We start from the raw sequence: 72,089 nt of genomic DNA, 5'->3' as shown, positions 1-72,089 counted from the left end.
TCTGCAGCCACATTTGCCACGCTCACGTGGCAAGTGTGGCTGGCCCAACGAGCACGTAGCTTCAACAGCACTGTCAGCTTCGGGATGATCGGGGTGGGGAAAGCAACCTTTGTCTGAATTTTGAACGACGGGCTAATCTTCTAGGGGGACAATGGCTCTATCTGGCTACACAAACCAGATTCAGAGCGAGAGGGGCCTCCCTTCTTTTCGTCTTCTTTAACTGTTGGGTGGAGTGGGCAATTTATGAGTTGAGGAGGAAAGCTAAACAGGAAAAAGTTGAAAAAGCGTTTCATGACCCCTTTAATGTCGTGAAACCTCTTTCCAGCACTTGCTTTGCAGCATGGAAACAAATTATACATGCGACATACTCTTCTTTAGACTGCTTGTTCATTCTGCAGGTCTGCCTTCTATAGATGTCGTGCTACTGGAGAGCCGGCGAATTCGATTGTTGGTTTTGCCATTGCTTTTTGAAGCCGTTGTCTTAATAGTTCTTGCAAATTTAAAAATTTTCCTAAAAAGCAAGTCGGAAAGAATATCTATTTTGACTAGTTAGCTGAAAATAATGATATAGTACTCTTTGGTCAGTAAAATAGATAGTGTGTGCCGCTGTTAGTGTCAAGTAGAGATGCACGCTTTTTAGGCATTTTGCGCAGAGTGGTACCCATTTTTATTGGTCAGCCTCTTGGTGCGCCAACTAAACTCTCTCTATCCAGAGACCTGCCCTTTGCTTTTATTTGGGAGGCTCTGGCAATAAAAAAATATAGTGTTATTCCTCGGTGGCTTAAAAACCTAAAGAAAGAAGTTTCTCCATGTTTAAACGCAAACTTTTATAAAGGCAAACATGAATTAAGCCAGTAGCAGACGACACATAGCCTCAGCAGTGCTCCGCGCCAACAGCGTTGCGTCAAAATAGCGGTCGTCTCCTTTTTGCTGCCTTCTCTCTTTCCTTCGGCGCTCTCCTCCCTTTCCTCCTCTCCGGCACCTTTGTCACCACACCCACTGGCTAAACTCTCCCACTATACGGCTCTGCATTGTAGTAGTAGGTTTTTTTTATAGTCTTTAGAGTTAAATGTGAATATTTCACAGAAATCTCCCAGGTTGGGGTGAAAGAGGGTTAAATGAATGCATTTGATCATTCGCCTTAATTCGGTACCCATCATTTCAAGGCCTGTGTGGCCTTGTCCTGGGGTGTGTCTATGACTGTGGCTGTGAAGGAGCAGTTTTTTAATAGGTACAAGTACAAAGTATGTGGGGACCCTCTCCCTGGCTCCTCCGCTCTCCGTGACCTTGCCGCTCCCTGCCGCCGTACTGTCGGGCGCTCCTTCGCTCCCCGTGACCTTCCCGTTTCCCGTCGCCGTCCTGTCGCGGAACGCCCGAGCTCTCCGGGAGGAACGGGGCAAGCGCCCCCTCACCCAGCGCTGACGTCGGAGGGTCGGCTCGCAGCAAGGTTCCCGATTGGACGGTCGGCGGGACAAGGACTTGGGAAGGTCTTAAGAGGGGAACGGAGACAAAGGAAGAAGGCTTGGGCGGCCGACTAGACAAGGGACCGGTCATGGAGGCGAGCTCGGACGGCGCCGGACGCTGGCGCAGGGAGTGCGGGCACTACGTCGAGTGGCGGACTCGACAAGCGGACCGGACAGCGATCCTGGACGACGATGTTCCCATGACGCGGCGTGGACGACCACCGCTGGGACTCGGACAAGCTGCTGTGGCAGCGGACTCTCCCCCGGCCTCGCTGTTGACCGTTCCCCGATCCCGAAATCCCCCAAGGCAATGAGTGAGTCATTAAACCCTTTTGCCGAGAGCGAAGCATTGCAGTGCCATATTCATCCGGAGACAGGGTCTGAGGGAATCGGAGTTAGAAGATGACCGCATAAACTGGCGCCGCAACGTGGGGCCTGATTCTTGATCAGGCAGGCATTCCGATTTCTAACCTGTTTCTGGTTGAATTAGGGCACTGTTTCGCGCTCTTTTTGTGGGTCATCTTTGTCGCGGGAGCGCCGCACGAAGTTTCGTTGCAGGAGCGCCGCACAGAGGCCCTGACATTATCGCCTGTCTGACTAGGAGGCGCGGATTTTGACCGCTGTTTTAAGGGGTTAACCCTTTTCCCCAGCCTGTCAGGAATTTGCTTATCCCCGTTACGAGAAGTGCCTTGAGTATTTGCCGTTCAGCGCACCGTTCGATGCCCTGGCAGGTTGATCCTGCTACGAAAAAGCGCTGTGTGCGTCGAAATTAGCGCACCCCTTGAGGCATGTAGCGTCGGGCGTCCCCCACCTACGCCTCCGGCCGTCCGCGTCTGCTGGGAAAGATGCCGGCTCACGCTTCGGGGGATGTGACGCGCCTAACCGCCTTTGTTTGCGTATCGATGTAATGGTTTGTAACGCTTGTTACTGAACGGACGCGTTAAAGAGGGATCGCTTTGGGTGGAGAACGCTCCCATTACGAATGGCGGTTGCATGGACTGTGTTTGGAAATTATTCCCGCATTGCATTTTGTCCGTGAGGAGCCTAGCGTCTCGGTTTAACCGCATGCTAGCTCCCAGTTGGCCTTGCTTGAGCTGTCAGCGCGGTTTTGAGCTTCGTTAGTTGACAGCGTCTCAAGATACGGATGCGCTCTTGTGGTTCCGACCAAGATCGCTTTGAACGAGTACCTTGTGGCCAGAGGCTACATCTAGGGGCTGAGCCCACTAAACCGTGCCGGATACGCGATGTCTGGTGCGCAGACATCATATTCCGAAAAACCACCGAGTTTCCTGTTTTCACTTTATCAGTGGTTGTGTGTGTGTAATGCTCCGTGGAGTCCAGTCTGACGCGATGGGCATGACCCGTGCGTATCTGGTTTAGAGACGTGAGGTTGATCCCGTTTTATTGTGCGCACAGTTGGTTCCGGATCCTCACACCGCCATATCGAAGGTTGAGCCTCGCGGCGGGAGTTACTCTTTCATTTCGTTTTCTCCGCCTCCGGAGGAGCGGCGGCTAGCGCGCGCTTTGCGCTGCCGCCGGATACAGTACGGTTCTCAGCCGTGCTTTGGTTCGCGTTGGGACGCGAGGGCGTAGAGAGCGTAATTGGTAGTGCAGAGGCCTGGATAGAGCTAAATTTTAGTTTTAGGGGAGAAAAGACAGCTAGGTGGGGAAAGAGCTGTGCTCGTGCAGTGAAGACCTGCACGAGGGGAGTGGCGGTCTTGCGATGATGTGACGAGTTGTTCATAGTTTTATCCTGTACAGATGCGCGGTTGGCCCGGGAAAACGTACGGTTCACGTCGGCGGGTACGTGCCCGGGAAGCCTAGAAATTATGGCAGCGGCATGGCCGTCGGCGGCCTATAACTGTTGTGCGTTGGGTCAGCCCGTCGCTGTACTAACTGCAGCCTTTGCATGAATGGGTAGCGGGTGTTGGAATGCGGCGGTAAATGCTGTAGACACTTCGACGCTGCGGAAACTGTTTATGCAGAGCAAATATAGTTTATTAGCTCGTCCATTTCCAAGACCGGCCGGTTAGATTATTTGCATTTCGGTATCGCGCTCGTTGCGCGGAAGTTGAGAGGTGTGTGTGGGATACTTACATTGTTCGAACCCTGCCTGTCTGTACAGTCGCAGGAAGCCTTTTCAGTCATGCGGCGTGTTGACTTGGCTGGGGGCGAGCTTTGTGCGTAACCTACTGCGTTTGTATGTGGACACGTTGCTCGATTCGAGAACGTTGAAGAGTCGCGAGACGCGTTGACGGCGTACCTTTATTGCTCGATCCCGGCCGGCCTTGACATCAGCTGGAAGACTTTTTAGTTAGGCGGTGTCGGGGTTTGGCCGGGGGAGAACTCTAACATGCGTCGATGCGCTTGTCGCGGTTGTCGATCCCGTGCGGGGTTCGGTGCGGACCGCCGTCACGCGCTCGTCGCTCCGGTTGGGTGGTCACCTCCGAGCGGTGAAGCGGTAACGTCTGGTAGATGCCCAGACGTTACGGACATAGCTTTGTAAATAGGCTGTCCTATGAGATCTGCTGTTCTCACGATCCAGGTACTGTTCCCTTTGTACTGGTGTAAGTAACCGGTACCGCGGAACAACGGCCTCTCAGTAAGGTGATTACCCCTTCTGATGAAGGCGTGCTGCGTAGCGTGGCTGTAGCGTGTTTGTAGCTCGGGCAGCCTGAACGCCGAGTGCATGAGTGCCCGTCATGGGTTGTTGGCAGCGTGTTCCTTGCGAGTCGCACCTCGCGAACGGGACTGGATTTGTGACCGTTTCTGTTTTACGGAAGGTTATTCTTAGTTTTTGAGGTTTCGTGCGTTCTTCGCGAGTGTGTTGGAGATTAATATTGTTGTCAGAGGTGTGCGGTTCTGACGCTCTGGTAGATTGCTTACTGTTTTAAAAGAATGCGGTTGAGTTTGATAGGAGCAAATGTTGTATAGTGGGCGTATGTACGATTTGAGTATACGATGAGTGCTCACGCTTTTTGGTTCAGGAACAGATTTCCTCTTATGTACCTCTTGAACGTGTAGCGTGACGTTCTTGATGATTGCCTGTCTGTTGGTATTGAAATGAAGAGTTTTGTTTTTACCTCGTGGCATGTCCAACGATCGAAAGATTTTGGTTTCGTCGCGCTGTCTGATATAGCGTGCCGGTATTCGTTTTTGCGCAATTCGCTGTCTGTTACATTAGGGACGGAAGCGAACTTTAAGAGCCGGCGTGTTGTGTGTGCCTGAGTTCCCGTCCGTGTTGTGAGCTGTGGTGCTCCGGACCAGTTCGTGGACCGTGCTCCGTGGGTCACGAGCTTCCCAGTGAATGGACGTTCACCGCTGACCTGCTCGGTTTGATGCCATCATCATCATCGAGGGTGCTCGTCGTCATCGGTGACACTCGGCTGAACGAGCTCCCCGCCAAGGGTCCTGGGGACCACGCAACCTCAAGCCACCCGGGGTCCGAGCCTTGAGGGAGGGGAGGTGTGGGGACCCTCTCCCTGGCTCCTCCGCTCTCCGTGACCTTGCCGCTCCCTGCCGCCGTACTGTCGGGCGCTCCTTCGTTCCCCGTGACCTTCCCGTTTCCCGTCGCCGTCCTGTCGCGGAACGTCCGAGCTCTCCGGGAGGAACGGGGCAAGCGCCCCCTCACCCAGCGCTGACGTCGGAGGGTCGGCTCGCAGCAAGGTTCTCGATTGGACGGTCGGCGGGACAAGGACTTGGGAAGGTCTTAAGAGGAGAACGGAGACAAAGGAAGAAGGCTTGGGCGGCCGACTAGACAAGGGACCGGTCATGGAGGCGAGCTCGGACGGCGCCGGACGCTGGCGCCGGGAGTGCGGGCACTACGTCGAGTGGCGGACTCGACAAGCGGACCGGACAGCGACCCTGGACGACGATGTTCCCATGACGCGGTGTGGACGACCACCGCTGGGACTCGGAGAAGCTGCTGTGGCAGCGGACTCTCCCCCGGCCTCGCTGTTGACCGTTCCCCGATCCCGAAATCCCCCAAGGCAATGAGTGAGTCATTAAACCCTTTTGCCGAGAGCGAAGCATTGCAGTGCCATATTCATCCGGAGACAGGGTCTGAGGGAATCGGTGCTAGAAGAAGCCCGCAAGTATAAAAACAAAAGGATCTATGTGCTGATCATGAAAGAATATGCTAGCCATTCTAATGTAGCTCTGCCAAGTACTTGATTGTGATTTGTTTTTATTTCCAGCTACTTGGTTGCCTCAAAATCTGGAGATCCTAGTGGCCACAAGCTTGGACTCCATCTTCTTCTGTGGTCCGGCCAGGACCATGGGGGAGGTAATCCCAGCAACAAGAGCATCACAGTATCTCCCTGCCTGTGACTTTCGATTAGCATCACGACAAGGGAGTCCTCACGCCACCAAGTGTTAGGTATGCTACTCGAAATAAGCATTCTTACCTATTCTTGAAGTGAAACAGCAAAAGCACTACTAAGCCTAAAATGCAAAAAACATTCAAATCTCGGGTTGGATGGAGTTCCAATTACAAAAAGGCGTCTGCAGACATGATTCGCATGTGAACTTAAAGCCCACGGATGTAGGTTCGACGGAGTCACAGAAATAACTTCCCGCGGATGGCTTTGCTAGTGCCATACCCAAACAAATTCTTAAAATAATCATTGTGTTACGTTGGTGTCATTAATCTTACTTACCTACCCCACCCAGCAGTCGGGAGATGTGAAATATAAAAAAATGGGAACTTGCGCATTGTCAGCTCTGCAAAGATAATATATTGAACCGAGCATAGCACGTTCAAGTTAAGAAAGCAATTCAGTGCAGGCCTAGTTTTAAGCTTCACATATTTGTTATTGCCCTTCATAATGAAGTATAAACTGCTTAAGTTGTGGCCCACTACAGGCTTTCTATTAGTGTTAAAAAGTGTTATGGCAGTTTAAACAGCTCGCTCCAAATATTTTCTTGAAATGCATAGGTTTATGGAAATTATTATGTGGATGTTTGCAGACAGTCATGGTGAGACCAATCTTTAGTGCCAAGTGTTCCACTTATTCAGAGTTGGTTGAGTCTGTAAATGTTGTAGGTCGCAAATTAAATTTTTATGGTATGCAATGGGCACAATCATCCGTAATGACTAGCTCTACCTAGGGGAACTTTATACGTTTACTACGGCAAGATGGTTTCATAAAACTAAGTATTTAGTTTATTCAACTCCTGCACTAACCTTATCTCTAGAAACTTTTTATATTCTTTACGATGCTGAGTTAGGATTCTGGAAGTAGTTTTTCTAGAACTACGCTGGACATTTCCAGTTCATAATTTTTCTCGCGAAGAATTCGAGAGAACCAAACCCTGTAATATACGGATGGAACTCGCAGAACGATGCGACTGGCAGTTTGAAACATTCGGCACTGTAACAGTAACAATGACATGTCACTTGCCTATGTAATGCTCATTGTCGCAGATCAAACTGCTTTTTCCGTCTGCACTCATTTTCAGTGGACTCAATCAGCGAACTCGCACCCGAGACTGCAGCGCTGGGTTCTGCGAAGTAATTTGCATGAATATAGATGCAACAGGTTTCTTTGAGTGTGCATGTAACATGTATTCTTCATATTGAATCTGTTACTGTATTCATGGCCATGTCCTTAATTGTATTCACATTCCAGCTTATTTTTATTTTGACATTTGAGTTTTCTTCAGTACTTTTCTCAACATCTGTGCTTGTTGAGCCGTACTCAAGACCATTAATCTTGTCTTTCACTATTATATTAATATATAAAACTGTTGATGCCGAGTGAGAATTCAAGGTCCCGAATCTGTTGTGCGAGTTAAATAAGAACCAATAAAAAGCTCTACAAAGGAAATTTTGTTAAAGGAGGCTGTATAGGCATTAAAATAGCACATGCCATGCTAAAAGAAAAAAATGCAAATTCTTGTTAGGTATGCAAGGATGACACTGCTGTTTCTGATGTGTCACAAAAAAAATCAGTGCCATACAGTGTTCCTTATGGAAGTACAAACTTTCGAATTCAAATCCCAGAAGTTTTATTCAAGAATGTCCCTCAATACAAATGTATTTAGAGATCTGAGCCACTGACTCATACATGACTATGTGGCGAACATTCATTTTCATGTGCATTATAGTTTACAAGGTCTAGTCTGCATTGATTTATTGCATTCATGCTGAAACTGGGAGGGGTTCTTTGGGTATGAATAAAGATATAAACATTTCTTGAAATCAAAACATTTGAGAACGGACAAAAGGAAGGATCTGAGAACGGTATCTTAGATTCTCTTCTCTTTTTCTTATCTCTAATTTTCACCTGATGCATTTAGTTTTTTTAGCGCAGCTCTTAGCACCCGTTTCCGCGTTTCGCGGCGTCGCCCTCGGCGTAACCGCCCAACTAAACTTGGCAGGAAATTGAATTAATGTTGCGGTCATGTGACGTTAATATTTCCACTAAGTCTAGCTGAGAAACTGAATTTTTTATGGATGACATGACACGGTCATGCAACATCATTTTCCCCTCTACTTTTAGCGGGAAAACTGCATTTGTGTTGAGGTCATGTGACATCAATTTCCACGCTAAATTTTGTGGAAAACTTAACCCGCGAAATTTAGTGGGCAAATTTTCCCGCTAAATTCACGGAAATTTTTCACTAAATGGGAGGGAGCAGAAGAGTTGGAGGGTTAGGGGGTGGGGGGTCATACCCTCCCATCCTCCTCTTCAAGATCTGTGCTCTAATTTCACATTACAGAGAATTGTAAACGTCTCATATTTCATCTCATGTTTATTCAACTTTTATATTGCAGGTGCGCTTGCAGCACAAATCTGGGTTGTGCTGATCCTCTACGCACAAGTTAGGAACTCCTGGGTGGCAAGAGTGGGAGTTTGGTCTGACAGCTCAAGGGACACCATTGTTCAGTATTTCATTTTTGATTATCTTCTTTTGAGCAAAGTTAAGCTTTGCTGCTTGCAGTTCTTCTAAAAATAAATACCTGCAACCAAATTTACCACGTCACGACATTTTGCCTCTGCTCTTAGTGCTCCTGGTGAGCCTCGGATAAGAGCTTACTGGTGTGCAAACATCATGCTTGTTTGAAACCACTCACTGATGTAGACTCGCTGACATCCAGCATTCCAATGAAACGCTGGATGTCCACAGGTCTTTCTTGAACAATGCAAGCGGGAAAGGAACCATACAATCGTATCGTATTGGGGGACATTCTAGACAGTGTTTTTTGTATGTTTTACAGATTTTTTTTTAAAAAGCCGTAAAAGCTACATTTACGCGGTCTGTGCACGTGAGTTATATGGCCAGGGCGGCATAGCATAAAAGGCTAATTTGTAATGATCAGTCAGCTTATTACAGAGATGTGCCAGTCTTCTTCCAGAAAACTAGAGGGAGGTTAATTCTAGCATAGTTTTATCTCGCGAATCTGAATATCCCGTTCGCTTTCCACAAAGATATAACTAAGCGTGAGAAAACAAAAAAACATCCTACCAATAGTGACATCGTAAGAAGACCTTTTGGCCGCCAAGCGTGTCGCTTAAGGGCCGCGCGTCCAATCTCAAGCTTTCTAGGTGTATTCTCCGGCATTGGCACCAGTCGTGACACATTTTTCTGCCCTTTTAAAAAATAGCACGTGCGTGCATAGCTTTGATAGGTGCTGAAGATGCATGAGCAAAGATTTCGAAAGCCACTTTTGTGACGTCGCTCTCCAGGGAAGTGCTTTCACAGCGCTTTAAAAATGACTCTATGCAGCCTCCATTCATAAAATTACCAAATAATTTTGATATTTGAGATTCTGGAGGTCATATGAAGAAGATTTAAAAGTGTTTTCTCAAATACAAAACCGCTTCAGCCTCTCTCTAAGTATAGTATGTTCATGAAATTTTTAATCAGTGAAAATAGACCCATGGTTCCAATTAGAAACTTGCTAAGCATCATCAAAACACACTAAATCAACTTTCTTTGTGAAGATATAAAACAAGAGCAGCATTTTATGGCGTTCTAAGAAAATGGTCAATTTGGACGCGTTTCCAGACTTTGGTTTCTTACCAGAGCGCATCTTTGCACCTGCGGTCCTGCTGCCCGGTGGCCGCAGTCCGAAGCCGCCCCCTCGCCTCCCTCGTAGGATGGAGGGAAGCAAGGCGCACGTGTTTTGCACGTTTAAGCCCCTGGGGAACAGGACCTTGGGCGCAGAGATGAGCTCTGATAAGAAACTCAAACCTAGAAACTCGTCCAAATAAAGCGTTTTTACAGAACGCGTAAAAGGCTACCCCTGCATTTTATCCTCCTAAAAAGAGTTGATTTTGTGGCTTTCAATGACTCAGCAAGTTTTCTAATTGATACCATATTTTCATTTTCACTAATTAAAAAGTTAATTAACAAAGTGTATTTAATTATCTGACTGATTGTTACGATTAGGTCCCTATACTACCTACGCCTGGCCGTATAACTCGCCTGCACAAACCGCATTAATTTAGCTTTCACGACCTTTCTAAACATATATGTAAAGCTTAAAACTAAATCGCCCTGTATAACAGTGAAAAGGCGAAACCAGCATGTTGGAGCCATATGGCTCCACCGTGCTGTTATCGCCTTTTCGCTGGTATAGGTTGTCCCATATTACGTTATGCATGTATGGTTCCACATGGTTCCAACATATTCCACTACGCTGGTATAGGACGTCCCATAATACGACACGCTTGTATGGTTCCGCCTACCTGTATCGTTCCGCCTTAATCCACTATACTGGATCCGACGATTCGCTTGTATAGGATGTCCCATATTACGGTTACGCTTGTATGAGCCTTTTCCGTAATCTTTCCATCATCGAAATTTTCCAACAGGGCGCCCATTAACTCGCCCATAAGGCTGTTTGCGGACGATTGTTTATTGTACAGTAGGGTAGACAGTGTTGGCGATTCAGCTTTTTTGCAGTCGGACCTAGATAAAATATCGGATTGGTGCAGAATTTGGGAGTTGGGCTTAAATGTGGAAAAGTGTCTGCAAGTCACTTTTTGGAGGAAACGTAACCCTGTCCCATCATGCTATTTTATTGATAATCATAGATTAAGTAATAACACTGATGTTAAATATTTGGGGATTACCTTGTCAAGCACCCTTTCTTTTAATGTTCATGTCACTGAAACTGCTAAGAAAGCCAGCCGCACTTTGAATTTTCTTATTCTAAATTTACGCGGTGCTCCACAGAAACTAAAAGAGACTGCCTATTCCTGTTTGGTGAGACCTACACTGGAATACGCATGTGTTTTGTGGCATCCGCATCAGAAGTACCTTGCAGATAAGTTACAAAAACTTCAAAACCGTGCGGCGACATTCGTAACAGGAAAATATAGTAGGAACAATAGCGTAACAGAGACTAAAAATGAACTTGGTTGGGAAAGTTCATTGTGAAGGTGCACAGATTTTCGATTGAGGTTCTTGCTTGGAATTTCTAATGATAGGACTGGTATTGATAAAAGCAACTAAATAAAATTACCTAACTACATTTCGAATCGCGTGGATCATACCAGAAAAATAAGGGAAATTTCTTGTAGAACAGATTATAAGAAGTTTTCATTTTTTCCAGGCACAATCGCTCAGTGAAACCTGTTACCAAAGTATTTTTTTATTCGTGACGACGTGGGACCATTTATCCCAGGAAATGGTCTTGATTTTTATTGTTATTTATGTTCAATGGTTATGTATTTTCTTTATTGACAGGCCAGGTTGTATATTCAAGTGTTCTGTTCTTATTTTATTGAGCGTATTAATCCATGGGCTGTACCTGCTATAATGCTGAAGTTTTTCGGCGCTGCAGGTTATTTTTCTGTAAATCAATAAATACGCCCGCCTCCCCCCCCCCGTAACAGACGGAGCTAAACCTAAGGTCGGGCTTCGGGCGGCAAGGCCTCACTGAGCCCCGCGGCCTCGGCGCCGACCCTGCCTGTACTCCTGCAACATTCCGAACCCCACCATGGCTGATGAGTCGTACACATCCTTCCCGAAGCTAAGGAATGCGCGACGGTGATTTCTGCCAAACACCAGTACACGAAACCGGCATTGCAGAGTCAGCCAACGGTTAACCACAACCGCCGACGTGCTGCGGCCACCCTCCGGCAGCTGGCGACCAAGAAGACGCCGCCTCAAAGAGATCGAGAGGAAGGGTCCGAACCTACCTGGGGCTCGACTCAACCACCAGGATGACCTCTTCCCCGGACACGGAAAAAGCACGCGCAGCCAGACGTGGGCGGGCGAACCCCGATGGTTCGGTGTCCGTGGTGACGCCACTCACCAAACACCTCATTTAACAGGCGCCCCTGCGGGGAATTCTACAAAGAATTTTCATCAAAGAAGATTTTGAGATAAAGATCCACCTTCTTACAAGGCCACGACAGACTACTCCGAGCAAGAGCAGCAAAGCAGCCTAGAAAATGAGCTACTAGGCTGCCTTTACAGTTGCTCTGTCTTGTTATCTGGGACTCACTTAGATTATTGATGTAGTGATGTGTACCAGTATTGTTATTGCATTTTGCCCTCTCTCCACTCTAAACAGACAACATGCTGTCGATATAATTTTAAAATATAGCAAACCATTTTTATGGTCGTACTTTTAGCCCGTGATGTGCAAAGAAACAAAAGCGATAACTTTAGCACAGTCGAGCAATGCGGGTGGAAATGTGCCGTGACGTACATGAGGACAAACGTGCGACGTGGTTAGTTCTCATAGTGATCTGTGAAGTACGTGGTTAAGCGGAAGTTTCTAAAAGCATCCAACATTACAAGTTGCAAATGGCCACTGCCAAAGTGGGATTTCGCATAACTTGAGGAATGTTTGAAGACAACTGTTTCGAGCGGCCGACAGAAAGACTCTCCCTACGTCGCGCCATTCTTTGAGGTACGCAAGGGCTGCCATCTTCGCGCGGCACGGCCGACGGGAAGTCCCGACTTCCCTGGCGACAAGAGGGGAGAGAAGGGTTTCTCTATGGCGGCGACGACAGCCAACGAGCTCGAAGTTTCTGCAACCTGTCGCCCAAAACGCTATCGCTTTAGAAGAAAGAAAACAAATTGCCTTAACGAGCTTCGCACCTACGTCTGGAGTACGGGAGCCCCAAGCGCTAACCAATAAGCTACTGGGGACAAAATAAAATAGAAAAATTCTATTGTACTACTGAGGGTTTTTCAGCATGCTCGGCAAATCTACAATAAACCTGTGTACACCTTTTGAAAACCGCTTGTGTCGGACTGCAACACTAATGCTCCCATGATGGTTTCTTTCTACTGATGCGGTTCACTCTCCTCAATAAAGAGCTCGCCTAAAGCCCGGGCATTCTTATGCAACAATTACTTTTTCCACGACTCACTTCCAAACGCGATTGAAATTGAGCCCAATTTCAATTGCATTTCAAAAAACGATTCTCTATTCTTGGGCCCTCTTCTTGCACGAATATCGATTAAGGGGTCTCTAAAACTTTTTGCTGAAAGGCTGGATTGGGGATCTGTTGCCAGGAGGTAAAAAAGTAAATATAAATGAGGGATGAACCTAATAATTGATTCTAGACCAGCGTCTAAATACGAAAATGAAAGTTAGTAAAAAAAGAGAGACTCTAAGAAGGATGAAAATACATACGTTAATTTTAAAAGCAATATTTAATCTATTTTTGACCTTACACAGTATCGGGAACCTCAAAATTCACAAGGAATAAATCAAAATGCATGGGAACTTCGGCACGTCGACTCAGGGCAGAAGACTAATGAGAATAATAAAACTTCCGAAGACGATATTCAATAGATACGACACAAGACGCTACGCGCAAATATCACCGGAAAGCAAAGAAATTATTACGTACATACACTGATATGAACCAGGGGCCTAACAATAGTGATGTTGGTGACGACAGTGTCCAATAAATAACATGACAAGAGGAGCGGCCTTTTACGCTGTTAGCAAGCTTTGCCACGGCGTCTTTTTAACCGCACTTATTGTTGCGACGGTAGCAGCGGGCCTGCTGAAAGCGAGCCGTGGGCTGGGCTTCATTGGAAGAACTCCGGCCAACCACGGACTGGTTGGAAGGCCTCCGCGTGCTGGATTTGGCCCGCTGACCGGAGTTTAGAGACGCCTGGAGGTTTAGCTACAATGAAGTCGCTTTCCTAACCATAAGCGAATTTAAATTTATGTGAAAACAAAACACTGGTTTTCCCTTTAATATGTGTGAAAGGTACCACAGCCTACTGATAGATGGCGAAGTCAACATTGGACGTCAAAGTCGGGACCCCCATAAAAAATTATCCTTTATTTTCGTAACCCGAGCTTCGGGATCGTTATATTTTTTTAGCTAAATAAAGGAATTGGAAACAATTAATTTGCTCGCATGTGTTCAGCTGTCATAACTTGAAATGTTGTTCAGTATCGGGATATTCCTCCGGCCATGACACGTTAGAATAGATCGCGAAGTCCACCTCTAGTGATTGTGTTTATACGAAGGGTCAACTCACAGTGTGGTTTTGTCTTTGAACTACGAAGTGAATAATATCTACTGCTCTATTCCATTTCACATTATCCGACCACAGCCAGAGCGACTATCCGACGGACCAACGCCAAGAAGTAAATAGTTACGGCTTTCGTCGCCTTTGCGTCTAGAAAAAACCGCAGTCTAACTCAGTCGTAGAATTGTCGTGCTGTTGTCAGTCGCGATCCGGCCGGCGTCCCAACAGCTGTGGTTATGTGGCAGACGCCTGTTCCGCTGCATGTCGATCTCCAGTGTGGCAGTCCATGGAGGCTTCGGCATACAGAAGTTGGGACGCCTTGACGACAGCGACAATTGCGTTCGTTCGTGCTTCTCAAAACTTCTCGTTAGCATTTCTACGACCAACCGCAAGGATCGGGAAATGCAACAGCATCACACTTCGGCTTCTGTGATGTCATTTGTTGCCACTTGGGGACAACTTTTGACGTCTGGACAGCATAGGACGCAAAACACATCAGTCGAAGACGCGCTTCAGGCAGCATAGTTTCACGGTGCATTCACTATGCATGATTGTTTTAGCCGGTAAACGCACAAGGACGACAAGCGCCATGACGATACACCTTCGGTGCTGCTTTAAGTCTTCGGCGGATCGTAGCGTTGAGAGCGGTCTCACTTATTTTGATACTGAGAATAACTTAAATGAGTAGGGACGCCCAGCTAAGTATCATGCTTTGCTTACCAACTTCTCGTCAACTTCCAAAAACTCTTGATTAAATAAACATCTTTATCAGTATGTGACAGTATACTTTACGTATGCAGTGTCATTTCTCCCTATGCACTACAGCCAATGGTTACTTCAAGCTTAATGCCAATCAGTAATTGGCGAAACTATGTTCCTACAATTTATATTACAAACAGAATATACGTCCCGCTGTAATATTTTAAGGCTGTCCACTCAGGTTTTAAGCGTAGAGACGTGGAATAAGAGGCGGTCGAAACAACATCTTCTCACACACAGCCGGTTTCCTGCACCACCGATCGACAAACAATGCACACTCGCAAAATAACGAAAATATGAAGAAAAACATGCCACATCCGTGTTTTTGTATTTTGCCTCATCGCTGCAACAAAGAACAAAGTGTAATTGTACGCAGAGTTTACTGACATGTGAATTCTGATAACAACGCACTCCTACAGGAAAAAAATGTACAATGCCGTAGGCGCGACAGAGCGCACCCTAAAAACTAACACAAAGTATATTATTTTGTTTACTGAAGCTGTTTATGGTTTGCGTTTCGTAGAGTTTCCATATGCGTCAGCAAAACCTCTACGCTCGAACAGCCGAACGCGCCTCGCGCGCACACCTCCCCCGCATAAAAGATTCGAAGTAAATAACTAAAATAAAGCTTACGAACGCGCGTGCAAGATGCTATTGCTTTGCTTTAGAACCGTTACTGCTCCAGACACTGGCACGTGCGGCGCGTCGAACACCATTCCCGGCATTCTCCTAGATGCTTGGGTAGTTTAGAGGTAGGTCTGTTCAGTACATTAGTCATCAAATATAGGCACCATTTTTAAGATCAGTAGACTCTCAGGTAGATAGTAAAGTTTTCCCAAAGATCTACCGCTGTGCGACCTGCGTCGGCCATGTCTACGCTCGCACCGTCCTCTCTTTGTCGCCGTCCAAGCCGCTTGCGTGGCTAGTTTCCTTTCCTTCAGCCCTCCCGGGGTGGCGGTCCCCAAGCGCGTGTCTAGTTTCCTCTGTCTCCTCGGGGTGGTGTTTGACGTCCATGCAAAATAATGACCACCACTTAAGACATCAATAAATGTGTTTCCGCACCTTTAGTCACGATGATCACTGATCAAGACAATGATTATGTTCGAACCTTTGTTCAAAATTCTGCATCACGTCTGTGTCCTGTGGTAGACAGCTTCGCTGGTCATCCCCCTCCTCAGAGTGGAATGGCTCCTGATTTTTTTTATTCTCACGGGATCAGTGGTGCACATATGTTTTATACATGTTAACTTTATAAAAAATCACGATTTCAATAAACTGAACCTTAAGAATACCTACCTATATATTTTTTTTTTTATCTTAAACAAAATTTTGAAATTTCCAAAAATCGATTGTTTTGGCACTTTTGCGTTCGAAGACATCCTACGAAGTTAATTATAAGAAAACCGTTTTACGCCTCGTGTCTTTGAATTTACCCGCAACAGAATCATATCAAAACTATTTATATAAGTTGATTCGTTCAGTAACTACAGCGAATTAGAAAAACAAAAAAATTGGTGCTCTTTTCTTTATTTTTATTTTTCTGCTTGCCCCGAGATGGCGCTCGCAGTTCATGAAGACGTAGTAGTTCGTAATCTATTTCGCCGCTGTTGTCCAGCCAGGACCTGTCACTGGGTTCTACGTCGCACCCCTCAATTTGCAAGGTCACCGTCTGAACTGTAAGCTTTACTCAAAAAGGAACGAAGTTCCATTTTCGCCTGAAATAATCTCAATAGATTCTATAGGTTTAGAAGACTTGCCTTCGTGTTATACGAGCTTAAGCATCATATGAAGATGTTACAAAGTGTCAGGTGTCAATACGTCACACAAGTAACTATTTCCGACCACATCCTTTCTATAATCTTTTCTTTCTTAGAAACGTGAAAGCTTGAGTTTTATTCTTTCCTCATTCACGTTTGTTTTGTTTTTTCTTCGCACTACAGTTGTTATTGCGCCATTTCGACTCTAATCTGGAATTTGAGCGTAAGCTCAGAACAACGAAACGGCACTCGAAATCAAGAAAATATCTATCAGATCTAGTTTGTGAGCACTACGCTCACGCATTCTCATCGAGTATACAAACCGTGCTGGCCTTTGTCGCAACAGTTCGGGAGTTATACTGAATTGATGGAAGCCATAACATACGAGTTGTCTCGACAAATGTTGACGTTGAAGTCTGCAACGCAGTGTAATATTCGGTCATTTGAAACAACATAAAACAGCTTTTGTAACTCGCTTCGCGTTTTAAACGGGTACTCATGCTGAGTGGTGATGTTCAAATGTGTTAACAATATATTATGAGTGTAAACAATAAAAAACGTTTTGGTTCAAAACGACTATATGTATGTCCACTAATTAAAGAACAGTGAAAAATTGGGCGTACTATATAAATCAGGAGCGCGATTTTAAAGCTTTCATGCGAAGACACGCACAAAGGTTGCAATAGGGAGTCATTGTGCGAAGTGCCCCTCACACAACGCTAACTAAACGTCTTATTTGAGGGCAGCTATTTTGTAGACTACAAAGGGACACCAATTTTTTTATTCCGAGATTCGAAGAAAAGATATTTAACCCGTAATTTCAGCCTACCTGAATTTGCCTACAGGAGCGACCATGTCATTCCTTGAAATAGGCAAAAAACAAATTGGTAAAACTTATTAGTCAACATAATTCCGTTAAACGGACATTTTAACAATCGACGGTGCGCGCCTTTAACATCTTCCCAATAAGTCGTTTCTGTGCCCATTCAATGCACTTCAAGAAGAGTCATATCTACGTCTTCATTCAAAGTATAGTACTGAGCGAAAAATGACAAACAAATTTGCAGCCGCTCGCGCAAAGTATGAGCGATACCAGGGGCGGATGCAGGAATTTCCTGAGGGGGGGGTCAGGTGTTGGTCAGCGTACCATTTGTTTAGGAACCCCCTCCCCCTCTCCCTCGTTTCACGCCCTAAATTTTACACATGCAGAAATCAAGAGGGGGGTCAGGACATCCGGACCCCCCCTCAAAATCCGCCCCTGAGCGATACTTGTAAGCCCCTCGAGAAAAAAAGTAATCAAACTTTTGATCTCACTCTTTTGGAATATCACGCGGAAGCTATCCTACAACTACAAAGCCTACGCCAAAACCACCAATTTTTATAACCGCGCATGCAGAGGTCGCGTGCGATCAACCGGACAACAGGAAAGCCTTCGAGTGGTGTCCTCCTAAACACGCGACTCTTTGTTGAATAATAACATCTTACAGCTCGGTAATTTCATTTTTCTACTAAATGGCTCTTTAAAAGGATGCCTCTATATTGTCGCACTGAAATTTCAGGTACCCTACCTGCGAGCAGCCACTAGTGCCACCCGCACGACCACACAGCGCAGAGACCGTTGCAGACTCGGCCCCCTGGGGATGTACTGTAAAAGGATACCTTGCTGGGCTGGTTGGTCGAACGACATAATGAGAAGCAGCGAAAAGAAGGGCACAGGACATACTGAGCATCGGCGTATGTCCTGTGTCCTTCTTCTACTTTGTGTCCTCTCCCTTTTGTGCTGTTTCTCGTTATGCCCCTCGGGATGCACGCGGCGGCCGAAGATGCCTGTCATGAAGCGCGGCAACCTCGCGCCTTCTTTGCGCGCGCGCTTATCTGCACGGTTCACCCCGCACTGTAATCCACACCAAGCAGCATACGTGCGCCAGAAAGAGAACCTTTCCCCGCAACACGTCTAAGGTGTGCATTTTTCTATATAAAAAGCATGTCGGTGTCCGCGGACCGGCTCGCACCACTCGCACAATCCTGGTTTAGTCAGTTAGATGCTTAGATGGCGCGACTGAGCCGCCACATCCTGCGCGCAATTTGTAATCTCGAAAGAAAAAAAAAAGACGAAAGAATGAAAGACAAGTTCCACGCGCTATGGTCAGATTCATTCCATGTAGAGTTTTATTTGACTGAAAGTTGACCTTCACTGGCCAAAGTTTGTTCCTATGGCCGGAATTCTTTATTTTTGTTTACTATTGGCGTATGCACTAGGGCTCTCGGTTGGTATTGTGTAAAGTTAATTTTTATGTATCTAATGTAAAACTATGAAATGGCATACTTGGTCTGCTTGTAAAATATTACATGACAAAGAGTGGCTGTTTCAGACTTCTAACACGCATCCGTGTTAATGCATCAGGAAACGGTAAAGAGTACAGTTTCGCAGAACAGAAGAAATAAGAAAAAAATTGCCTTTGACCTTACCATTTAGTATACCTTCTCAGAAAGGTAATTTAGGATCGGTCCTAGAGCATCGCACCTTGCCTTACCTTCTAGAAATGTATTGTGATGGACACTCACATTTTGACGCATTCATCGCCGCATTGTACTTAGTGCATGGTTGCCCGTTATTTTCTCCGTTTCAGCGTATAAACTAGAACGTTTTCTAGTCAGCTGGAATCCATGCTTTTTCTCAATACAGGAGAATTCGAAGCGCGGCTCAAATATCGAACATTGTAAACTCTTTCAGGCTCACCGAAAGAGTGAAGAAGGCGAAACGAATATTTCTCACGTGAACAGCTTCTAGAGCTTGTCCTGGTGGGAACAGCGCTAAAAGACGTTGAACCGGGAGAAGGAAACACGCAGTCAGAGCGCTGTCTGTATGTATCTTAAAATTGTTTTCACTGTTGTGCTTATTCATTTGCGAACACTTCAGCATCAAAGTTTCCTCAAGACTTGGATTGTTTTCACCCGTCACTGTTTTCCTTTGTTGGCAGAATAAAGATAATTTGCAAACAAACTCCAGCACATACGCCCCCCTTCTCCCTCCCCCCCCCCCCCCCCCCCCAATACACAGAATCGAAGGTCGGGCTTGGCGCCGCATGGCCTCACTGAGCCCCGCAGCCTCGGCGCCAACCCAGCCTGTACTCCTTCAACCTTCCGAAGCCCACCATGGCAGGGGAATCGTAAACAGCCTTCCTGAAGCTAGCGAAGGCGCATCGGTGACTTTCGCCGAACACGGGTACTCAAAACTGGCATTGCACAGTCTCCCGACAGTTATGCAGAACCCCCGACGTGCAGTGGACAACACACCAGCAGGTGACGACCAAGAAGACACCGCCGCGAAGAGATCAAGGCGAAGGATCCAAACGTACCCCGGGTTCTACCTAACCACGTGATTGACCTCTTTCCCGGACACGGAAAAAGCACGCACAGCCAGACGTTGGAGGGCGAAGCCGCATGGCTCGGGGTCCCTGGTGACCAGGGTGTAGGATAGACAGGTGGGAAAACGAGAGCCAAATGAGCGACCGGATTGTGTCCCCCCTCGGTTTTCTCTTTTTCTGTGGCGCCAGCTATCTGGAGCACCGCGAACTGTCACTCCGGGTGGGCGAACGGTGGCGACCGGCTAAACTGACGGAAAAGGTTCCTCGTGGATTTTCAATGGAGGACTGTCGTGCTCTGGGTTTATTTTGAGCTCTCTCCCATAAAGTTACATGCAAATTCGATTCCATATTTTTTCTCTTCGCCGCAGCGCCATCTGTCGCAAATGGGGGGTACCCTCAAGCAGACGAGTACTGAATCCGGTCACGGCGCTGCGGTAGGTTTCTATGGGCCGTTTCCCCACCTCTCTAGAAGGCGATTTGTGAGTGGTGATGCCACTCACAAATCCCCTTCTTTTTCAGGTTCACCCTGCGGTGAATTCTACAAAGAGTCATAATCAAAAGAAAATTAGAGATAAAAATCTAGCATTCATACAAGGCCAGCACAGATAACTCTTAGCGACAAGAGCAAAAGCAGCTTAGAAAATGAACTACTAAACTGCCTTAAAAGTCATTCTGTCTTATTGCCTGGGACTCATTTATATTTGGTTGACGTCGCCGTCATAGGAAAACCCTTTTTCTCTCCCCTCTTGTCGCCAGGGAAGTCGGGACTTCCCGTCTGCCGTACCGCGTGAAGAATGCAGCCCTGGCTTTCCGCCGAAAATGGCGCGCTGTTGTGTACGAGAATTGTTATTGTATTCTTGCCCTCTCTGCTCTAAATAAACCACAGTCAATATATATATATATATATATTTAAATTGCAAACTATTTTTTAAAAGAATGAATAACAACAGACGTGAATGAAGAAGAAACACACAGGACGAGCCCTGACTATCAACTGAATTACTAAAATAATTCAGTTGATAGTCAGGGCTCGTCCTGTGTGTTACTTCTTCGTCCACGTCCGTTGTTCGGGCTGTGTCCCAAGATGAACTATTTCTTAAAGTCGTTCCTTTTGCCCACAAAGTGCAAAGAAACGAAAGCGACTGTTGTAGCACAGTCGCGCAATGCGGGTGGAAAGGTGTCGTCCCGTACCTGAGGACAAAGTTGCGACGTGGTTACTTCTCATAGTGATCCGTGAAGTGCGTGGTTAAGCGGAACTTTCTCAAACCATCCAACATTACACGTAGCAAATGGCCACTGCCAAAGTGGGATTGCGTATAACGAGAGGAATGTTTGGAGACAACTGTTTTGAGCACAGGACCGGAAGATTCTCCCTTCGTCGCGCCATTCTTGGCGGAATGCCAGGGCTGCATTCTTCACGCGGTACGGCCGACGGGAAGTCCCGACTTCCCTGGCGACAAGAGGGGAGAGGAAAAGGGGTTTTTCTATGACGGCGACGTCAACCAAAGAGCCCGAAATCTTTGCAAAGTGTCGCCCGTAAAGCTATCGTTTAGCAGAAAGAAAACAAATTGCCCTCACGAGCTCCGCACCCAAGTCAGCAGGATGATAAACCGACGCGCTAACCGGTTTGCTACTGGAAACACTTTAATTGTTTTGTTTTTTTATATTACTACCTGGGATTTTAAGGATTGCTCTTTAGAACTGCGATGAACCTGTGTACACCTTTTGAAAACCGTTCGCGTCGGAGTGTAAGAAAAAGTGTTCCCATAAAGGTTTCTGCTGATACAGTTTGCTTTACTGACGAAAGAACTCGTCTATTGCCCGGGCATTTTTAATCAACACTTGCATTTCCCACGATTCAATTTCAATTGTGATAAAAATTGAGCCCAATTTCAATCGCAATTGAAAAAAAAAAACTAAAAAAGAAAAACGGTTTTTATTCTTCGCCCTTCTTTTTGCACGAATATCGTCAAAAGGGTATCTTAAAGTCTTGGCTGAAAGGCTGGATCGATATGTTGCAAGGATATAAATAAGAAAATAAAAATTAGAAATGAACTTTACAAATAATTCTAGATCAGCGTCTAACTACTAAAATCATAGTTAGAGTTAAAAAAAGAGGATCTAAGTACGATGAAAAGATGTATTTATTCGAAAAGCGATATTTATATAAGTATGACCTTACACAGTTATTGGGAATCTGAAAATTCACATGGGCAGAAATCAAAGCGCATAGGAACTTTGGCATGTCCACTCAGGGCAGAAAACCAATGAAAATTGTACAACTGCCGCTGACAATGTACACTGGATACGCCGCCAGACACTACACGCAATGTGTATGGGAAAGAAAAAAAAATAAATATAACAAACATAGTTACATGGATATGAAACAGGGGACAAAGTGTAGTCCTGCTTTTGATGACAATGCTCAATAAATAGTATGACTAGAATACACGCGTTAATGATAGGAAGATTTCTCTCGTTCCTTTCTGGTACCGTCGTTAACTCGATTAGTAAGCTTTGCGACGCCGTCTCTTTAAGAGTGCCTATTTCTGCGCCGGTAGCAGCGGGCCTGCTGAAAGCGAGCCGCGGGCTGGGCTTCATTGGAAGTACAGCAGCCAGCCACGGGACGATTGGAAGGCTCCGCGGGTCGGATTTGGGCCGCGGGCCGGAGTTTGGAGGCCACTGGTGTTTAAGCTACTATAAAGAGTTTATGCTCGAAGTCCTTTTCTTTAGCTACCTTAGATTTATTTGAAAATAAGACACTCGTTTTCCCCTTATATATGTCTTAAAAGGACCATTGCCTACTCATAAACGGCGCAAAAAGACATTGGACGTAAAAGTTCGGAATGATAGCCCCTTGAAAGATTATCTTTTGTTTTCAAGTCCCAAGCTGTCAGGGAAGTTATATATTTTTTTTTGCTAATTAGAATAATTAGAAGCAATGCAAGCGTTCTGCCGTCATAACTGGAAATGATTTTTTTTTTAAACGGAATATTCCTCCGGCCATGACACCCTAGAATAGATCGCCAAGCTGTAGTGTGATTGGCAGACGCCTGTTCTGCTCCACGGCGACATCCAATGTGGCAGTTCACGGAAGCTTCGGCAGCCAGAGGTTGGGACGCCGTGACGACAGCGACACTCTCGTTCGCTTGTGCTACTCGCCGCTTCTCGTTAGCATTTCTGTTGCCAACCGCCAGGATCGCGACATGCAACAGCATGACGCTTCGGCTTCTGTGACGTCATTTGTTGCCACTTGGGGAACACTTTTGACGCATAGACAGCATGGGACGCTAAACACGTCAGTCGGAGACGAGCTCCAGGCACAATAGTCTCACGGCGTATGCACTACGCATGATTCTTTTAGCTGGAAAACGCAAAAAGACGACCAGCGCCGTGACAATACACCTCTGGTGCTACATAATAGGCTTCGGCGGATCATAGCGTTGAGCGCGGTCTGACGTATTATAAAACTGAGAATGCTTTAAAGGACTATGGACGCCAGCTAGTTATCATGCTTTGGCATACCAACTGATCGTCAACTTCAAAAACTCTTAATCAAATAAACAACTTTATGACTGTGCGATAGTATATTTTGAGTATGCAGTGTGATTTCTCCCTCCCCACTACAGGCGATGGTTACTTCACGCTTAATGTCATTCACTGATTGGCGACACTATGTTCCTACAATTTATATTAAAAATAGATTTGACCCTTTACTGTAATATTTTAAGGCTGTCCACTCGAGTTCTAAGTGTAGAGACGTGGGAAAAGAGACGGTTGAAACATCTTCTCACACACAGCCGGTTTCCTGCACCACCGATAGACAAACAATGCACACTCGCAAAATAATCAAAATAAGAAGAAAAACATGGCTCTGCCTTGTTCTTGTATCTTACCTCGCCGCTGCAAGAAAGTACGAACTGTAATCGTACGCAGACTTTATCGAGATGTGAATTCCAATAACAATGCATTCCTACAGGGAGTAAATGTATAATGCCATAGGAGCGACGGAGTGCACCCTAAAACCTAACAAAAAATACATGCATTTTTTTTAGCGAAGCTGTGTATGGCTTGTGTTTCGTAGAGTTTGCTAATAGAGAGTTTTAGGGAACCGTTTTTGCACATCCGATACGGTACGATGGGCCCTCCGGTACGAACTGCGCATGCGCCTGCCTTCTGCGATCTTACCGTAATGCGCTGGGGGAACCGTAAGGCACGACCGGCACGACCAATGGCCGACATGGACAGTCTCGCTTGGTTAGCAAAACGGCGATTTCGCTGGCGGAGAGAGCGTGCCGTGGCTCCAAACATGAATAAAATAAATCGTGGCAGTGCCTGGCGGGAGCGCCTTGTGTGACAGCAAGTTCATAAAGTTTGAGTCAGCAAAAAAGAATAAAAAACAAAACGCAATAGGACTTTTTCAATAGAAATAAATTGGTGTTTAGCGCAGCCAAAAATCGTCTGCTCGGTAGCTCAGTGGATTGGATCGCCGATTTCTTGTGTTCGTAGAGGACCAGTGGTGGAGAGTTCGAATCCCGCTGGCCCAGACACCTTTTTTTTTTTTTTTTTTTTTTTACATATTAAATATTAAGTTTTTTTTTGTTATTTTTATACACAGATTGGATGTGCATTTTGAGCACTTATCACCCGTTTTTTACAGCTGCTGTTATGACTGAGGATTATCTGTAGTAGCAACAGAGTGAGCAACAGCCTTCTGCATCAAGGCTTTGGAGGCTCTGGATACTTTTTAGTTTAAAAAATGTTGCATGAATTAAAAATTTCTGTACAAATGCTAATCACATATATCCTATAAAACGAGCCCTTTGAATGTTGGGTGATAGTTCTAATGAGTGCACATCAGTAAAGTTACAGGTTTTCCTTTATGTTTTCTTCGTGGTCGTACCGTACATGGCGCAACGATCGGTACGCGGGCGTACGACCGTGATCGTCTGCTATCTGTACCGTCGAGCAACATGAGCGCCGCATCTACCTCCGTCCCTCCGCCTCCTCCTCGGAAGCGATTTACAGCAGTAGACGATATCTTTCTACTTCGGGAGGTGCTAGGCGCCAATCCTTTTTTGACTCCAGCTCTTTGGAATGACGTCCTCAAAGGCTTAAACGCCGCGTCGAAAAAGAACTTCTCGTTGCGAGGAGCGAGGGAAAGGATCGACCTCCTCGTAACTTTGTACAAGAAAAATGACCGCATCAACTTGAGAAAGTGAGTATATTTTGGTTATTTTTGTACTTTCTTCACGATTTAATATTTCTAGTTTTATTTGTCCATAGCTTTCTTAATACTCGGCCCTGCAGTGGGCCTCGAGGGAAAGAGACAGGATCGCTAGCAGACGACTTCGAATGTTGATGATAGGCGCGCGCGAGCGTGTTCTTGTGCCAAATCGAGTTTGCTGTCGGCAACTTTTCAGCATATCAGGACGTGGTTGGTGTAAACATCATATTTGGTTTATGTAAAACACCAAAGCTTGCCCGCTGAAAACGACGTATTAGAAAACAAGTTACATGTACGGTCGAGGCATTATTTTATTCCCCGAGTATATAAATCAGGTAAACCAAAAGAAAAAAAAAATACGGTGGCAAACGAGCCGCACATCATTCGTGGTATCACAACTTTTTTTTTTGTTTACTTAAAAGCTTTCAGCAACAGAACCCTTCCGTGCCTTCCTCCTTATCAGTGGCTTCTCTGAATATTGATGCAGAGAAGCACCACTTACAGGCAGGCAGGCAAGCAGCGTTTATGTAAGAATAAATCTGCTTTAACCAAAGCTTTCACGCCAGTATCCACAAATAAAACAGCGTTTGCTGCCAGAGCATCCAATGAACTGTGCTTCCAAGTACATTGCATGATTGACTAGTACACTTTGACTGCCACCACACCGAGAGTATTAGCTAGAAGTTTTAGCAACAACTATCTCTGTCATACGCAAATCACAAGTTCGTCTGCTTCTTTTGCAGGGGTTGTGGTGACGTCAGAACGCCAATCTCTGATTGGCTCTGATTGAAGAATAGTGGTTAGACCTCAAGGCAGCTTGCTTTAAGGACTACCTACTAATCTTCAGCCAGAGCCAACCAGAGCTCGGCGTTCTGAGATTACCACAACCCCTGCAAAAGAAGCAGACGAACTTGCACTCCGCATATGTGTCAGACCTTTACAGCCTTACTTTTACTATATATTTTGTCTCCTCAACAATTACAGTTTTAAGTAATGTCTAAACTCAATATATAAAAGGTTAGGTGAGATCTATATTTTTCTTTTTCACTTCTGGTATTCGTGCTCCTACAAGTGAGCGTACAGAGGAATGCCTGCAAATTACACTTCATACGATACTCACATTAAAAATCGCACTGTGCAAGCTGCCCGTATACTGCATGTGATACCAGTGCCTCACATAGATATTCAGCAAATCATGGTTCTATACTGTAATTACATTTATTGCTTGGTTATGGTGTTTTGTAGTGAAGCTCCAATTGTTTCTTTGTTTCCTATCCCTGCACATCAAATTCTTAGTCTAGAATGTGCTTCATGATGTTTTTTATAGCTGATCTCATCAGCATTTCACAAGCTCTTAACAAAACCTTACCACGGGAACGTAAATGTTGTTTGATCTAAACATTTGTAAGAAAATTGACTTGTGGTGGGTAAAATGGGTAAGGTAAAAACTCTACATAATCTTTTGTTAATAAGTACTTCCTCATATCTGAATAGGATATGAGTATGTGGAGAGTAAGATATCACAATTTGTGGAAATAAGCAAAGAAAATAGCACAGATCAAAATTTGGAGTTGAAACATTTCCTAGATTACATCTGTGAACTGTATTTAAGATATTCAGCCTCGGACTCCTCATTTTGCCACAAATTTGATCTGACACATCGTTTATGTATATGCTGAAGGACTTTATGCATGATTTCGAGAAAAGTAGACATATGGGCTTTTTCATAACATGTTGAGTTAGACACTGCAAAGAGGCTAGATGGAAAAAGTTGCATGTGTACTGCCACACATTCTCTGAAGGTAAAACTTGTGCTACTCGTGCTTAACTCACCAAGCCTAGGGTCTGGAGACATGTTTTAATAAAAGGTTTAGGCCGAAATAGTTTACTTTGTTTTAGTGACACCAAATGTTTTTATCATAAGAAAGGCAAAAAGTTTCAGCGTACTTTTAGGTACAATGATGTTTCTATTGCTAACAAAAAGCTTTTTTTGAATATTCTAAAGCAGCAGGCATGTATTTCACTTCCAGATCAGGAACTGAAGAACAATTTGACGAAAAGGCACGCCTTCTGCTTGAGTGCGTAGCACTTTATGATGAGTTTGGACGAAAGCCAGGTTTGTTCTGTGCAGCTTTGATTCTCAAGGTTGTTTGTCTGAGGAGGTCCTTACATACCACAAGAATGTTTGTGTTTGAAAACAAAAAAGCTTACAAGTTATTCCAGAGATTGCAATTATGTAATTATGTGGCCTCGGGCTATTCAGTCCGAGTGTATTTAAGCATCATATTCCGAGGCCATGCTGCTGACAAAACAATCTAAAGAGGCAAGACAATTTCAAAAGCTACCTTTTTAATTGAAATTAAGTTGTGTAGCACCATATTTTTTTACTCTTATGTGTGAATTGACTTGTGTTTGATGATTAATTTGTTTCATTAATTTCGTTAAGGTGTGTACATTTGGCAACCATTTCTTGTTTTTGCTTTTGTACCATATATCATATTTTGTTTTCTGTTTGTTTACTTTCTGTGAAGTAATAACCTTCAGCTGCCTACGAAACAGGTAGATGACTATCCTTTCTAGGTATGTCAAACCTGGAAAGAGTAAGAGCACCAAGAGACATTTTGTAAGTGGAACGCGCTAGCTTTGTTGCTGTCTTACTTGTCCATTGTCTCTTGGCACTGTTATTCTTTCAAGTTATTCATGCAACTTTGTATGCACATTTTATTGCAAGTGTTTGTCGGTCTACTGCACAGCTTATCCTCACTGTTGTAGAGTGCATTGTTTGGTGCTTCATGATTGGGGCGGTCGAGCTCAGACTGACACAGTGTTCATCTTGCAAGCTATGTCTCCTCTGTCATATATGTTTAGGCTGTTGCAATTAACTAACAATGCTCATAATTTATCATATCTTACACTTCAGAAGAGAAGCCATTTCCAGTAGGCAGAATCATTTACTCAAACCCCAGGAAGAGTTTTGTTTCAACTATTATAAGCTTAATTTATTAAAGAGCCATCTAAACTTAATGCAAGATAAAATTATGATTTGCTATATGGTTGGCTACACATACAAAGCAGATATTTGATGACTTCTTCTACAAAGGTTTACTAATATCATAAGCAGGTACGCCACACATGGAACATTGGCAAAAGGTATGACATAGCTCATGTTGAAAAAACGGCGCGACTGAGATGAGGACAAAAAGACGAAGATAAGAGTTCATGTTTTTTTCAGCACAAACTCTTATCAATTAACCTGCCTAGTTATCTATCCTAATCAAATGTATGACATAGGCTTATTCATCCCTAAAGAAATGTTGTTTTTCATTTACTGTTTAGACAGCATACGCCACCTCAAAACAAAATTAAGTTGTTTTATCTAAGAATAAAGTTATCTATTGTGGACTATTAAGCAGTAGACGGATGAGCGATAAAAACGAGTGCCGCGCGGCAGCTCCCATAGCAACTTGCGCGGCTGCTGTGACGTAGACCTAGGACTGCGTAAGGTGCTATAGAAACTACCACGCGGCACCCGTTTTCATCGCTCATGTGTCCCGTTTTAGCACCGTTGAGCGTGCTTCGAGCAAAGATTCACTGCCGGAAGCAACACCCGCGAAAGCGAGCTCTGCGAGTGTTGTTTCTCCGCAGTGCACCAGATGCTCGGAAAGAAGCACGCTCAACGGGGCCGCATGAAGAAAAAGTATGAATTACACGAAAACACCGTTTGAATTAAGCGGCCTATTAAAAACATAGCGGGATAACCAAATGTTTCCAATTTGTTTGAATATTATTTAATCAAAAGTATGAAATATTTGAGTTTGAATTATCGTGAGCGTACTGTAAACCCCAGTTATTGTACTAACTTTTGCCAACTTTGTTGATTCTATTTTATATTGGCAGCAAAAACATTGAAGGGTAAAAGGCCAACAAGTAATGCAGCCAGCCAACAACGGGAGGAGGCAGTGAGTTGGATCATGCAAGAGAGCACAGGAGGAGGTAGTTGCATTTAGCCCATGGTGTTTCATCTACAATGACATTTTTGTTTTATGAAAGTTATTTTTTATGAATATGATCCTTTAAATATTGGCAATGTTAATATAAGGTTTGAACATCAATTGTTTCCCCATGCTCTGAAGAACTGCGCTATATTAAGGAGTTAAAAAACGAGAAAACCACGATATAGGTCAGCTTCACGAAACAAGTTTTCATTCTGCTAAGTCATGTGCAGCCATGATGTTGAATGTTTTCTGCAACCTGCCTTATTCCTTTGCTTGTTAAAGATTTTTCATTGGTGTCGTTTTAACAAAAATGTGCTATAGGTCTGGTTTAATGCGAAAAGAGACACATTACGCACGAGTGGTGCGCTCGACTGACATCCAGGTCAAGGTAATATAAGGAATATATCCCTATAGAGGCTATATTCTATGACCCGTATCAGGGTGTCACGTGATACCCTGACATGAATTAAAAATGCACAAAAGACGATGACTTTGTCCTCGTCTGTTGTGCACTTTTAAACCAGAATGAACAGTTGCCAACTAACTCAGTTTTCAACCCTTCTACAACCTGAAATCACATGAAATTGTGACGTCGCTTGACACTACGACGTCATGTGACACTGCGATGTATGTGGCATCATAAACACACATAGCATGTGCCCAGCTCATTCACTACACATTCTGTGTGTCTCTTGAGTTTATCAGATATGATCAAGACATCCCAGTTGTTTTTTTTTATTTCGGTGAAATTCAGAGACATGGTGAGTGCTTTCACCAGTGACAGAACTGAAGAAGTAAAGTACTTGTTTGGATCACATAAACCTATAGTTAGTGTAGCTTGTTTTTTTCTTCGTTGCCGCCCCGCCATTATTTACTGGACTCATTTTGGCCACTGAGGAGTCGACTTCTCGAGGACTGACCGATGGTCCTTAATGTTCCTCACTGCCCTGGGTGATTCAGTGGATCACAACACAAGCGAGCTCGAACTATCTGAAAAACACTGCCTCTGTGCATAAATCAAATAAGGCAAAGGATCCCAGCATGGATTTTGGTAAGAATTCCAAGTCGGAAATATGTCACGCAAAATATCTTTATGTTCATTAAAAGAAAAAAAAAACATTTGAATGCAGAAATAACCATTCTGCATTCACTTGTGCCAAGGCTGTTGTAGCATGGCTTGTGACTTCATGAGATGATCGACACTCATACAAGTTGTAGGATCTTGATGTACCCCCACAGACAATATGAACCGAAACACCTGATCCGGAATTTTCTTGTGTGGTCCTCACAAGCTTCATTTTCGTTCAATCTGTCAAATAGTCGTAAGTATAGGACCTTAACTTTGCATTTCATTCCTGGTTCGGGCCACAGCTTACCCAAAAACTGGCAGGTATGCCAAAGAAACATAAATGACTGTTTCAGCTCATATTGTTTGCAATAGTATATCTCACTAAGTATTAAATGGCTGCCATCTCAGAACAAAACAGAGGGAATGTAGGATGATTGAAAGAACCATAGGACTGTTTACTAATAAATGATAGCATATGTGTAGCATGAACTTCATTGCTGCTTTTTAGTTAAAGTTTGTGAGAAAGCCTTGCATTGTGGCATTATTGTGCAGCTGATGAAGGTGACCAAAGTGCCACTGCACTGCTGGAAGAAATCTATGCGGTGCCCTCAGATGGAGAAGAGGAGGGGATGGCACCAACCGAACCCTGCAGCCAGGAGCCTACCTTCTCAGGGATCTTGCGGTCGAACGGCCTGACCTCAGCTGAAAAACATCCAGCACCTGCCACTAGGCCAACACTGCAAGGCATGACGTTCAGCAACCATGCAGTCGAAAGTCATATTGCACAGATAGACCCTAAACTGTCTAGAGATACAAGTTAGGCTTTTATGATAATGATTTTAACTCCCCCTCTGACGCTGTCATGTAGACAGAGTAGGTCCAATACACTTCACTGCCATTGGTCACAAATTTAAGTAATTGCAGCACAGCATGAAATCCATTTTGTTGCGAGTTTTGTCCCACGTGGGCAAACCTACTACCAAGAAATGTTCTTGTGGTGAAATTGTGCTTGAAATATTTATACGATGGACCCATAACTCTTCCACAAAAACAAGTGCATTTGAAAAACATACGAATGTAGTATTTTCCTAATAATCTGAAATGATTTAGTATCAGCCAGTATGTGAGCCTAAAGAAATGCCATAACTGATATGTATTAGGGGAGCTCTCTCTTGCTAGCATTGCATAGAAATTACATCGAGCACATGCAGAGAACCCTTTCTAAAAAAAGAAAAACAAAGGCTGATTTTAATAGTACAATCAATAATTGATAGCTTATAACTTCATAAAGAAAACAAGTTTTTTTATGATAGCATGGTCTAATATTTAATCATTTGGTTGCTAAAGAAGGCACGAAGAAACTATTATGAAGCAAAAATTAGGGAGGACAGAGAGAATCTTAATTGAGCAGTCCCAAGTTATAGTTATGTGTGCATTATTTATTGGCTTACAATACAATTCCCAGGCACAAGGGGTATGTCTAATTCCATCTTGCACATCGCCATGCAATTAACTAAAATCACACCTGCATCCAAGCTACTGAGTTATGACGACTTGCAAATGATGATGTGAATGTATAGGTATTCATTTTTAATATAAACTATCAGTGTCAATCACTACAACATGCAATAATGTGTAAAATAATATGTTTTGTACATATAACCTTGTACTTTTTATATTTTATGCAACTTATAATGCCTCATCCTTGGTTTACATGTGCATTTTGGCCATGTCATGTGCACAAAAAACCTCTGTTTAGGTGCCCTAAACCAGAATAATGCTGTTATCAGACCCTAGATAAAGCGTAAACTAAGTTGGTGTGGGATTTGACCACTCTGCAGGTATGTAGAACCTTTTTAGGAATGTGGCTGAGGGTCAGCTACATTGCCAGTGCCGCACTGAGATTCGTAATGAAATGAGGGGAGCACAAGGATGCACAAATGCTCTGGGAAGCCACAAAGCACATATATTCAACCCCAAAATGTTTTATGAACTGCAGTTGTCAAACGTGTTTTCAGGTTCTAAAAAAAGGATATTATTCGTGATTTCTTAAGAGAGTACTGTAAAATACCAAGCATGTACCCCTATCACAATAAGTGCCTTCCTGCTACCTATGGATGAAAGAAAAATATGCAAAAGGCACGTCAGGTACCCAGCACAGACCTCAGAGTCCACCTGTACACCGTCTCACTAAAGCTGTGCAGTACGGCCAAGGCTACAGTGGCGACAGCGTATCCGAACCTGTTCAAGAGGAGGGGAAAAAAAACAGGAGAGAAGCTGGGAATCCCAGCCTTTCTCTCCTGTTCCTCCTTTCACTTCTTTTGAATAGGTTGGGATATGTTGCACTGCCTTAGTGAGACGAAGTATAGGCTATAGCTAGGGCTCCATGTTTTCGGATAAATCCGAAAAACTCCGAAAAACACCCGCCGGTAAAATTTCTGTCAATTCGGATTTATCCGATAAACTCCCAATTGTTATGTGCCCATGCCAGCCCCCCCCCCCCTCCCGTCCCCTCCCCCCCTCCCCAACAGCAACAAAAAAAATATTTTTTTTAACAATTTGAGCAGCGCAGGATTAATGGTCCTGGGTAAATGACACCCTGATTATGTTTGAAGCCTCGGACCGTTGTCAAAAGGTGGTCTTACGGCTTGCCTCGTCAAGGTTGGTTCAGTGAAACAGGTCATCGTACCATTCGTGTCACGACAAAAGCCACTCTTTTGGTTTTCAGTTTGGGCCATGGGATTTGGGATTTAGAGAAAGCAGAGGGTATGTTTCTGGGGGTAACAGTGAAAGCTATGGACCATAGAGATTGTAAAGGGAAGAGGGGCAGTTGAAACTTCTCTATTACACTCCACCTTGCACGGCCGCGGGATAGATTGATGGGATGACTACGAGCTTCTTGCGGCTACTTCCGGCAGTTTATTGATTTTAAGCTATCAACGTTGATCGAAGCCACACTTGTGTGCGACCTTTTTCGTGGGACAAATTAGAATTTCCAATGACAACAACGCCAAATTCAACTGAAGAAATGTTACCTAATTGATACAAGCGCGTTTTATTTTTTATCTGGCATATGTTTGCATCCGGTTATTAGTTATTATTTTTTGATGGGAAACACTGCGAAATTAATCTCAGAATTTCTGAAAATTGGGGGTTTACGAAAAATAAACTCTGATAAACACCGAATTTTCGGTAAAAAATAAACTCCTAAAAACACCCTCCGAATTTCACGAGAAATAAACTCCGAAAACACGGAGAAACTAGCTATAGCTAACCATGACACTCCGCCATATCAGCCGCTTCTCCTAGCACACTGGTGCGAAGCAGTGAAACTTCCCCTATCATGTCTTCCTTTAGGAATTTTCTTGTCAAACCTACCTCCCAGTTTTTCAAGATTATCTCCAACATTTCTGTGGGTACTTGCTCGGTATTGTGTGGCATATATAAACATACCCTATACGAATCTATATGGTAAATAGAATTTCTGAGAGCTCTGGACTACCATGTGGCAATTTTTGTTGTTTGAAAGGCAGCCTACAGCTGTTTCATGGGTTTAGGAACATTATTGTGCACCTTAATTTTTGACAGTTTGTTACGGAAGCCCATATTCTCGCAGCTTTCTGCATGAATAGTAATACGAAACATTATATTCTTTAAACAACCCATCTACGGTTTTAGGGTGTACCCATTGGTATTATAGAAGTGATTAAAAATTATTCTCACCTCGGTTATCTTAAAACTTTGCTGGTCACACTAGCTTATTATCAGTGCTTTTCATACAAGCTTTCTGTGTCACAAGTTGCTGCTGTGTAGGTTTGAACGTGTACAGTCAATTCAGCTGTGTGTGAGGTGCGATAAAGTGTGACTGCTTTAATCTTAGTTCACACCAGCGGGGGAGACAGTTTTTGTGATCTGAGGATCTGTCTGGCGAAGATATTTATCGAATACTTTGGCAGTGCACAAAGGAAATGTTTCGTTGCGAAGTATGTTGAATGGGTACAGAAGTTTAATGAAGGACGCACAATTGTCAGCCATAAGTAGGGTTCCTATTTTTGCAATATATCCTAAAAACTTCGACAAATGCTCGCTGGAACAGTTTTGTCTTTTTGAATTTATCCTAAAAGCTCGCAACTTTGAGGTGACGATGGCAAAATGAAAAGCAAAAAAGACAACATTTTACTTATAAAGTTCGTCAAGCACAGAGTTGGCACTTCTGAAATGAGGCCACTTCATTTTTTTTTCATCTTGAGTTATTAACAAAATGAAGTTCCACTTTTATCCTGTCAAGGTTCGTAGAGTACAACAAGTCATTGTATTTTTGGGTCGTGACAAGTAACTTTTCCAGATTCCAGTTTGGACTATACTACATGTGGTTCTTCGATAGAGGAAGAGGGCTGTATTGTTATAACAGTGAAAAAACTTGTAGAGTGTATAAAACGGCAGCTGAAGCTTTTAAGCTTCCCAATGAGTACGTTCAGGAGTTTGGATATTTCAAAGTACTGATGATTATTGAAGCAACACATTTTGCAAAAGTTCTCGTGGGATAGTTGGTACTCCCAATTGCAAGGGCGTGTTATTGTCAAATGCCCCTGCAGAAATATATTTTGATTCTGGGAGATTTTATCACCTTAGGGTATGTTTTTGTCCAGTAATTATTTATTTTAATTTTGAAGTTTGACAAATTTGAAACACAGGAAATTTAAACCCCGAATTTCGAAAAATTGGAAATTTAACAATTATAAACTTTGATAGACACCGAATTTTTAGCTAATAATAAACTCAGAAAACACGGAATAGTAGCCATAAGCAAGGAGCCGGACGCCCATCTGCATTCACAGCTGATGATGACAGTGAACGTTCACGTGAAATGATTTTGTCGGATAGACGAGTGACAGTCGATGATGTAACAAATCATTTACAAATCAGTCAGGGCATTGTCTAAGCAATACTCCATGAGAGGTATGGGTTTGAAAATGTTTTGATTAAAATAAATTCTGCTGCCAGAGTGTAGATAATGTGTTATTCACCCTCAAGATGCCTTAATGCTGTAGTTATGTATATGTGTCAATATTAATTTATTGCTTTATGTTCTGTGCAGGAGGTAGAAAAAGAAACCTCAGCCGGGGGCTTGAGTTTCTTGATATGAAGTTTCAGGCCAAGAACCGTGTCATGATTGAAGAGCAAAAGCTAAGAAAGGAGCAGCAGAAAATCGAAAATCGCCGTATCGACTTAGAAGAGGCACGAGTCAGCCTGGAGAGAGAAAGGCAGACGACAGATGGCGAGCTGGCCCACCGAAAGCTCATCATGGAGGAAGAGGACAGGCTCCACCAGCGGCAGCTGATGACTCAACAGGCCGAGATGATAGAAAAAATGGTGGATCAGATGGTGGAAACAAACCAGCTGCTCCACCAGCTCCTCTCCAAAAAGTCCGATTAATAAGCTTTTTTTTTGTCAGGACTGTGCACTCTAGAGTAGCAAACAGGACATTGCGGAGAGAGGGGAAGGGAAGCAGAAAGAAAGGCTCCCTGTTGAAAACTTTGTTTGGTATCCTTCTCTATATAAAGTTCAGTTCGAAAACTAGTATTCAGCGTAATGTAAAAACAATTTTCACATTTCTTGGTCAAGAATTAAAGTGTCTTTCTTCCCCATTTTTAAGCAATGAAGACGTCTTAGTTAACAAAATGTTTCAGCAGATATGTAACCATAGAGAGTTCCAAATTCTCCTTTATGGGAGCTGCAGAGCAGCCAGGAGAGGCGTGCTTATGGGGCTGAAGTGGCCCCCATCCCTCACCAAATCATAAGCATCTCCGCATGTCTCCCCCCCCCCCCAAAAAAAAAGGTGCTGGCTATGCCACTGTATAAATTCGCAAACTATCCCGTGCATCTACTCTCCGGCAAAGCAGTGGGGAGAGCGAGCCAGTCATGAAAATATCTTGAAGAGCTAAACAAAGAGTCTGTGCTGTGACGCTGAGCATCATGTAAGCACACAAAACAATATGCTGAGTGTCACAATGCAAGCTGTTTTTTAAGTATAAAAAGCAGTAAAAAAAAGTACTTTAAGCAGTGCCATTTCGCTTAAATTTCATTTAACGTGCCCGTCTGACAGGGGTATTAGAGGCATACTGCTTCTTTGTTATCACATGTTGAACAAGAGTTACCAGGACGATTACTATTACCTGTTATTTGTCGAGCTTCGAGATCAGGCTCCTTCTCATCTCCATGACAGGCGCTCGTAGTATTGGCTTCAGTTCTCACAAATTTGAAGTACTCTATTTCACCAAGCTCAAATATGATGTATCAAAAAGACCATCAGGAGAATCATGATGGTCTGATGGAGTCATATTTTGGGACGTCTGATGGTTTGTTGGTCTGACGGTCGAATGACCTGTCATATTTTGGGACGTCCATTTTGTTTACGGTTTGATTATGGTGGTTTCATGGCTAATTTGAAACAGTTCGAGGTGGCCACCACTTAAACAAATGGTTGAGTGCAAAGCATGACAATATGTGAATGCATAATGTGGAAACTTAATTACGCCATGTCTGGAGCATGACGAGGTGCATATCCCACTTAGAATTGATTTATATTGTCCACTGCACATTGGTAATTGCCAGCCTGACATTTGAGAACGGCAAATGCAGCTACTAATAAGAAGAAAATCAAACAAACTGCGTTGCTTTGATATTTTATTATGAAGTTATGAAATCATACATTGTTTCGCTGGGAGGAATGCCAAGGTGGTACATAGAAACCGGAAACATTTGAGGAAGTACTATCGTGACCAATATTAGTTGAAACGCCATGACGCATGGCATGTGGTACTATCACAGCCCCCTGTTGGATTTTTCAGCGAACCTGTGTTTGCTGAGGTTTAGGCAGGTTGCTTCTTGCACTCATTGCGCCACTATGAGCTGGAAATTGACACGGAACGGCATAGTGGTGCAACGAGCACAAGAAGCGATTTCTCTCTACCTCAGCGCATACTGCGGTTTGCTGAACAATCTGAGAGACTACTCTCATATTATTGCGTGCCACGCGTAGTGGCATTTCAGCTTGTATTGGCTGCAATAGTACCTTTGTTCGATTTCAATAGTATTTGCAATATATAAATTAAGCTAAATTAATATAAAGAAAGGGTAAAAAGGCTACAACATGGGGTGCAAGTGATGGCAGACCTGCAACAGCATGGGCAGTCCGTGGTGGGACCGCGCATCGAGGGAGCACAGGCAGTAAAGGGATGAGCCTGGACATATCAAGGGCAATTCAGTGATCAGCAAAGAGACCAAACACAGGACGGCCATTGACATACGTCAACAGCAGCGTGGGCCTAGAGACAGACATGTACAAATTACTCAAAAAAGGTAGTTGGGTTACTGAGTATCGAGGCCAAAGTAGTTGGAGTAGAGTAGAAATTACGCATTTGTAATAGTAATTGAGTAAACTACTAACTACTGCAAAAAAGTAGCGAGTTACTTTGAAGTTACTTTCGAAGTTACTTTTTATATTTTTGTGGCAGCATAAGGAACTGCAGTTTTGAGCAGTAAAAAACCCTGCGAGCCTGAAATAAATGCAGTAATTTTATGACTTCCAATATAGTTTATTCGCTAGCAGAAGCAGTTGTCGTTCAGCGTTGTTATCGCAGAGTTTTCCCCTTTTCCTTCTAATGACGTCCCCAATCAAGCTAAAAGACGTTCCACCGTGGCGCTGGATGCAAAGGCAGCGTTCAATTTCAGAAGCAGGCTGCGTGTGAGGCTTGCCTCGGCTAGAGGGTCTTTTATAACAAACTCTCCTCCTTTTTCCTTTTTTTTATTTGGCAAGTTGAGATTGTTATGACTGGCCCCTCTTTATTCTCACGACGTTTGGAGAGTTCGCCGAGCGAGTGCACCTGACCGTCAAGGGATCAAGTCTCGCGCCACGACAATGGGATCATCTGAAAGACTGCGCATCTCGTTGCAATGTTAATGCTACGCCACTAAAGAAAAAAAAATTGCTTTTCGCCGCTAACTTTAGGTCCAAGAAAAGGATCTCCCAAGGGTAACAAGTACAACGTTTTCAACAAAGAGGAGGTCTCCCTGGCGTGGAAGGTCGGAAGGACGCGAAGGATTACGTGACCAAGCAGGAAGCGGGAACGTGCTACCATGAACGGATTATCCGTGTTTGCATTTGTGCGCGGGGGAGTCCGGCTTCGGAAGGGAGTATGCGCTGACGATGAGGCGACCATGAGAACAGGCGCCCAGCTGCGAGGTCATTCCAGTGGCCCCTACCGTGGAGCCTACCACTTGAGTCAGAACTCACTAAAGGCACACAACATGAAAACAATAACAATCCTCAGAGTGTCCCCGTCTTTCACGGTTGCAGCTGGAGGCGTGGCGCCTACGTGCATTACCGGATTAGGTCAATACCCGACCAAGGCTTGTTAAGCATCTCTGCCTGCGTTCGTGTGCGCCTGTGTTATATTTTGGCTGCTCGTCGCCACCTTGACCCAAGGACGCCTGTGATGCAGTTTCTACGTCTGCCGAGTATAAGTGGGTGGGAACGCAATGTGAGGGGGCCCCTTGTTCGGGAATGCCACTTCATCTGCCAGTCTTATTTATTTCTGCGCTCAAACATTTGTTATAAAAAAATTAGGATTAGATTTCGAAAGTAGTTACTAATTTGAGTAGAAGTTACCTGAAAAACGTAGTTAAATTAAACTACTAATTACCCAAATGAAGTTGTAATTGAAAGTTACCAGGTTACTCGGAAAAGTAGTTAAACTACAGTAGTTTGAGTTGAGTAGTTGAACTACGTCTAAGTCTGCCTAGAGACGACTAAGGAACAGTAAGAGTGACATGCTTCATTGTAATTGTGTGACGAGCAACTTTTTGGAGTGAGTGAGCACGGCCTGATGGGATGGCAGTAGCGACCAAGCAACCCACAGCCTTCTTCAGGTGGTCAGCTGATCAACACACTACTTTAAAGCTGTTTGCATAAACATTTAGAGATATTGTCACAAATGGCAAGTGATGAAGCGGCGAATGACTGAGTAAACTGAACGTTTAATGGGGCAAACTTGACCCCAAAACTAAAAGGGAACGGAAGATAACAGCAGAGCGTTGCGGGCGTCGAAGTCGGCGTAGGAGCAGAGTCGAACGCTGGGGCGAGACTAACTGCGGCTCGCCGTGCGGAGCCCCTTATGTACACGCGTGGGCTTCTGGAATAATCGGCGTAGAAGGTTCGGCGTGTAGAACATTCTGACCTCGAACAAGCCCAACACGGTTCTCGAATTTACCAGAACATTATGCTAGAGTCAACAAAAAAAAGCGTCCTTGCGGAGAGGAATCGAACCCTGGCTTTCTGCGTGGAAGGCATGCGCGATAAACGCTAGGCCACGAGCGCGCTGCCTGCCTTGTCAGCTGCGCTTGCAGCAATATATTAACCCCTAAATAATTTATCTATACCATCATTTAAATTAATTGCTTGTAAACTTGAGATCCAAAATAGTATGTTACTTAATTAAATAAGTTATAGTATAGACGCACATACCTTTTTAACGATTTCTCCTGAGATCGGACAGCTTTTCTGACAGGTACCGCCGTATCTTCTGGTGCCGGGCTGCCCTTTCAGCCTGGCGGTACCTCTTCTCCCTCAGGTGTAGCCAAAAGCAGCCTGGAATATTGAAAATCCAGGGTAATAATTTTTTGCAGTGCTCAGACTTCAAACAATATAGAACATCATACATACAGGCTGGAGGGTCATAGTTTAAGAAGACCAATTGTAAATTAGTCTCAATGGAAGTAGTTAAATGGCAGCTGGCACCTAACAAACCTTCAAAGTTTCATAGTATTTACAGTGTTCAGAGATTACCATAAAAAGAAAAGTACTGCAGTATCCTGATTCATGTTCCACTCCCAATAGACAGCCCACCCTGGCTTTTGTTAGATTCTTTTAAGCACAAAACAGGTAGCCCATGTCTATAAATCTCACTGCTAGGCCAGTGACTTTGTAAGAAATAGGAGCTCCAGCTGTAGATAAGTAGACAATGAACAATGGAAACCGCCTACATTTGGTTGTCATCCCTCACTGTGGTAACAGCTTAGACAGGCCACAGAATTTAAAAATAGCATCATGAACAGCACAAAGAACAATGCAGTTCTATATAAAAACAATCTCACATTCCTTGAAAGGTCATCCATTCATGGCCTGGCTACAATATTTATAACCCTTTTTGGTAGCACTCTACGAGGTAGACTACCTTACATTTTCACCAAATTTCTCAATTTTAGGTGAGGCTACCCTCAGGATATTAGAGCAATGCGCGTTTTTAGTTAACCTTCTAAAAGTCTCCAAGCCATTATTTCTTTACTTATTGCATAAAGTGATGTTTGCTTCTAGAACACTCACGACAGTAATCATAAGTATGCCCATATCTGATATAACAATCTGAGATCTCCATAACAAAGTAATCCTTAGGTTGGGAGTCACCTGAAGAAAGAAGAGAAATTGGTGGTTAAAATGAATTCAGAACATTTACCTCCCTACAGTAGGCATACATCGTGAAAGGTGCATTTCAATCCTGCAATATACATGTCAGCAAGCAGATTATGACCATAAAAAAATTAAATGCAAATGCTAAGAGGATCAGTTTACATTGCCTTTCTTCCCTGAAACTAAAAGCCAATAGAATTGAATGCCTTTCACAGCGTGGGCTGTTAAAAACAATGAGGTGTTTGTTCCTGCATTGTTGCACATTTCTCTTTTACTTCAATATGCTGCTTTGATGTTTAATCCGATGCATTTTTCTCCCCACTAAGAAAAAATAAGTAGATAAACAAAGCAAAACAAAAAAGTTTTCTTAAAGCCGAAATTAATTTCCTCCAGGCATTAATTGGTGCTTTTCGAAGAAGTGTGCTTCCACAAGAAGCTACACAAATGCCAGAAAGTAGCTTACAGCAGATCTTAAAGGGGCACGAAAACGGAATTCCTGCGCTCATTTGCTAGCTTGGATGTGGGCTATGTTGCAGCATCACCTCAAAAACAACAAACTTTCGTTGAAAGGCACAAGAAAACTAAATTTAAAGCTAATTATACAGTCTTTCAATGTGCACCTGGTGGATGCCTCCGAAGCTTCGTTGGGGATCTTGAAACGTAGTCGTGACATAGCAAAAACCGCTATGTAGCTGCACTAAAACATCGGAGCAGCGCCGCTTCCTAGAGGTATACTCAACTGTTGGAGTAATCTTGCCCTGAACGCGATGACCTTGACATGACTTATCTCACACATGGACGCTTAGTCTGCTTAGTCCGCGTTGGTCCACGTAAAGCCCACAGGTGTTTCAAAAGGCTAGGCGGTAACACGTCTACGCCACCACTATGCACCTGAACGGCACAGCTCGTAACCACGCCAGCTTTGCCAGATACCCCACAACGCATCGAGCTCTCCGTTGACTTCTCTTCGAGCACTTGCTCGAGTTCGCTGCTTAGAACGAAAAATAAGATCATCTGTTCAAAATACAAATGTGCGATTATTATTTACGGTTATTATTTGTTATGCTTGACTTTCATTCTTGGCAGGGTACCCTTGTCACACGTCCAGGGGTTAGCAGACAACCTACTAGAGTAAAATCTCGGTGATACTAATTGGTATGAATTTCGGAATAAAAAAAATTCGCAAATTCCCCAGCCGAAGCGCATTGTATACAATGTGCAAATTTTTTAATGTTCCGAATACCTCGACGCGCTGCGATGGCTGATACGAATGCGTGCTCCACAACCTACGGTGGCGAGGAGGCCACGATCTGCGACTGTAAGCTCCCAAGGCTCCAAGCGGCTGATTGCCTGCTGCTGCCAGGGATCAGCCATACTTTGTTTACCCAAAGACTTGAGCTCAAAATTACATGTGTTAGAATCGGACCCAAAAACCAAAACTAAACAAAATGCTAAAAAAACTCTGCTAAGTGGCCAGCCCCATCACCACCAACACGTGTTTCAAGTCCAATGCAACCTGAATCCAAATTCACTGTTTCGTTTTTGCGATTTTGTGGAATGGTGTTTGAACCTTGGTGAAGCAAAACCGATTTTACTATAAGGTTACCTCTAAAAAAAAAGAAATTGCGTAGGCAAAAACAGAAAACAAAGTGATGCTGGTGGTGTGTTCGGTGTGGTCCACAGTGACATGCGAGCTTGGTTGGAAAGACAAAAGAACCGAATTTTCGCTCGCAAGTTTTCGATGTAGGGCTTCACCAGCACTTAGTGTGTGGACTTCCCCAGTATGTGCATTTGATAAAATGCTTTTCACGAAATGTATGTTGTTCAGCCGTCATTATTTTATCTGCGCGGTAGAATCGGCATTAATTAATTTTTTAACATTCGTGGGTTGAATATAACTGCGTGTTACTATCGGGGACATGTTAGAATCGTGCAAATTGCGTACAAGATATTTCTGTCATAAATAAATGCACATTCATGCATTCTTTGTGCTTCAAAATATAAATTTTGTTTTGCTTCATTGATGCGAATTTAACATGAAATATTTTACACGACTACGCGAGATTCGTATCAAGCTTTTAAACAAAATGTTTGCTTAATGAGAGAGCCTGCACCTTGTGAGGAGTGAGTGAGGCAAACACCTTCTCTTGCCCCGCTGCCTTTGCCTTGTTGGAGAGGGTGCCGGTCACCAACCTCTCCAAAAGCACTTCCACTGGCCGTATGGGAGCAGCAGCAATCTTGCAAAACATGGAGTCGCACTCTGCCTTCTGCATGTTGCCCGGATTCCTGGTTGACGTGCACACCTTGTCTGACATGGATAAACAAAAGCGAGAAACAGCTTCACACATACCAATCGTTGATGCAGAGTGGTACTGTTTACTCCAAGATGCATTTAAAATGCACTAAAATAATTACATGCATGGAATTTAGGCCTTTAAATTTAAAACAGCACTACCTATGAATTCCTATCTTCGTGGGCATCTGCAAAGCTGATGGGCCTACAAAGCTTCATTGCATTTGCATGAAACAGGTACGTAATCCCTTAGTTGCATCAGGTGAGCGTGACTATAGAATGTTTTCCAGGCCCTGGCTATAACTACAATTCAGAGCTCGGCAACAATAATGCTTTAATGACTTCTGGTTGCAATCGATTAAATTTAATGTGCTTACACTATCCCAGGAGTGGCCAAACTGAGGCTCGCGAACCGCACGTGGCTCTTTGCGAGTCCAAGTGCGGCTCGCGGCTCCCTGGAAAACTTGTCCCTATGACGCGTGTCCCCTAGACGAAAAGAGTTCTAGAATTTAAAAAGAGCTCACAGCCTTGGCCGCCTTGCAACACACTAAATACATACAGCTTGAATGGTTTTTGCCACAGATGCGTCCAGTGACCCTGTTTTCTAAGTTGTTCTAAAAAGACTTTCAACCGTATACGCATAATGGTTGTCAGGGGCAGTGACTGGCTAGTGAATCTTGTATTAATTTTTGCTTAGCGGTGGAAAAGACCTCCTGATACCTAGTGTTATTTGTTGTAGTCGCCAATTATACTTCTCCTCTTTGGAAAGAACTGTTTGCTCCATATCGTTTCTTGTTAAAAATTGCCCCCCCCCCCCTTTCTTTTTTTCCCGCGGCTCTAACTCAATGTCACTCTGGCCACCCCTGCACTATCCTAAAAACTTTTAATGTATATCATACACTGCATGAAAGTGAAAAAATTTTTATTTTACCATTCCATCCTTATTCTGGAGGCCGATGGTAGGATCCACAATCTCATTCTTTGCAAGGGTGTCCTCGTCAGCAACTGAAAAACAATTTCACATTAAAGGAGTACAGAAACCAAATTCCAGCGCTCAGGTTTTAGCTTTAATGTGTTGCATGTTGCAACATAACCTCAAAAATACCAGTCTTTCGTTGAAAGGCAAAAGCAAACTAATTTTAAAGCTAATTATACAATCTGTCAATGTGCACCTGGTGGATGCGTGTGGAGCCTATCTGGGAGGTCATCTAGCAACATTGGGGAACTTGCTACGTAGTCATGGCGTTGGAAGGACATTCCTCGGCCATCCTGCTCAGCAACAGAGCGCAGCCACAACAGTAGAGTGAGAGCTCTTTGCCGTTTATGCCTTCTTTCTCAGAATTATTTTTTTCCACCCTTTATGAATAAATATCCTCTATGCAAGATATAAGTGATGACGTGTTGCATATTGCTGCACGCATAGCTGGCCAAGTGGGCAGCACGGCCGTGGCCTGACGGTTATCGTGCTTGCCTCACACGCGAAGAGCCAGGGTTCGATTCTTGGACGCGACACATCTTTTATATTCTTGCAATTTACTGTTCTGGTAAATTCGAGAACTCTGTTGCATGTTCGAGGTTAGAATGTTCTATGCGCGAACCTTCTACGCCGATTGTTCGAGAGGCCCACGCATGTACAAAAGGGGCTCTGCGTGGCAAGCCGCAGTCAGTTTCGCCCCAGCGTTCGACTCTGCTGTCACGCCGACTTCGACGCCCGCGACGCTCTGCTGTTATCTTCCGTTCCCTTTTAGTTTTGGGGACAAGTTCGCCCCATGAAACGTTTCGTTTTTTCAGTTATTATCGCCTCATCACTTGTCATTCGTGACAATATGACATGTTTGGCTCTATCACCGCACAGTGAACTTCTTTCATATATTGCAGGCACATTAAAAAAGTTCCCTTTTCAATGCTAAAGCATGGGTTCTGTTAGTATGGTAAACATACGAGTACTCAAAGGTAAGGCCATAAATGACTTACGTGTTAGGCAGTAGGGCCCTATAGTGCCTCCCGCATCAACTGGAAGCTGGGCTGCAGTATAGTCCTGCAATTGATAGAGCAGGGTGGGTCAGAGAAAGGTGTTTCTAGCAGCTATGCATGTGTGCCCCCTAGCAGCAGTACTCAGGCACATTGGGGTGTAGGCAGAAAGCACAACATTCCTCATCAACAAATCATGACAACACATTGTTGCGGGTGTCAAATTGGGTCCTTGTGCTATTTCTTGTGATTCAGTTGATTCTTTGGTCACCCTTGTAACTCCCGACTGCTTTAGTGGCCTTTAGGAAATAGAGAAGGCTTGGTAAACTGCAAAGCTTTGCGTGAGTGGTGAAACAGAGCAATCCCAAGGAAGTATAAATGTTAAGGACTCGGCATGACATTACGCTTAGTGTTGGGATTCCCAAGCTGCTTTCAACACTCACATTTTGTGCATGATCGGCTCTCGTTCTGCATCAGTTGGACCGGTCAGTTGTGTGCCCGTTTTGGTCGCTGCTAGCCCTATGTGGCTGGCGCTGCTTTTGAGAGCCCCGCAATATCGTCACTTTCAGCTTCTGTCCTGACATAGACCGCAACTAAAAATTTATTTAGCGCTAAGATTTAGCTTTCGGTCACTCCCAGCAAAATAGGCTGCACCACATTTACATAGACAGGTGACATTACATATTCTGGTGAACCAATTTCCGCAAAAAAACACTTTGCATTAGAGGGCACAAGGGCTGACCTTTTTGGGAGGTGCAGCTTTGAGTGAACTTGCAGATGCCTCAGCTGCATGTTCCCGCCTGGCCAGCTCAGTTGCCATTTCCTCTTGGGTTCCTAGTAGGTACATTTGTGATCATGAATAAATAAATTGGTTAGGAAGCAATGGCAGCTGATGCAACATCAATGCAAGCCATGTATTAAATGACTTGCATGGAATGACGTTGAATCAGCCACGATTGTGCACGTTAAGTTTGTGCTGCGGAGCGCAAGAGTTTGGCGCTCTATTCATTAAATGGAAAGAAGCGCCACCAGAGACCGACACTCGAGCGCGCTCTTCCTGCACCGAGTATCTCTCGAAATGCAAGTGACTTCTTCGCGCTGACAGAAACGTTGTCAAGACGAGGAGTGCAGTGGACCGCTGCCTCTTTTCAGTTGAAGAAAGCTTAATCCAGCAAATAATTATGATTTGATTTGAAAGCCAAGACAGCATTTGGCATTACGGAAAAGGTTTGTTCCTGAATCTCGCCTGAAAACAAATTAATCTATCGAACAGTAGCGTCATGATAGTACAGCGACAGAAAAGTTGTCGGGATGAGAAGACCGTCGTATCGCTGCCCTTTGTAGAATGCACAGCCTTGCAAATAAGATACTTCGATTGGAAAGCGAAAACGTTGCGGAAAAGGTTTGTTCATGCATCTCGCCTGAAAACTAATAATGTGCTATTCATTAAACGGTGGTGCGCCAGTATGGGAGTAGCCCATCGACAGGTTCCATCTCGCGCTGCAAGACGGAAACCCAAGATATCTGACAAGTTTGAGAGTTTCTTGATTTGACAAGCGAGTTCAAGAACGTTGTCTTTCATTTAAATCTGAACAACATGCATGGCCAATAAATAGATCGGTCAAAGTAACATTCAGCATAAGTGGTCGAAGCGAGTCTTCAGAGCATTCAGAAATATGGAAACATTCGTGAAAATTTCCTAACGTCGCCGCGAATTTTTTTTTTCTTTTACTCTGCTGTTTTACAGAGCCCTTAATAAATTTATCTTCAAAATAATTTCGGCATCCTCGAGATGCTGGATTCGTCATAAACATGCGGTCTGAAGTGGCTCATACAGCTCGTCGACAGTTTCGGCGTGTTGCGACACCGTACGCTATGCTCCGTTTAGTTGCTGCGCTCATATGATATATCTGTGCAAGGCAGTTAAGGCCGCTGTGCCCATATGATGTCACGTGCAAGGCAGTTAAGTCCACACGTTTTCAACTGAAGTTTTAGACAGCCCATGCATTCATCTGCCTAGCTTGGTGCCCCAAATAAGCACAGTCCACAATACTCCATTTTAACCACAGTCGCAATAAAAATTAAAGAAAACGGCGATTGCTTGTGGCTACGTCGCACTTTGGGATGGTAAAAATACACACTCACCCGTCAGTTTGAGGGTCTCGGCGTCGTAATAGCCTCCAAAACACCTTGTACACCGTCCTACGCTCGAAGTCGGCCACATTCGAAGGATTGCAGTTCCTAAATAAGGCCTTATGGACGCCGCTTATTTTTCCGTTCTCGCAAAATCGAGTGAAACCTACCTAAATATCAAAAACCTCGAAAACACTCCACGAGGATGGGCGTGGCTGCCAAGGTAACAAGACGCATGAAACACCTGGATTTGGATTTGGATTCAAAGCTTTTGAAGACTCAGTTGCTTTTTCAAAATGTAAAGTAGAGTTAAAATGAACGGATTGTCGAGTGTCAAACACTGCGTATAAACTTGATTGGGAACATTTTTGACAGAAATTAATCAAGTGTCAACACTGCATATAAAGAAGCTGGCGGTAACTAAGAGGAAATTGGAAGATTGGTAAAAAAAATCTAGGGAAGGATAAAAAAAAATACGTATAAAAATAGGCAATAAATTTAATTTAAAAGAGGGGGATCTGTTATAACTAAATGCATTCAAATTAAAAAAAAAAATAGAAGGAATGACAAAATGTTAGGCTAGGTGGCGCAAGCTGAGCCCGTACAAGCAGCTGTGCATGGACGCCGCCATAACTGACCTTCAGTTTTTGTTTCCTCTTATTTCGTTTATTTAACATCATCATTACAATAGCAGGCCAGGTTATTTTCATATTGGACTCAACTGTGTCCTTTTCTAAAGCATCGGCCTTTGTAGAGGATCGTCAACTACCGTTTCAGTTGCTCGGCATCTCAGTAAGACTAGAGAAGGTCAGCAATGGCGGCTGTAATTTGGCGCGTGTGTAAAGCAACTCATCTCTGTTACGTCACGCCGCAGTGGTGGCGCGTCGGACCAATACCACCTAGAAGACAAGGCCTGCGCATGACGTTTCGTTAGTAGATCCCCGACCCGCCCCAAGCGGCAAACAGCCCGAAGCTTGACGAGAGTACGGGCTGCGTCGGCCGCGTCGCAACTACGTTGACTACGTCGCATTCACTTGCGGCCGCAGCTGTGTGCGTGACTGCTGAGCGCGAGTTGATAGCGAGCTTCCAGTGCATTTGCGACGTGCACGCGAACGCTCCCTCGGCCAGGAGCGCGAGCTAGCACGCGCTCCTGGCTTTGAGACGCGCATTTCTAGCGCGCGCTCTCGTTCTGCGGTAGAACGCTTCGAAGCAGCTACCCGAGTTATAAACAGCGCCCTCGAAAATGGCGTCCAGTGTCAGCGTCCCGCGTCCAACGAAAGGCTTTTCAGCCCTTCGCGCAGCAGTAAGGCAATTTCGCTCATGCATTTGACGCTTTACGTGAACGTCTAACTTCATCGTATGCTATTTGCAAGAGACATTCGGCGTGAGCATCTGTTTCATTATCTGTTACACAAACCACTGAAGCAGGCGATGGAGCAGACGATGTAGCAGACGATGTTGCTCATCCGGGCTAGCTAGGGGGCGCTGAGGGGATCTACTAGTGATGACGTTTAGAGGAGGAAACGCGCAGGCCTTGTGTTCTAGGTGGTATTGGTCGGACGCACTTCCGGTCCGGGGCTGTGGGCGGAAGTGCTCATGTGAGACGTGTATTCCTGCGTTGTTTTGAAAGGAACCAGACAGAAACCTGCCTTCTCGTCAAAATGCTGCGACTGGGGCTGTACCAAAAGTGTCGAGAAAGATTTGAAGGTCATTTTTCATGTGCTCGGTTCGTCCGAGAACGCAGATATGTGCCGTGAAAAGGGAAAACCAGACGCCGTCGGACCACGATAGCTTGGGCGGGAGGCATTTTGGGTTGAATTCACGGATACTTCTGGTCATCAAATTCATTTGTTTTGTTTCAAAATGAGCGCCGGAAAATCGTCAAGTTGTACGGACCACCTGCGGACTACGTTCAGTGCGTCTTCAAGTTCAAACGGCCGCCTGATCGTTCAAACTGTCGTCTGCTCTTTCAAACGTTTCTGCTTGTCGTCTGCTCTTTTAGACGACGCCGGCCCGTAGACGAAACATGGGCCTGTTACTTGCGATAAGAAGTAAGTGCAGGCCTCAAAAGACTTAAGTTTGAAGGTTGGTAAGCAGGCTGGACGTAAACAGTAGATACAAGGAGATGTTGATCATTGTTACCAGTGGCCATTGTTATGCCTGATTCACTTGGTTAGATTCTGCTTGCGATTTTCAGTTTTACGTCGACATTCCAGCTACGGTTCACGCTTTTGCAGTCCGAGCGACGTCGCTACTGAAAATTGCGAGCGAAATATCATCATGTGAATCAGGCTTTAGCGTACATTCTGCGGCGTCCACGTGGAATGAATCGCCACATGTCAGATGATTCACGCGAAGTTTAGCTTAGCCACGACTGGGTTCGAGGCTAAGTGTCGAGAAAACAACGCGCGCGCAAGGCCTCTCCCACCCGTTTCACACCCAAAGCGTTGGCTACACTGTGTTCACCCATTGGGGCGCTGTGACCTAGGTACGGCTCCCCCAAACTCGCCTTTGTCCCCATCGTGCATAATCTTCCGCCCCGAAGTCGACACAACGAAACCATCTTCCCTCTCTGCTCGGCCAGAAGGAAGAGAGAGAGGGTACTGGAACCATTTACTCTCGAACCGATGTTTCTACAAAAGGTCCATTGAGTCTACAACGCCTGCGACGCTCCTTCGCTAACAAATGGCCTGGTCAAAAAGGGTTCTGGTGCAGCTGAATACTGAGTAATGTGGGTCTTCTACCTTTCGTGTTGCCGGTTTTTTGTACCTTTCGTGACTATGTGTTTTCGCTCAATAACTTTGAAGGTCTACTGAACGATGAGACATATACTTTCCCCTTAATAAAAAAGTTCACATCAACCTATTGACCACACGGCTGCCGCCCATCATATATATCATACGCGAGATTCAACGACAGCTTTTTTTTCGCAACATAGCCTCAAGTCGCCTATTTTGTAGCATGCAAAGTTGCGGAGCCTCCTGGACTTTGGGCTGCTTATTCAGCTAGGCGGTGGCCCATTCCCCCGACTATTTAACCTTTGAGCGAAGTAAAGCAAAGTAAAGCATAGCCGCGCGGTCTGTTTGGAAGCTGAACTTAATTGCCGCCGCGACCGTCCGATGCGCACTACAACGGTCGCGGGGCTCGGGGGTGCGGTGTCGATAAAACATACAGTGTCGACTTTTCGTTGGTAATGAAAGGCGCGTGATGAAGCATATGCGAAACGATGGACCCTACCGTAAATATGGGCTTCCATGGTGTGCATGATTCATTCAGACAAACATATAGGCGTTGACTGCAGGGGGGGGGGGGGCATTGGGGCTCGCGCCCCCCCTGGTGCGATCCGGGGGGGGGGGCAGAGCCTTCCCCGGGCCATGATCTTTACCGAGAGGCTATTTACGTGCCATGTAACGAGCTTCTAGTAGTGGCATGTAAACAAAATAACGCACATAGCCACGGACACATGGCGATATACATACGCTGTAAAATGCATGTATGCTAAAATAAACTACTGATAATTGCCGGTGTAAAACAAATTGCGCAGAAAATTATCCCCCCCCCCCCCAGAAAATGGAAAATCTACGCCGCTGCAGACGAACGCACAGTTGTTAGTGAATCGGGGGCTCAATGTGTAAAGAGAAATCGCGTGACATATATTAGTTGTGTCAGCACCTAGCGAGCCCACTACTCATCACATGCTGGCAAATATGTCGCGACCCATATATCAAATGTTATGAAACGCCTCTGACAGCGCCGTCAGAATACCGTGAGCAACAATTAATCAAGCACTTTTGATAAACATTGTGTGCAAAGAAAGTGCCGACGGCCGGGCATTAAGACGCTTTTGATGAACCTGAAGTAAAACATGAAACTTCTGATGGCCCACCAAGAATGTCCAACAGACCATTAGGTGCCGTCAGGAACTTGTGACGGACCATCTAGACGCATCTGATGGTTCACCAGACTTTTCGATGGTCCATCAGACTTTCTTGATGGTCCATCAGGAAGCCTGATGGGCCATCAAAGAAGTTTGATGGTCCATCAGGAAAGTCGGATGGTCCGTCAGGAATGGACTGATGGTCCATCAGACTTTCTTGATGGTCCATCAGGAAAGTCTGTTGGTCTTTTCAATCGGGATGCATGTATTACAGCTATGTGTTCAAATATTTTCAAAGTGCCTGAAGTAATGAAAAAACGGTTAGGGCGCAGGCGAGCTGGTGTAAGTGTACCATTTTTTAGACCACCTGAGACTGGGTGGAAGAAACACAATGACGTCTCAAACACAGCTAACCACTTTATTCAGTGCTCCCTCCTTTTATACATCCTGAACCCAAAATCGTCACCATAAAAAACACTCCCAACAATGGCACCAAGGGGACACGCCTTGACTTCGCAACCACGCTAATCTTTAAAAAAAAAAAAAATAGAAAACAATGAATCACTCTGAACTAACAAAAGGTACACACAGACTTGTACGTAATCCGTTACAAGTAACGAAATTACTTGTAATCCCTTACATTTATCAGTAATTTAGTAACGGAATAATTACATATTTTCTAGAGTAATTTTAAAGTAATTTCCTTACATTTTTGACGTAACGGATTCCTTGTAATCCGTTACATTTTTTTGTCAGAACCAACCCCCCCCCCCCCCATCCCTTTCTAAATAAAGTTTTTTTTTTTTTTTTTTTCATTTCTGTAAAGTCGAGCGCAGTGACACTATCACGCGAATTGACCAGCGCAAAGGGAGGCTTGGCACTTCAGTTCCGCAAACCTTTTTTTTTTTTTTTGCAACACCAAGCTCCTGAATCTTTTTTTTTTTTACACTCTGACGACAATGTCAAAAAAATTCAAATAAACATTTCTACAAAAAAAAAAAAAAAAAGGGGGTGGGGGCGGAGGGCGGAAGGGGCAAGTTATTTCCGCTTTTTTTTAGTCCCTCTGTTTTTTCTCTGCGATCGAAGACGGGGAGAGGAGGACACGAAGTGATTGTGCGCCTCTTCGAGAAGCCCGAGGCGGTAAATGCACTGAAAAGAATTAACAATGTCCTTCTACGATCATTTTCGTAATGTCATAACAGGAGACAACGCTCGGTCTACCCTACCCTTTTTGTGAGTCAGCTTTTTGCGAGCACTTAGAAAATGCTAATAGTCTTCCCTTCTTCTGCTTCCTGCTCTGCCCCAGCAGGGCCCATCTTATCTCAAGCAGATATTTTTACAAATAAAACATAATGGTGGATGACATAGACTTGATATTCTGGGCTTGAGGAAAGAGGGAAATTCGTGAGTGGGGCCATAGCGCGGCTTACTTAGTACTCTACCCTTTGCTGCCGGTGGCATCAGCGGGCGTCTATCTGGAGAACACCGGAGTAAACTGCAGTCGGTCCGTGCTCCGTGCATTTTTGAACGGCACCAAGAAAGGTACACACGGCAAACGTGCGTTTACATATCCTTGTTTTAACCGACGTTCTAATTAATTGTTGTTATGAGTGTCATTCTTTTTTTATTACTTATATTTATATACGTGAAACTTTCTTTTATTCACCAACGTCTCAAGTGAGGCTCGAACTCTTCAGAACCAAAGGAAGAAGAATATCGAGCCAAACATTATTTATTATTTAATCATCACCTTACTATTACAACTATGTTTTGCTATTGATGACTTCTACAGCTTCGCGATTTAGACAATGGAGAATTTTAGTAGATCGGTCCGATGACTCCGATCACAATATCCGATACTTCGCCGCCGTCTATGCGTAGGCATCATATCGTTATCGCGGGTATCGGAGGTATCGGAAGGATCTACTAAATCTCTCGAATAGCAGGCAACGGCTGCAACGACGAAGCTTTGCTCTACATTCGAGGTAAATAGTACTTCCCTTGCTTCGCTGAAAAAGCTCAAAGCAGAGCATGAAGCATTCGTGAGGAACAATATGGCACTCCCATCCAGTGCCTCAGCTCAAATGGTGTTCAGCGTAGCAGTCGACATATTGAGTAAGAAATAATGCAAAATGTCTGACGAGACTTTTGAGGGCCAGCTGTTGCTCAAAATACTCAAGGTCATTAAATGGAACACGTTACAACAATAAGAACTTGAATAACCCTCTTCCCTTTGTTTCTTACTTGAGGACAATAATGTTAAAAGTAACGCCACGAAAGTAACGGATTACTTTTTGGGGTAACGGTCAGTTACTTTTATGGGAGGGTAATTGTAATTGTAATAAATTACAATTTAGCCTTGAGTAATTGTAAATGTAATTCGTTACTATTTTTCAGTAACGTGTACAAGTCTGGGTACACACACATCAAAACATCGGCCGAAGAAACATTCTTTGACCTCACAACCCCTCTTATCTTGAAGTAGTTGCAAAGAAGTAGTTGAAGTAGTTGCAAAGAAGAAAATGTGCCTCAGTTCAGTATATTGAAAAGTAGTTTTTAGCGTATGAGCAAACTAGGGGCAAAAAACCTAACTGCATAAAGAATACGCTGTAGACTGGGACGTTTTTAATTGAAATAGTCTAAAATATTGTGATAACGGATCCGTTTCTAACCGGATTTCAATTTGGGTTTTGCTATATTTCATTAAGGTTGAATTTGTAGCCTCATCCAGTATTGGCAGGACACTTAATCACATTCTTGGCATAAGCCTGAAATAAAGTAAAAAAAGAGCCGTAGACGCCACAAGGAACATTATGCCCACTCACCTGGATTTGCCATACAGCTCCATACAACTTGTTAGCAGGCTGTGGTTGCATTCAAAAGATAGCTTTCCCTAATAGTGTATAGTGTGATGTGACGAATGAGATAAGGAAAGAAACATTGAAATGTTCACCTGACTCCTGAAGCTTATGGCTTTGGAAAAGCTATTTATTATTTGCATGCAAATTACTTACTCTATGGTTTCACCGCAATGCACAAAACGAAAAGCCATCTTCTCAGGAGAAAAAAGTAGTTTGTCCTTGCAAAGCTGAATACCTAGTATGCTCTTTTCTATGTAGTGAGATAAACAGGTGCCTTATTATATGCACATGCTGCATGTGCCTCTCACGAATACATTCAAACGTGCTTTGACATAATTCTGCATAAAATCTCTCAAGGACTCGTTTTGTCCTTGTGTGTTCTATTTCTAGTCACCCTCATTTTGTGTGAACCCAAAGGACATGGGGTCGTGTGTTTCTTGTGGCAGTCTATTTAAAAAAAGACAACAATTACTCCTATAGCTGCCGTCTTTTAAAGTTCTTATCCTCAAGTTTACTTCTGACGTAAATGTCCTCCTTGAAAAGTTTTCAGACATGAAACCATTCCTATTTGTGGCACTTGACAAACAAGTTGAACAAATATGCCTGGCAAAATTTATGTCATGTCTATGACATATTCTGAGTCACATCTATAGATAAACAGAAATTAAAAGGGTGAGTCAGTAAGGAAACATGTTTTGAACACAGGTTTATTGAAGAACAGTGTTGCATTTATGTTGCGACAACCACAAATTGATCAAAGCAATCTGTCTGAGGATCTAGATAGTACTCCTTTTTATGTAGAATATTTTTAACCCAACAAAAAGGAAGAACCTAAGAATTGTAAATACAAAAAAAAATATCATAGCCATAAATTTTCTTGCTTGCAATTGTAATTACACTCTGTCTCTGTAATGTTTGCTCTTGCTTTCTAGGCCCTTTGACTCAATGAATGAGTAAAAAAATTTAAGCTTGTTCCTCAACACAGGGTAATAAGGTAAACCACATATTGCACAGCATTCAGGGAAACATACATATGCATATAACCAAGACAAAAAATAATTGCCCTTACACATGCACATGCCAGAAGGATAGTTCGACTCGTGAAACTCTTAGCCACCATGAAGGGCACAACAAGCACTTCTATCATAATAAAAGGTAATCAGTTCCATGTATATTTCTGGCAGCCACAAGTTGGTTTGAACTGCTATGGACATTCTATATATTTGTTGTGGGAAATCAAGAAAAATGCAGCACTGCTACTAATGCAGGGACCTGCATCCTGCAGCATTTACCACATTTAAACTGACGATGCTTGTAGGGCCATCAAAGTATATAAACTTGAACTTCGTTGAGGTGTGGTAACATTGATGTAATCGTTATGCCCAATCTCTTTTTTTACCTGTGATTTACGACTCCATCACAGTCTCTGAACGTAACGCATGTCAACCAATCCTGGAATATTTTACAGACACCATTTCTCAAGGCATTCCGTGTTTGGTTCAAAACAATTTTTCAAATATCATGGTATAGACATGCCAGGCTTTTTCTATTCTTGAGAAGCGCTGCATTTCCTAGTAACATGCCTGTGCTGCCCATGCTAATCCAAGGTTCTTATATTCTAAGTTTGAATGAACTCATACCTGGCCAATGGTTAACAGCACCAAAACTAAATCATCTTTAAAAAACTTTTCTTGCAGTAACAAAAACAAATGTGTTGGAATATGCTATACTACCTTACAGTCCTTTAGTGTTGAAGGATTACCGGAGAAGAACCTGGAAGTTTCACTGTCATATACTAAGAGGCATGGCAGTTTGCCAGGTTAGAGTACAGTGTACTGGGAAGTCAGTTTGAAAATTATATACAATGTCAATGGTAAAAAATAATGAAATAAATCATGTTCAAAAAGACTCGTTTTCCAAATAATAAAATTGAATATGTCAAAAGACATTACACAGTACTCCTGCAGTGTCATAGAAGAAGCAAAACAAAAATCAAATTTGCAAGTTTCACTGCCATATAAAGAACTATGGCAGTTTGTCAAGTCATCCCAGGTCACTGGAAAGTCAGTTTGGAAAATATATAGTACATTGTCAGTAGTAGCTTCTAAATAAATCATCATGAAATCAAGTATTGCCTTATAGTATTAAAAATACAGTGTAAAATGTGTTATACGGTTAGGTACTCCTCCAGTGTTGGAGGAGCGACAGAAAAGAACTTCGAAGTTTGACTCTCGTACAAACAGGTGTGGCAGTTTGTCAAGATTACGCCTACCTTGTACATGATGGGCAACTGCTGAAGAAACAACTTTTGATTTTTTTTGTAATCAAGAAAAGCGAATTCAGTGGCCACTTTCCCAAAGCCCCACTCAACTGATTGGCGGACTCGGCTCATCTTGTAATTAAATGTAGCCTGCCCCACAGTGAGGCTCGCACCCCCAAAGGGGCGTTGCAGCAGCTCTCGGTGAGGGTAGGCGGGGTCCCCTTAGAGAACGAAGGGCTTCGGGTTCATCAGCACCTCCAAGTCTGCGTACAACCCACTCTCCCTCAAGATGCCTGCAGAATAACGAAAATTATAGTTAAATTATATCATATGGATAATGTAAGTTTTTGTACCATGGTACTATGGCATCTCTTATTATGTTTTTAGGATTAGAATCTCCAAGTTGAGGTAATTTCACGCTTACGACAAGCTTAATTCTTCTATCTGTCACAAGATTCCTTGGGCGGCGTGCAGCACGAACCTATTCATGACCTCTCCGAGGAGTGTAATGTCTATATGTTAGGCTGATATAATATGTTGCATGCTCACGCTGCGTCACTTTTGTCGTATTAAATGTCATTAATTACTTGAGAAGTTTTGGAGGACCGCATACACTATCAAGAAGCACATGCTCATATGCACACTGTAGTCCTCCAAGATATGTTATTTAAAATATTTCCCAAAATAAATGATGATTCCACCACAGTACACGTATGTTCGGTTATTTTAGTGTTGATGATTTTGCTCTGTACTTTCTAGGGAGTTCATTGTGTAGTATCCCATTCATAATATCCATGTATTAGTTAAAAAAATAATTTCACTTAAATTGTGCCACATTCTTTGTACTGGCACACAAACATATTGAATGACTTTTGAGCTGTCTTAGAAAATGTCAGTTCCACAGAAAACCACAATGAGTGGAACTAAAACAGTGGCAGAAAATCCTCACCCGCGTCGTGCCTGCATCCCTCATACGGCCCATCCAGCCTGGCAATGATGCCATTGGGGCACATGACTGCTTGGTATTTGGTGCAGTGGTACCTCTTGTGCCCCGAGAAAAACTTCCGCTGGTGCCACGTCGGCCGACACATGGCCCTGGCAGTACCGTCGACAAAGCCCCAGCAGTTCGTTAATGGGGCTCCCAGGTTGTGGACGGCCTGAAAAAAAAAAATAAATAAAGTGATTGGTTAAAAATATTTTTGCTGATGTTTCGTTGTGCTTACAAAGGAATCTAGACAGATCACAGAAACAAAATGTGACAAAGACGTCCTATCACATAATTTACTTGACCTAATGACGAGTGTAAAAATACAACCCTGAAATTTTAGCAGCACAATTTCTTTATTGGTTACATACATTTTCTTATTCAACTTATAATGATTACATTTGCAGTATACCTATAACATTATGCTATAAGCGATACCCGAGTGCGAAAAATTAGCCTCTCATTTTCATTCAGTTTGCTGCACTTAAAGTGAACACTGAAAGATAGCCGACTACTAAATGGGATACTGGTGATAGTCAAGCGATTTATGCATTTAAAAGACCGGCCAAAAGAGCTTTTGACTAGAAGTCGTCTTGTGACTATGATTGTGCCAGTATTCAACTTTTCGAATAGTAGTTCTAAATATTACGCTATTCGATATTTACTTCGATATGAACTGCGATATTCCTCATTTTCAAGCGTTCATTGCGGCGGGTTCGCCCAGTTGTGCGCGCTTCTTACCGCGCATCGGTGCACTGCGGAGAAGCACAACTGCGAAGCTAGCTTTTACGGATGTTGCTTTTTCGCATTACACGGATGCTCGAAAAGAAGCACACTTAACGGGACTAAACCACCGCGATCAACATTGGAGTTAAATAAAAATAACTTCGTTTAGGCATAAACAAGCGGAAGCTTGGGTTCGATTCCTTCACAAGTTCAGCTGGGTTTTTGTTTTACACTGTGCAGTAGTGAAGGGCTCAAAGAAACTATTCGATATTCATTTAAAAACTCTTCGCCCAAAACCACTATCCGCTTCTAATTAAAAACCCATCATTCTCACGTGAATAATTTTGATTAAACGTTCTGAGCAGTTCTCTTTGTGATATATCATCCTGCCTGTTCCCTTTTCACCAATTCTGGTTTTAGAGGGATCTTTTGGGATAGCTATTTTAAGTTCAAATTGTGGATTCGATATTCCAAAACATTTGTAGTCTTGTGTTTCCGGAGGATGTTTTCTCGCGGAGAACTTTTTCCCGGAGGATGTCGTGCCAATTGTTACAATTTTTATAGTGCCTAAACATTTTAAGGACGTGTGTTTTTGTTTTCGCAAGTTTTCAAACGTTTTGCAGCACTCATGCATGCACGCGCGGGATCTATAGGTGTTTTGCAGTTAGAGCTACCTTCTTATATAGAAGAAATAGTGTTGCTCACCTCCGCAAAAACGTCAAGCTGGTCAGGGTCGAGCCAGCTGTGTGCGGTAAGATCTCTCAGCAGGTGACCGAACGTGTGCGCGATGTGACGATGCACCTGGTTCGAGACGATGGACATCGTCGAGGAGTGGCGGCCGAACATCAGCTCAAGGTCGCAGAGGCGGTTGGGGTAGGCCAGCCTCCTCAGCCCGATCGCGAGGGCCTCGTCCCCTGACACCCGGACCCAGCCGTTCGTTGTCAACGTCTCCGGGATGCGCAGCGCCGATCGGAGATGGGGCAGATCCTCCTTTGTAAACCTGAACTGCCGTACGACGTCCTCCTCGTCCATCGAGGCCAAGTTAAACGTTCCATGCCTTGCCGCCAGCAAGCGCCTTCTCTTAGTGCGCAGACAGTCGTATAAAATAACTTTTTCTAAATTATTTTCGCCGAATAGAGCCAATTCCAAGTCATCGTCAAAAAGATCGAGCGCCATTCTTGTCGGAAAGCTCGTCTGCTCCTTTAGCAGACGAACATTTTAGGACTTCGCAGTGCCAGTGGTGACACGCCATGGGGCGCCAGGTTTTGCATTACGGAAGCGCATTCATTCCAGTAAAAAGCGAGACGAATTATAAGTAGGTATACAATATTTTAGGTTCTTTATATATTTAGGGTGCGATCTTTATTTACTTGAGTTTCTGCGATTTGTACAACCACACGCCGATTTGTCTTTTCTCGATGAGGCGGATGCAAGTTTCTGTTGCCAGGGGGCGCGACCTGTACCGATCGTCTGCTATCGTCTGCAAATACGGTTCCCCCAAAGCCGTTTCAGGGCACACGATCGGTCCACACGCCCGATCCGAGGTATCGATCGTTTTTGTTTATCGATCGTATTTTGTTCCGGTTCCCTAAAACTCTCTATTGAGTCAACAAAACCTCTACGGTCGCACAGCCGAACGCGCCTCGCGCGCAGACCTCCCCCGCATAAAAGATACGAAGTAAATGTCTAAAATAAAGCGTTGACGAACGCGCGTGCAAGATGCTATTTGTTTTAGACTTTTGCTTTAGAACCGTTACTGCTGAAGACACAGGCACGTGCGGCGCGTGGAACACCATTTTCGGCATTCTCCTTGATGCTTGGGTAATTTAGAGATAGGTCTGTTCTGAACAGTAGTCATCAAATATAGGCAGCATTTTTAAGGTCAGTATACTCTCGGGTAGATAGTAAAGTTTTCTCAAAGATTTGTTTTTGTGCGACCCGCGTCGGCCACGTCTACGCTCGCACCGCCCTCTCTTTGTCGTCGTTCCAAGCCGCTTGCGTGCCTAGTTTCCTTTCCTTCCGCCTTCCCGGGGTGGCGGTCCCCAAGCGCGTGTCTACTTTCCTCCGGCGCCTCGGGGAGTTGTTAGACGTCCATCCGAAAGAATGACCACCATTTAAGACAGCAATAAATGTGTGTGCGTACCTTTAGTCAAGCTGACCACCGATCAAGACAATAATTATGTTCGAACCTTTGTTCAAAATTCTGTGTCACGTCTGTGTCGTGTGGTAGACAGCTTCGCTGGTCATCCCCCTCCTCAGAGTGGAATGGTTCCTGATTTTTTTTATTCTCACGCAATCAGTGGTGCACATATGTTTTAAACATTTTTACTTTATAGAATATGACACGTTTTTAAGAAACTGAACCTTACGTATACCTCTCTGTAATTTGTTTATATTAAACAAAATTGTGAAATTTCCAAAAATCGATTGTTTTGGCACTTTTGCGTTCGAAGACATCCTAGGAAGTTAATTATAAGAAAACCGTTTTACGCCCCGTGTCTTTAAATTTAACCCTCAACAGATTCATATCAAAACTATTGATATAAGTTGATTCGTTCAGTAACTACAGCGAATTAGAAAAACAAAAAATGTTGCTTCTTTCTTTATTTTTTTATTTTTCTGCTTGCCCCGAGATGGCGCTCGCAGTTCATGAAGACGTAGTATTGTACTTCGGCAGCTAGTTCGCGGCTGTTGTCCAGCCAGGACCTGTCACTGGCTTCTACGTCGCACCCCTCGATTTGAAAGGTCACCGTCTGAGTTGTAAACGTTACTAAAAAAGGAGTGAATTTTCGGTTTCGTTTGAAATATTCTCAATTGATCCAATAGGTTTAGAACACTTGAGAACATTTTACATGTGCTTAAGAATTATATGTAGATGTTACACAGTTCCACGTGTCAATACGACACACAAGTAAAAATGTCCGACAACATCCTTTGTATAATGATTTCTTTCAAAACAACGTGAAAGCTTATATTTTATTCTTTTCTCATTGAAGTTTGTTTTGTTTTTTCTTCGCATTACAGTTGTTATTGCACCAAGTTCGAACCGTACTCTTGAATTTCAGCGTAAGCTCACAGCAAGGAAACAGCACTCGAAATCAAGAAAATATCCATCAGATCTTATTGTTGTGCACTGTGCTCACGCATTCTCTGCGCGTATACAAAACGTGCTGGCTTTTCTCGCAAAAATGCGAGAATTATACTGAATAGATGGACGCCATAACATAGGAGTTGTCTCGACAAATGTTGACGTGGAAGTCTGCAACGCAGTGAAATAGTCCGTCCTTTGAAGCAACATAAAACAGCTTTTGTAATTCGCTTCGCGTTCTAAATCAATACCCATGATGAGTGGTGATCCTCAAATTTGTTCACAATATTGATTATAAGTGTAAACAACTCAGAAAAATGGGGTTGAAAACGACTATATTTATGTCCAGTAACGAAAGAACAGTGAAAAAGTGGGCGTACTATATAAATCAGGAGCGCGATTTTAAAGGTTTCATCCGAACACACGCGAAAAGGTTGCAATCGCGAGTCAGCGTGCGAAGCGCCCCTCAGACAACGCTAACCCAACATCTAATTTGACCGCTCTGATTTTGTAGACTAAGAAGAGACAGCAATTTTCCTATTCCAACATTTGAAGAGAAGTTTCAGTGCACCTAAATTTGCTACGGGACCGACCATGTCCTGTGTTCAAACAGGCAAAGGAAAAATTGGTAAAAATTATTAGTCAACATAATTCCGTCAAACGGACATTTTAACAAACGACGGTCGCGTGCCTTCAACAATTTCCAAAGTAGTCGTTTCTGTGCCCCTTCAAGACACTTCAAAGGTAGACATATCTGCGTGAGCATCTACGTCTTCAGTCAAAGTGTAGTACTCAGCGAAAAATGCAGAAATAATTTGCAGTAACTCGCGCAAAGTTCGAGCGAGACTTGTAAGCCAATGAAGATAAAAGGGAACCAAACGTTTAATCTTAGTCCTTTGAAATATCATGCAGCAGCCATCCTGCAACTACATACCTATGCCAAAACCAGCAATTGTTATAACCGCGCATGCGGAGGTCATGTGTGATCAACCGGAAAACAGAAAGCCTTCCAGTAGTGCCCTTTCACACACGTGACTCTTTGTTCTGTAATAAGATCTTAGAGCTCGGTAATTTTATTTTTCTGCTAACTGGCCCTTAATACAAAAGAGGGTGTCTAAGCACTGTCGCAGTCAAACTTCAGGCGCGCTATCTCCGAGAAAGTACAAGTGCCAACCGCACGACCGCATAGCGCAGAGGCCGATGCAATCTCGGCCCCCTCGGAATGCCCGCGGTGGCCGAAGATGCCTGTCATGAAGGGCGGCAACCTCGCGCCTTCCCTGCGCGCGCGGTCAGCTGCACGGTTCACCCCGCGCTGTAATCCACACCAAACAGCATACGCGCGCCAGAGAGAGAACATTCCCCCGCAACACGTTTCAGTGTGTACTTTTTTATATAAAAGGCGAGACGGAGTCCGCGGACTGGCTCGCACCACTCGCACAATCATGGTTTAGTTATTTAGATACTTAGATGGCGCGACTGAGCCGCCACACCCTGCGCGCAATTTGTAATCTCGAAAGGAAAAAAAGACGAAAGAATTAAATATGGTCAGATTCATTCCATGTAGAGTTTTATTTGACTGAAAGTTGACCTTTATTGGCAAGAGTTGGTTCTTATGCCGGAATTCTTCATTTTTGTTTGCTAATGGCGCACGCACTAGGGCTGTGGGTTTGTGTGGTGTAATGTTAATGTTTATGTATCTAGTATAAAAGTCTGAAATGGTATATTTGGTCTGCCTGAAAAATATCATATGACGAAGAGTGACTGTCTCAGACTTCTCACACTCATCCGTGTTAATGCATCAGGAAACGGCAAAGAGTACAGTTTCGCAGAGCAGAAAATATAAGGAAAAAGTTACCTTTGACCTTACCATTCAGTATACCTTTCCGGAAAGGAATTGAGAATCGCCCCTAGGGCATCCCACCTTACCTTACCTTTTAGAAATGTATTGCGATTGACACTCACATTTTAATGCGTTCATTGCCGCGTTGTATTTAGTGCTTGGCTGCCCGTTCTTTTCTCCGTCTCAGCGTATCAACTAGAAAGTTTTCCAGTCAGCTGGAATGCATGTTTTTCATCAAAGCAGCAGAATTCGAAGCGCGTTTCAAACATCGAACATTGGGAAACTCTTTCAGGTTTGCCGAAGGAGTGGAGAAGGCGAAAAGAATACTTCGCACATGAACAGCTTTTGAAGCTTGTCCTGGTGGGAACAGCGCTAAAAGATGTTGGAACGGGACGAAGTAGCACACAGACAGAGCGCTGTCCGTAGGTTTCTTAAAATTGTTGTCACTGTTGTGCTATTCATTTGCGAACACTTCAACAGCAAATTTCCCTCACGACTTGGATTGTTTGCGCTCTTCACTGTTTTCTTTTCTTGTCAAAATGAAGATAATTTGCAAACGAACCCCAGCTCCCCCCCCCCCCCTCCCCCCTCAATATATGGAGCAAGAACTTTGGTCGGGCTTGGCGCGGCATGGCAACACTGAGCCCCGCGGCCTGGGCGCCAACCCAGCCTGTACTCATTCAGCATTCCGAAGCCCACCACGGCCGATGAATCGTTCACATCCTTCCCGAAGCTAACGAAGGCGTGACGGCGATTTCTGCCAAACACCGGTACACGAAACCGGCATTGCAGAGTCAGCCAACGGTTAAGCACAACCGCCGACATGTCGCGGACACCACACCGGCAGGTGACGACCAAAGAAGACGCCGCCTCGAAGAGGTCGGGACGAAGGGTCCAAACCTTCCCCGGGCTCGACTCGACCACCAGGATCACCTTTTCCTCGGACACGGGAAAGGTACGCACAGCCAGACGTGGGCGGGCGAAGCCGCATGGCTCAGGGTCCGTGGTGACGCCACTCACCAATCCCCTTCTTTCACAGGTGGCCCCTGCGGGGAATTCTACAAGGAGTCATAATCAAATGAAAAGTAGAGATAAAGATCCAGCATCCATACAAGGCCAGCACAGACAACTCCTAACGACAATAGAAAAAACAGCCTAGAAAATGAGCTACTAGGCCGCCTTTACAGTCATTTTGTCTTATTATCTGCGACTCATTTAATTATTGGTTCATTGTTGTGTACGGGAATTGTTATTGTATTTTGCCCACTCTGCTCTAAATAAACCACAGTCAATATAATTTTAAAATATTGCAAACCATTTTTTAAAGTCCAACTTTTTGCCCACAAAGTGCAAAGAAACAAAAGCGATAGCTGTATCAAAGTCGAGCAATGCGGGTGGAATGCTGCCGTTACGTACCTGAGGACGGAGGTGCGACGTGGTTATAGAACCACGTCGCACCTCCATGAGAATTATATAGTTCTCATAGCGATCCGTGAAGTACGTGGTTAAGCGGAACTTTCTCAAACCATCCAATATTACACGTAGCAAATGACCACTGCCAAAGTGGGATTGCGTATAACGAGAGGAATGTTTGGAGACAACTGTTTTGAGCACAGGACCGGAAGATTCTCCCTTCGTCGCGCCATTCTTGGCGGAAAGCCAGGGCTGCATTCTTCACTCGGCACGGCCGACGGGATGTCCCGACTTCCCTGGCGACAAGAGGGGAGAGAAAAGGGGTTTTTCTATGACGGCGACGTCAACCAAAGAGCCAGAAATCTTTGCAAAGTGTCGCCCGTAAAGCTATATTTTAGCAGAAAGAAAACAAATTGCCCTCACGAGCTCCGCACCCAAGTCTGCAGGATGGTAAACCGACGCGGTAATCGGTTCGCTACTGAAAACATTTTGATTGTTTGCTTTTATATTTCTACCTGTGGTTTATCAGGATTGCTCTGCAAAACTGCAATGAACCTCCATACACCTGCTCAGAACCGTTTGCGTCGGAGTGTTACAAAAAGTGTTCACGTAAAGTTTTCTACTGATGCGAATCGCTTTACTTCCGAACAGCTCGTCTATTGCCCGGGCAGCACTTACATTTCCCACGATTCAATTCGAAATGCGACAAATATTGAGCGATATTTCAATCGCAATTTAAAAGAAAAATGTATTTATTATTTTGCCATCCTATTGCATGAGTACAGTCAAAGTGGTCTCTGAACATTTTGCCTGAAAGGCTGGATCGGAGATCTGTTGCCGTGGAATAAATAGGTAAATATAAATAAGAAGTAAACTTTATAAATAGTTCCAGATAAGCGTCTAAATAAGAAAATCAAAGTTAGAGTAAAACAAGAGCATATAAAAAGGATGAAAAGATGTATTTATTTTGAAAAGCAATATTTATCTAAGTATAACCTTACACAGTTATTTGGAGTCAGAAAATTCACATGGACAGAAATCAAAGCGCATAGGAACATTGGCATGTCCACTCAGGGCAGAAGACCAATGAGAATTATACAATTGACGCTGACAATGTACAATGGATACGCCGCCAGACACTACGCGCAATGTGCATGGGAAATAAATAAATAAATAAATATAACAAAACATAGTTACATCGATAGGAAACAGGGGACTAAGAGTAGTGCTGCTGGTGATGACAATGCCCAATAAATAGTATGACTAGAAGACACGCCTTATTGCTAGGAAGATTTATGTCTTTTCTTTCTGGTACCATCGTCAACTCGGTTAGTCGGCTTTGCGACGACGTCTCTTTACGATCGCTTATTTCTGCGCCAGTAGCAGCGGGCCTGCTGAAAGCGAGCCACGGGCTGGGCTTCATTGGAAGTAGAGCGGCCAGCCACGGGACGATTGGAAGGCTCCGCGGGCCGGATTTGCGCCGCGAGCCGCAGTTTGGAGGCTCCTGGTGTTTAAGGTACAATAAGGAGTTTATGCTCCAAGTCGCTTTGAAGCTACTTTAAATTTATTTGAAAACAAGACAGTGGTTTTGCCCTTGAATATTTCTAAATAGGAACAACTGTATACTAATAAATGACGCAAGTGGACATTGGACGTGAAAGTTCAGATTGATAGCCCCTTGAGAATTTATCCATTGTTTTAAAATCCCAAGCCGTCGTTGTAGTTGCATTTTTTTAGCTAAATAGAGGAATGAGAAGCAATGATTTCGCGTGCATGTGTTAAGCTGTCATAACTGGAAATAATTTTTTGATAACGGGATATTTCTCCGGCCATGAAACCCTAGAATGGATCGCGAAGTTCATCTCCAGTGATTCTTTTTATACGAAGGGGCAACACGCAGAGCTGTTTTCTTCTCAGAACTACAGTGTGAATAATATTTACAGCTCTATTCCATTTCACAGTGTCCGACCAGAGCCTGCGTGACTATCCGACGGAGCAAATGCCTAAAGTAAATAGTCATAACTATTGTAGTCTTTGTGCCTAGAAGAAGGCTCAGTGTCGCTATGGTGCCTGGAACGCGTCTCGGACTGGTGTGTTTACAGCGTCCAAAAAGTGGTCCTTCGGTTTCCGCCTAATGACGTCTGAAAAGTGTAATGCTGCCAAGTAGCAATCCTGCTGTCTTCTCAACAGCTGTGGTGTGATTGGCAGACGACTCTTCTGCTCCAGGTCGACCTCCAGTGTAGCAGTTCACGGAAGCTTCGGCAGCCAGAAGTTGGGACGCCGAGACGACAGCGACAGTCACGTTCGCTTGTGCTACTCGCAGCTTCTCTTTAGTATTTCTGTGACCAACCGCCAGGATCGCGACATGCAACAGCATGACGCTTCGGCGTCTGTGATGTCATTGGTTGCGTATTCGTGACTACTTTTGATGTATGGGCATCATAGGACCCTAAACGCACCGGTGGAAGACGCGCTCCAGGCAGCATAGTTTCACGGTGCATTCACTGCGCATGATTCTTTTAGCTGGAAAACGCACAAAGACGACCAGCGCCATGACGATACACTCCTGGTGCTGCTTCAAGTGTTCGGCGGATCGTAGCGCTGAGCGCGGTCTCACTTATGAAGCTGACAATAACTTGAAATACAACGGACGCCCAGCTAGATGCTTTTGCTTACCAACTTATTGTCAACTTGAAAAGAAACTCTTAAATAAATAAACATCTTTATCAGCCTGGGATATTCTATTTTGTGTATGCAGTGTCATTTCTCCCTTTCCACTACAGGTAATGGTTACTTCACGCCAAATGTCAATCCCTGATTGGCGACAATATGTTCCTACAATTTATATTAAAAATACATTTGAACCTTCACTGTTATATCTTAAGGCTGTCCACTTGGGTTTTAAGTGTAGAGACGTGGGAAAAGAGACGGTCGAAACATCTTCTCACTCACAGCCGGTTTCCTGTACAACCAATCGACAAACAATGCACACTCGCAAAATAGCGAAAATAAGAAGAAAAAACATTGCACATCCGTGTTTTTGTATCTTGCCTCACCGCTGTAACAAAGTACGAAGTGTAATGGCAGGCAGAGTTTATTGAGATGTGAATTCCAATAACGATGCATTCCTACAGGAAGGAAATGTACAATGCCATAGGAGTGACAGAGCGCACCCTAAAACCTAACAAAAAAAATACATCTAATTTTTCTTTTTTAGCAAGCTGTTTATGGTTTGTGTCTCGTGGAGTTTCCATAGGCGTCAACAAAACCTGTACGCTCGCACAGCCGAACACGCCTCGCGCGCACACCTCCCCCGCATAAAAGTAAATAACCAAAAAAAAAAAAGCGTTGACGAACGCGCGTGCAAGATGCTATTTGTTCTAGACTTTTGCTTTAGAAAAGTCACTGCTAGCCGCCTCGGTGGCTCCGAGGCGAGAGCGCCGGCCTACGGATCCCCAGGTGGCGGGTTCGAATCCCTGCCGAAGTGCCCGCAATATGACGGAGGCTTATTGCGGAGAAGGCGCCGTGTAACCGAGCTTTCGGTTGCACGTCAAAAGATCCCCGAATGGTCGAAATTAATCCTCAGTCCTCCGCTGAGGCGTGCCAGATGCCCGTCGTAGGTTTAGCACGTAAAACCCCCCAAATTTGACTTTTGACTTTTTTAGAAAAGTTACTGCTGCAGACACGGGCACGTGCGGCGCGTGGGACACCCTTCCCGGCATTCTCATTGATGATGAGGTAATTTAGAGATAGGCCTGTTCAGTGCATTAGTTATCAAATATAGGCACCATTTTTAAGATCAGTAGACTCTCAGGTAGATAGTAAGGTTTTCTAAGAGATTTGTTTTTGTGCGACCCGCGTCGGCCATGTCTACGCTCGCACCGCTTTCTTCTTGTCGTCGTTCCAAGCCGCTTGCGTGCCTAGTTTCCTTTCCTTCCGCTTTCCCGGCGTGGCGGTCCCCAAGCGCGTGTCTACTTTCCACCGGGTGGGGGTCCCGTCGCGCGTGTCTAGTTTCCTCCCGCTCCACGGGGCGGTGTTAGACGTCCATCCGAAATAATGACCACCACTTAAGACATCAATAAATGTTTGTGCCTACCTTTAATCACGCTGAACCCCGATCACGACAATAAATATGTTCGAACCTTTGTTCAAAATTCCGTGTCACGTCTGGGTCGTGTACTAAATATCTTCGCTGGACACCCTCCTTCTCCTTGCAGAGTGGAATGGGTCATGTTTTTTTTTTTTCTTCTCACGCGATCAGTGGTGCACATATGCCATATAAAAATGTGTCATGATCGGCTATAGAAAATTCTTTAATGGTTGGCTTTACCTATTTGGCCAAATTAGCTAAAGAGGTTTCTATGGCTTTCTTTACCATTTTTTACGGTCGTCTTAATCGGGTTTTTTAGCTTTGTTTATGGCATTGCCGCTGTCCAGCCATAACGGTTTTTAGCTTTTCTAATGGCTGGCTCGCAATAGCCAGCATGCTATAGCTGCCTAGGGCTTTTTCTTTGGTGTCTTTAGCAATTTATACGGTCAGCTAAAGAAGGCTGTATGAGCTTTCCTATGGCTATCTTTAGCCAACAAAGTATCAAAAAAAAAGAAAGCTAAATTCAAGTTTCCGCGACTTCTGAACGCTATGGTAGACACATATACATCACTGAACACACAAAATACGCAGCACACGCGCAGAACAACCCCCACACAACATTAACAACGCGACCGACACCGCACCCCCACCCCTCCTTAGGTACGCGAAGTTCGCACTACCTCCATATATGGCAGTCTTATTCTTGAATCGGACTGAGCCAATGACTACCGTCCTTTGTCGCATAAACGCGGAGAGGCGGAGCAAATATTACTCGTACTTAATACATTATTTGAATTGTCTCTTGGAATAGCCCCATCTCTTAAATTAACACAATGGAAAAAGCGAATAGATCATTAGGCTATTAACTAAAATTTAATATTATATTTTAATAAGTTTCATGAATCATGTTATCAATGCAGTGATGAAATGCAGCACACTCTTGCTGAATATTACAATCCAGCTATTGTTTGATTGGAGTTCTCGGTGCCAGTGTAATCTATTTTCACTTTTGTGGGGTAATAATTAATTTTATTTGTTGCACAAGTATTTCAATGGATTTTTCAAACAAACAATATTACTGTCTTCACAACTCGTTGCAACAGCAAAGAACCTCTCTTGTGTCATGCTTTGTCAGCGGTATTACAGAAACTTATTATTGCGTTAATTTTCTAACCTGGAGCGTTTTTCCTGAAGAAGCAAGTGCTGGTACTGATTTTCTATAGGCGGGTAAAGAAAATCTACTGGTTCCCAGTCTTTAGAAACGGTGCTATAGATTTTTCTTTAGCTGGCTGTAGCTGTATTTATAGATTTAGATAGCCCATTATACAGGGCAACAAGGGGTGATTGCCTGCCATATAATTTCCGATACACGACCATAGAGCATTTTTGTGTGGGATATTTTTTATAAATGTTTACTTCATTCAGAATGACAAGTTTTTTAAGAAACTGAACCTTACGAAGACCTATCTCTATATTTTATGTTCAACAAAATTGTGAAATTTCCAAAAATTGATTGTTTTGGCATTTTTGCTTTTGAAGACATCCTACGAAGTTAAATATAAGTAAACCGTTTTACGCCCCGTGTCTTTACATTTAACCCGCAACAGAATCATATCAAAATTATTTATATAATTTCATTCGTTCAGTAACTACAGAAAATTAGAAAACAAAAAAAATGGTGCTTGTTTCTTTATTTTTATGTTTCTGCTTTCCCCGAGATGGCGCTCGAAGTTCTTGAAGACGTAGTAATGTAGTTCGGCAACTGGTTCGCCGCTGTTGCCCAGCCAGGACCTGTCACTGGGTTGTACGTCGCACCCCTCAATTGCCAAGGTCACCGTCTGTGTTGTAAACGTCACTAAAAAAGGAATAAAGCTTCATTTTCGTCCGAAATAATCTCAATTGATTCAATCGGTTTAGAAGACTTGACCACATTTTATACGAGCTTAAGCATTATATGTAGATGTTACGAAGTTTTACGTGTCAATACGTCGCATAAGAAACTATATCCGACCACATCCTTTGTATAATCTTTTCTTTCACAACAACTTGAAATCTTGTATTTTATTCTTTCCTCATGCGCGTTTGTTTTGTTTTTTCTTCGTATCACAGGTGTTATCGCGCCAAGTTCGACTGTACTCTGGAATTTGAGTGCAAGCTCAGTTCCACGAAACGGCACTCGAAAGCAAAAAAATATCCATCAGATTTAGTTGCTGAGCACTGTGCTAACGCATTCTCACCGAACATACAAAACGTACTGGCCTTTGTCGCAAAAATGCGCGAGTTGTAAAATCTATGGACGCCATAACGTAGGATTTGTCTCCACAAATGTTGAAGCGGAAGTCGGCAACGCAGTGAAATATTCTGTTATTTGAAACAACCTAAAACAGCTTTTGTAACTCGCTTCGCGTTTCAAATGGGTAGCCATGATGAGTAGTGATCTTCAAATTTGTTAAAATTATTGACAACAACGCTAACCTAACATCTAATTTGACCGCGTCGACTTTTGTAGACTACAAAGAGAGCGCAATTATCTTATTCCGACATTCGAAGAAAAGCTATTTAACCCGCAGTTTCAGTCAACCTAAATGTGCCTAGAGGAGCGACCGTGTCCTGTGTTCAAACAGGCAAAGGAAAAATTGGTAAAAATGATAAGTCAACATAATTCCCTCAAACGGATACCTTAACAATCGCCGGTCGCGCGCCTTCAACAATTTCCAAATAAGTCGTGTCTGTGCCCTTCAACGCACTTCAAGGAGAGACATATCTGCGTGAGGAGCTACGGTCTTCATTCAAAGTGTAGTCAATACCCGGTCACAGTCCGAGTTTCGCGGCGCTGACATTAGCGTCGCCACCATCAGCGGCGCTGTGTATAGCGTCGCCACCGGCAGCAACACTTGGGTGATGGGGGGCTCTCATTATACAAAAATATGGAACTTTGTTTGCTAACAGTAATTCCCACAAAACGTCTTCACCGCACCACGAAAATAAAGTGTAATATATTTGATATATTTCTTTCTGTTCCGTTTTCGGTCTGAAACCAAGACTCTAAACCGACCCGCTCTCCTCGCCGGCGTCCTGGGCCTTGGAGGGCGCCGCTGCTCCCCTCGCCCGAATTCGAAACTTCGTAACGGCGGACGGCGGTGTCTCGTGGTTTTGTTTACCCAAGGGTCGTGCGAGCCTGGTTCCGCTCCCCGGCGTTCCGCGCGCCGGTCGAACTTCATGGATATTTTGGTGCAATGTTTCACACACAGTTGAGAGGTGCATTTTACGTGGCCTAATCCTAATGGTGCACGAACAGCGCAAATGCCAAGACCCACAAGTTTTTGTTTGTTCATTTTTTTCAAGAAAAGACAGGGAGTATGTATCTCCTGTACTCAGTCTGATTTTCCGAACTTACCGTTAAGCTTTTGCGGGTTTTCCTTACTCTAAGCAGGCTCGTTCTCGCAGTAAAAACACATGCTTTCCTATAGTCTTTACCTCGAACAAGTACGGTTTTAATGAAGTTAATGGTCTCGAGGTGCACAGCGCGTATTTAAAGTGTAACAATTGGGTTTAATTTTGAAAATGGTCTCTGGCGCTCCTCGAACAGACGGAGGGTAATAAAAAGAAAGAAATACGCTTCCGACATTTTAATTTAAAGTTTCATTTATTTTTGCACGGTTCCGGATGCAACAACGGCATTATGCCATTGGTTTGTTCTCCGTAAATAGACATTTGTTTTGTTTTTAAATTGGTTTAAAATTTTAAATATCATGGCCACATTGTCATTACAGATACTGGCACATGGAACGAGCATTTGAACGTTGTCTCAAGGAGGAAGAAAGCTTCGGACACTTCGTGGTTCCCAACCAGTTATACAGCCTGTTGAGTCCCAACATTTTTCGAAGCTTTATTTCACCACATTTTCGTCTCGCTTGCGTGAGAAGCTTTGAACATGTAAAAATGAAGCTAATGGTTGCTGGAGGCCACCTCAGTGGCCTATCT

General features: G+C 43.9%; 2 protein-coding genes and 1 long non-coding RNA gene across 3 annotated transcripts; 1 reads left to right on the top strand and 2 right to left on the bottom strand.

The window, feature by feature from the left end:
• Nucleotides 1–24,851: 24,851 nt before the first annotated feature.
• LOC115327258 lies at nucleotides 24,852–35,590 on the top strand (the record flags this gene model as incomplete). The annotated part of the gene is made up of 5 exons (XM_040207460.1): nucleotides 24,852–25,027; nucleotides 27,067–27,152; nucleotides 28,934–29,029; nucleotides 30,653–30,844; nucleotides 35,199–35,590. Coding segments are annotated over 5 exons (888 nt in total), but the record flags the coding sequence as incomplete, so codon positions are not given.
• A 1,736-nt stretch (nucleotides 35,591–37,326) lies between these two features.
• LOC120837843 lies at nucleotides 37,327–45,380 on the bottom strand. Its single transcript, XR_005714994.3, has 7 exons — nucleotides 45,276–45,380; nucleotides 44,985–45,131; nucleotides 44,836–44,899; nucleotides 43,793–43,866; nucleotides 42,683–42,876; nucleotides 39,627–39,749; nucleotides 37,327–37,344 (listed from the first exon to the last, which is right to left on the bottom strand). It is a non-coding gene; the product is annotated as an uncharacterized LOC120837843 (long non-coding RNA).
• An 11,632-nt stretch (nucleotides 45,381–57,012) lies between these two features.
• On the bottom strand, nucleotides 57,013–58,673 carry LOC121046104 (the record flags this gene model as incomplete). The annotated part of the gene is made up of 2 exons (XM_040499874.1): nucleotides 57,013–57,120; nucleotides 58,380–58,673. Coding segments are annotated over 2 exons (402 nt in total), but the record flags the coding sequence as incomplete, so codon positions are not given.
• Between the last annotated feature and the right edge of the window lie 13,416 nt (nucleotides 58,674–72,089).

The sequence above is a fragment of the Ixodes scapularis genome, unplaced genomic scaffold (genome assembly GCF_016920785.2).
Source record: "Ixodes scapularis isolate PalLabHiFi unplaced genomic scaffold, ASM1692078v2 PGA_scaffold8__174_contigs__length_109621045, whole genome shotgun sequence".
Taxonomy (NCBI): domain Eukaryota; kingdom Metazoa; phylum Arthropoda; class Arachnida; order Ixodida; family Ixodidae; genus Ixodes; species Ixodes scapularis.
Note: the sequence above shows the minus strand (reverse complement) of the source record. Positions and strands in the feature narration are given on the sequence as shown.